This window comes from Apus apus, chromosome 2 (genome assembly GCF_020740795.1).
Source record: "Apus apus isolate bApuApu2 chromosome 2, bApuApu2.pri.cur, whole genome shotgun sequence".
NCBI lineage: Eukaryota > Metazoa > Chordata > Aves > Apodiformes > Apodidae > Apus > Apus apus.
Genome location: NC_067283.1, coordinates 117,912,098 through 117,984,186, shown reverse-complemented (window position 1 = coordinate 117,984,186; position 72,089 = coordinate 117,912,098). Strand labels below are relative to the sequence as shown.

The following is a 72,089-nucleotide window of genomic DNA, read 5'->3' as shown; positions in this document are numbered from 1 at the left end:
CTGTCTTCATGAAGGAAAAACGCAGCTTTTATTTATCCCAGCGTTTCTTGTCTTCCTGCGTTTAAAGCACAGTCTCCTCGCCGCCTCGTCCCCGTTTCGCTCTGGCAGCTTCCCAGCCCGGCACCGCCGGAGCCGGGTGCCCAGGTCACCCGCCACGACGTGCAGTGTGCCGTGACAGGGAACCCCATAACAAGCTTCCTGCTGAATTCCCATCGTTGCCTGATTGATAGCATGGATTTCTCTTAGCATCAGTTTTCAGTCTGTAAAATCCTCTGCAGTAGGCTGCCCGTTGTCAAATCTTGCCCGTCGTACAGATAAGTAAATGCCGAGTGCCCTAAAGCTTCTGCTCAGAGGAGAAATCGAAGCTTCAGGAATACCAGTTTGCCAGCACTGAGGAAGGTGGTCTGCTCCCACCTCCGGTCTCTTTTCTCCTGACCTCAGCCAGTCCCTGCAGTTGTCAGGCTCTTCTGCGGGACAGCTTAACACACTGCTCCAGCAGAAATTAAATCCACAAATAAAAAAAAAAAAAGAAAAAAAAAGAAAAAAAAAAGTTTTTCTGCTGGGTTAGTGAGCCAAAACAGGGATGAAAGGATGTCATAAGCACCAGGGCCAGCCAGAGCAAGGAAAGGGAGGGTGAGGCTGGAAACAGGAGGACAAGGAGGAAAGAGAGTGAAGGGTGATTCCCTTCCTTTTGGCACCAACAGGCTGTTTCATCATTTGAGCTGCCTGTGCTATTATAACCCTAGCTAAGCTAACCAGAGATTTTGTTGCAATGTATATATTTCAATCTTCCTAAGTTTCTTGATCTTCTCCAGTTGCCAGCATCTTTGGTGAGCATCATAGGGTTGCATAGAATTGGGGTAGCAGCCACAGCACTGCTAAATACTGAGGTACATGCTCTCTCTTGCTGCTCAGAAAGCTTATCTTTCTATATCCAATGATCAGCCAGGCCTGGCACCTTCCTGCGTGCCAGGGCCTGAACCATCAGCTACTGAGTCATGCAACTGCAGATAAATATACATTAAGTGCAATTTTTTGCTTAGGGTATGAGTTCACAAAAATCCTGTGTTAGGTGCCTTCTGGGCCAGGTGGGAGGGAAAGAATCTAGCTCTGGTTTAATAACTGCAGGTGATTTCTGCTTTTGTAGCGTTAAATTTTCTGCATGGCTGAAAGTGATTTTTAACATAAATGCAGTGAAAGTTAAAATTTTGTGTGCTCCGAATGAAGGTGTAGCTCTTCATCCTGCAATGAGTTCAGTGCAGTGAAGCCCTGTACTCACCCTGGAGAATCAAGACCACTGTAGTGTCCATGTAGCATGGAAATTGCAAGTGGACTCTTGTCCAGGTTGTGCAATTCTGTTGGACTCTGGTGCTGACAGCTGAGGAGCAATGTTTTATTTTGATTTGAAATTGAATACCCCTCTCATTGAGAGGACACTGCCCTTTTCTCAAGAAAGCTAGGTTGTTTTTTTCTGTTTTCTGCATTGCTTTATCTCTTGACCTGGTCTTTAGAGACAGCCTGCCATCAAGGTAGCAGCCCTTTTTAGTGGATGTCAGACCTGCACTGTCAATGCATACTTCCAGATTTTACCCACAAGACTGTAATGAGCATTCATTTTCTTTATGATGCTGTCCTAGCTCAAACACCTGGCTCCATATAGTCTATTACTTATTGGGTGTGCTCTGTGTGCACTATTAACAGTATGTATTCTGAGAACAAGCAAAGTCCAGAATACAGGCAGTAACTGGGGCACCACGTTCACCTGTGGGATGTCCACCTTGGTAACAAAAGTGAGTCTTACCATCTTCATGAAACATGATTTCAGTAAAGATTTGGAGAACGATATGAAGCTGCTTCTTGTTACTTAAGAACAGTTTTTGGATAGAGAAAGATTAACCTTGTACTTAAAAGCTCTGTCAAAGTTAATTTTTGTTTATAATAGGAACAAAATGTAGGAAAACAGAAAGATAATTGCTGGAAAATGGCTATGTCTAATCTGTGCAACCAGTGCAGTTTGGCATGTCTCAGGGTCCCCTTCCTTTAAACACACAGACCAAAGGCAATTTCAGCTACTGTTCTGCTCTGGTTCCCTTCCTGGGGAAACCAAAGCTTGGAAGGGGATGGCACATGCCTCAGTCACTCTGGCATGAACTGAGGACCTGGGACAAGGGGTATAATTCTGTGCCACAGTGTTTGGAGGTGGGCAGCAGAAGGGGATGGCCATACCTTTCTAAGAACTCCACTGGGACTGGGGACTCTAAGGAGTCAGAGGTGAATCACCCAAACAAGTGGCTCTTGATTAGTTCCTGAGGTCTTTGCAAAAAGATTATCTATTGTTTGAGAGAGGTGGAACAAATGGCAAAGTTACCAGATTTTGCTTGTTGGAATTAGAACACCCATGGGCAATAGGGTTGTCATTTTCCATTGTCAATATACTCTTTGTGAATTTTTTACTAGTCTTGTGCCAACCTTTAAAGAATAACAGGCAGCACCTACTGATCCATATCAGTCTCAGCTGTTGCAAAAATCTTAATAAAATAATACCTGGTAGTTACCCAAAATTCCCATTTCTCCTTTGAAGCTGGAAACAAGTTGTGCTATTGTTTGATAGCACCCTCCACCCATTTAACAATGAGACATTATCAATGGTCATTCAAAATATGTACAAACTGTGCAAGACAGCACATTGTCAGTACTGGCAGCAGAATAACAGTAGTACAGCAGTTCTGTAGCCGGGGTAGTTAGGAGGGAGTTAATGGGTCCTGCTCTAAGCCAGGTGCAAGGAGTATCCTGACGTATTGTTTGTATTTCTAGAACAACCCCACCCCAAACCAGCATAAGTTAACTGTGCTGCATTGTGCTGAGCTGTGCTGGTACACTTCTAGACCTTGTAAACAAGAATTTTTGGGGTTTGCAGATAGAAATGAGAATTTTAGCATAAAACCCTGTTATACAGAAGAAATAAAATTACAGGAGCTTCGCTCCCATAAGGTACTTAACACTGGAAGCTGTTGTGATTAAAATTGCCTGGGGCACTTTGCTCTGACTTTGAGTTCATATATGTTTTATCCCATCTTTTAAGGGCAATATAACCCATTACTTTCATTGTTTCCCCCTCAAAGCACTGGGTGGATGTTGCTCGATGAATGTATAATTTTCCACTGTTCAGTTGGCAGTTTCATGCCTGATTTCCTGTCTGCTATTCAAATTCCTCTCTAAAGATGGAAATACTAATGTTGTCACCATCATTTCTAAGTAACACTCTGGTGTCTGAGTGCTATGCACACAATTACTAATTTTCTATCATAATTCCCAGGATACGGGCGGGGAATTCAATCACTTAAGTTGAATATGCTCATAAAACACAATTTTTAGTTCAGTTCTACAAACTTGTGTTTGTAAGAATACAGAAGATGTTTTGTTAAGTGACCACCTTTCAGACTTCACTGACTGGGTGCCCAGCACTTCTGCAAATTAGACTTTAGGGCCTCTGTGGGGCAACTGGAAAGTGAGAAAGACACAGGAACAGCTTGTGGAGGATGTGGTGAGAGGACTTGTCACTGCAGGAGAGCTCTGCAGCAGAGGTGGGAACAGCATCCAACTCTGCAACCTCCCCATCCAGGATGTGAGCAGTAAGATGTTCCTCTCCTCACTCATTAGACACCTTCCAGCCTTTACAACAGATGAAGGAGAGGTCCTGCAGACAAAAGGCTCCTTCATGCATGACCTTGAGTCAGTCCTAGGAGAGAGGTGGCAGGAAAGAAAGCCCAGGAATGGGTGGATTTGAGCTCTATGTGGGCAGGCAGGAGGGGTGACTGTGCTCTTCCTGTGCCTAATCCACAAGTGGGACTTTACTGGAAAGGATGTAAATAGCCTGGACAGCTCTTTCCTATCTCTAACATATATAGTTCCATTTTTTAAAATCTGTGTTCTGTGTTTTCATGTAAAGACTAGAAACAGAAGGTAGGCATAGTAGAAATAAAGCATATATGTCACAGTAACAGTATTTTTTACTGTATAACTGCTTCCCCAGTTATTCAATGTTTTTTTTTACTTTCTCCCAGTGTCTCTAAATGCCTGCCCAATTTGGTGGCCTTCTACGATAAGGCTACAGAGATGGTGGATAATGGCAGAGTAACTGACGTCATCTACCTGGATTTGTGCAAGGCATTTGACACTGACCCACACAATATCCTGGTCTCCAAACTGACAAGATATGGATTTGACAGGTGGACCACTTGGTGGATAAGTAATTGGCTGGATGGCTTCACCCAGAGAGTTGTGGTCAATGGTTCAGTGTCCAAGTGGAGGCAAGTGATGAGGGGCGTTCCTCAGGGGACAGTATTGGGACCAGGGCTGTTCAACCTCTTTGGTGGAAACATGGACAGTGGGACTGAGTGTATCCTCAGCAATTTTGCTGATGTTACCAAGCTGTGTGGAGTAGCTGACACACTAGAGGAAAGGGATGCCATTCAGAGGGACCTTGACAGGCTGGAGAGGTGAGCCAATGCCAATCTCATGAAGTTCAACAAGGACAAGGACAAGGTCCTGCACTTGGGTCGGCACAACCCCAGGCACAAATACAGGCTGTGGGGAGAATGGCTAGAGAGCAGTCCTGAGGAGAAAGACTTGGGGGTGGTAGTAGATGAGAAGCTCAACATGAGCCACCAGTGTGTGTTGGAGCCCAGAGAGCAACTGCATCCTGGGCTGCATCAAAAGAAGTGTGGCCAGCAGGGTCAGGGAGGTGATTCTGCCCCTCTACTCTGCTCTGGTGAGACCCCACCTGGAATACCGGGTACAGCTCTGGAGTCCTTGGCACAGGAAAGACATGAAGCTGATGGAGAGGGTCCAGAGAAGGGCCACGAAAATGATCAGAGAGCTGGAGCACCTCTGCTATGAAGACACCCTGGGCACATCTGCCAAGGAATGAGGAAATGTGAGCTCTAAAGCCTCAATGGGAGCCTGGCAATTTGTCTGAAAGTGCCTCAAAGGATAAATTTTAGCAGACACCAGCCTGTGGGCTGGGGTAGTGGGATGGAGATGGGTGGTTCTTTTGAACTGCCCTGGCTACTGTGGCTATCACTTCTGGCAGAAGAGGTGAAGGAGAGCTGGGACTGACAGCGATGTCAGCTGCTGCAGCAAGGCTCACCAGTGGCAGCTGTTGGAGAATTTTTATGGTACCCCTCAGGGTGAATTAAATACATGTTTGTGATTAAATATAAAGAAAAAACTAATGAACAATGCATTGGACAGAGTCCCACCACAATATAGGGTTCTACATGAAATCTGCAAAGATGTGACACATGCACATTCCTTATGTATGCTGCACAAGTACCGATCCCCAGAACTGCTGCATGGGGCACCTCAGCTTCACCATGGGTCCATCCCCCGGCCCAGTTCTGCTTCCCAAAGGTAGCCTCAGAGCTTGGGCTCCTGAGCAGTCCTACTCCAGTGGCTGCAAGACAACTCTGAGGCTGTTTCTTATAGCTGAGGAAAGCTTCACTCTGGCATACCTGCTTCCAACCAGTTTAACCTCTTCTTGCAGCTGAGACTCCTTGCCCTCCATGCATGATCATTCCTTGGTCACAAATTACCACAGCTGATTAGTTATAATTAGAATTCCCCTTTCACATCTGTCACCACTGGAAGTCTTTAGACCAACCTGAAATTTTGAGGGGGAGACTGTCATGGGAACTTTAATTGCCGTGAGCAATCCAAAGGCAGCTGATCCAGAGGCATGTTGTATTGGTGTTGGCACAGTGCCCTCGCTTTTCTGGGGAGCTCTTTCCACTCTGACTCAGCAAGTCAAATGCTTTCCACAGCTAAGGAGTGGGGTTTTTTTGGAAGTCTGCCACTGCATTTATGACTACACCAAACCTGTTTAACTTGTGAGACCAGAGCCTTGAGTCATATGACTACAGAAGCACCGATGTTTGTCAATTTGTCAAGAAAAACGATCATTGGTTCCTACTTGTAAATTTTTCATAGAATCATAGAATCATAGAATCATAGAATCATAGAATCATAGAATCATAGAATCATAGAATCCTAGGGGTTGGAAGGGACCTCGAAAGATCATCTAGTCCAACCCCCCCTGCCAGAGCAGGGTCATCTAGAGTACATCACATAGGAACGCATCCAGGTGGGTTTTGAATGTCTCCAGTGAAGGAGATTCCACAACCTCCCTGGGCAGCCTGTTCCAGTGCTCTGTCACTCTTACAGTAAAAAAATTTTTTCGGATATTCACCTTGAACCTCCTATGCTCCAATTTCCACCCATTACCCCTTGTCCTATCACTGGTCATCACTGAGAAGAGCCTAACTCCATCTCCCTGACGCTCACCCCTTACATATTTGTAAACATTGATGAGGTCACCCCTCAGCCTCCTCTTCTCCAAGCTAAAGAGACCCAGCTCCCTCAACCTTTCCTCATAAGGGAGATGTTCCACTCCCTTAATCATCCTTGTGGCTCTGCGCTGGACTCTTTCAAGCACTTCCCTGTCCTTCTTGAACTGAGGGGCCCAGAACTGGACACAATATTCCAGATGCGGCCTCACCAATGCAGAATAGAGGGGGAGGAGAACCTCTCTTGACCTACTAACCACATCCTCTCTAATGCACCCCAGGATGCCATTGGCCTTCTTGGCCACAAGGGCACACTGCTGGCTCATGGTCATCCTCCTGTCTACCAGGACCCCCAGGTCTCTTTCACCTACACTACTCTCCAGCAGGTCAGCCCCCAACCTATACTGGGACATCGTGTTGTTCTTCTCCAAATGCAAAACTCTACACTTGCCCTTGTTGAATTTCATCATGTTTCTCCCCGCCCAACTCTCCAGCCTGTCTAAGTCTCTCTGAATGGCAGCACAGCCTTCTGGTGTGTCAGCCACTCCTCCCAGCTTGGTGTCATCAGCAAACTTGCTGAGGGTACATTCTGTACCCTCATCCAGGTCATTGTTGAAGATGTTGAACAACACCGGTCCCAGTACCGACCCCTGAAGGACTCCACTAGTCACACACCTCCAACCAGATTCTGCCCCATTGACTACAACTCTCTGACTCCTTCCCATCAACCAGTTCCTAATCCACCTCACTACCTGATCACCAATCCCATACCTGATCAACTTATCTACAAGGATGCTGTGGGAGATGGTGTCAAATGCCTTACTGAAATCAAGATAAAAAGCTCAGTGCTTCTCTCTTTTGTTTTGTCATTATCTTTCTCACCTCCAACATCTACGTGTCATCCCTCTTCCATGAGGTTTTTTTTATTCTTATGTTACTGTGTTCTTTTTCTGTATTTCTTTTTTTAAAAATTTTGTCTTTAGACTTGTGTTTTAAGCCTTTTCATCTGCAAGGCAAAGCCATAAGAGGTAGATCTTTGGTCTTTGCCTATTTAAGTTAAAAATAATATAAAACCACACAGAAATAAATGGGCAAAATGCAATATTACAGCAATTCTGATAGTGGAAAATCAGAATTACTTGGTAAACATCAGCACAGATAGATAGGTTTTTCAAATTAGCCATCTGAATTCAGTTGCAATTTCAATTTTCTCAGGTGCCTGAATGCTGATTCACATGAAAAGCTAGTGGCCTGTGCTTTGGACAGCTTGTTTATGTAATCCCGTATTCATCTCTTTTTAATCTAATCTGGACAGTTGAGCAACCTCTCACTTCAAAGTTGTTTTCATATTGTGTCTACAATACCATAACTTATTTTTTCTTTTTTCTGTACAACAAAGACATTGTTCACTGCCACAGTTCCCTTTAGCAAAAAACAAACAAACAAACAAACAAGAACCCGGTAATAAAAATCAGCATGTAGAAATGGGGAAAATATAATATTCAAGTAATTCTAGTTGGTGCTGCTGGAGAAGGTCCAGAGAAGGGCCACAAAGATGATCAAAGGGCTGGAGCAGCTTTGCTATGCAGACAGGCTGAGAGAGTTGGGGCTGTTCAGCCTGGAGAAGAGAAGGCTCCAGGGAGACAATTTATAGTGGCATTCCAGTGCCTGAAGGGGCTACAGGAAGGCTGGGGAGGGGCTTTTCACCAGAGAGGGCAGTGATACGATAAGGGGTAATGGTTTTAAACTGGAAGAGAGTAGATTTAGGTTAGACATCAGGAAGAAGTTCTTCACCATGAAGGTAGTAAGGCGCTGGAATAGGTTGCCCAGAGAGGTTGTGGAAGCCTCCTCCCTGGAGGTGTTTAAGGCCAGGCTGGATGAGGCTTTGTGCAGCCTGGTCTAGTGTGAGGTGTCCCTGCTCATAGAAGTGGGGTTGGAACCTGATGATCTTTAAAGTCCCTTCCAGCCTTAACCATTCTATGATTCTATGATTCTATTGTTTTCCTTTGGAAGAGTAAAATGTGGCTCAGTCACATAACTGTGTGCCCCACACTTTGTCTAGTTCTTCACATTTTGTGCAGCCCAATGAAGCCTGACTCTACATTAAAAGACATATTTATGTACAACTGTTCTAGGCAAAATTTCCCATACCCAGGCAACAGGCTAGCAGCAATCCACCAAGGATGGTCTCAGGGAATGATCCCTATATTTGTACATAGATCCACAGGATAAAAGGATCATTAAACAGAAAAACTGTCCAGGGAAAGCTGGGATGATAGCTTCTCTCTGCCTACCAGGCAGCTTCCAGTGTTTCCAGGCTGTGGGTCCTTTTCAGCTCACATTGTTAATCCAGCCTCTCCATTTCCCCAAAACTTCTGGAGACTTTTCCAATCCCGAAGTGGCCACAATAGCCACTGAAACCACCATCAAGGGAACTCACTGGTGGTTTCCAACTGGCTCAAACCCTAACTGCAGGACCATAGGGATACCAGCACTTCCACAGAGAAGGTGGAAACATATAAAAAACAGAGTGGTTCTGAAGATGCCATCCTTCTCACATAATAAATACTGGTGTCACTGGTTACTTTTAATATTTTCTTACACACCTGCCCAGTCCTTTACAAACTTATCATCCAGTCTCTGCCTTCTCCTATTATGTCTGCAAAGCCTTGCAGCTGTCTTCCAGTCTATTAAAGCTAAAAGCAGATTGATTTTATCTAGATGGCTGCCTTGGAGGGGAGAACAGCAAAACAATCCTTCTTTCTTACTGTCCTTCAGTATCCATTTAAGGTGTCCAGCAGTCAAGGTTTCTGTGAAAGTGTTTGGTGCTGTCTTTTTGGTTGTTGAGACTCTTTGCTTGTTTGGAGCCTTGTTTTGAATTGTTTGGCCAGCTTTTTAACTTTTCCATGACAATCATTAGATTTAGATGTGCAGCAAGACATATGCAATAATATCTTACTTGGATATGTGAGCAAAAAGGGGGAAGGTCTTATGTTTGTTTATAGAAATAAATATGGGCATACATTTTGGGGAGGGGCTTTTTGCAAGGGTGTAGTGATAGAATGAGGGGTGATGATTTTAAACTGGAAGAGGGTAGATTTGGGTTAGACATTAAGAAGAAATTCTTTATTGTGAGGCTCGTGAGGCATTGGAACAGGTTGCTTAGGGAGGTTGCAGGTGCCTCCTCCCTGGAGGTGTTCAAGGCCAGAGAGCTACTCTGAAGACAGAAGAACAAAAAACCAAACAAACAAAAAAATACAGATACAGTGGACATCAGGTCTTCAGCACCATTTCACTCTACATATCTACTCCTATTGCCTCACAACACATGCTACTGCTGACATAAACTTGGATGTGTAGGCACCTTCCAACATCTCAATATCTGTGGTTTCTAAATGGAGATTTAAAGTGAGTTGTGAGTATGCTGAAGTAGGGGACAGGAATTAAATTTAATTTAATGAATTTAAGCTGAGAGAGGGGAGATTTAGGTTAGATATTAGGAAGAAATTCTTCACTGTAAGGGTGGTGAGTAACTGGAATGGGTTTCCCAGGGAGGTTGCTGGTACCCCATCCCTGCAGGTTTTTAAGGCCAGGTTGGACGAGGTTTTGTGCAACCTGATCTAGTGGTAGGGTTCCCTTCTTATGGCAGGGGGGATTGGAACTTGATGATCTTTAAGGTCCCTTCCAACCTTAATGATTCTATGATTCTATAGTTAAGAGCTACACTTAATGGATGGCTAGCTGAGACAGAGGACTCCATGCAACAAGCTTCAAAAGAGCAACTGGTAAGCTACGATGGTATGTGGGAGACAGGACAGTTAAAAAAAAAAATAAATAAAATACCAGCAGCATAAGGAAAGCAAAGAGAGGCAGAAGGTGCTGTTATATTCCCTGCTCCATCTGCTGGGGAAGCCCAGAATAGCTTGTCATGTTAATCCAGAAAACTGTACTGTAGTAACCTTCTATTGGCTTGCTACCTAACTCCCTTTCTCCAAATAATTATTTGGTAGTAGTGAGCTGCATAATTTTTTTAATCACATCTGAGCTTTTATTTTTCCCTGTTTGGTGTTTTGAGTGCCTGCAATTAGGCTCTTAGGTGTAGCAGAATAATATAGAAGCTGCTGTTTTGTTATCAAATGATACAATTCAACTCCAGATTAAAAAAAAAAAAATGCTTTCAGAAGATGCAGTTTGCTGCATCGAGTAAGTAGTAATAACTCCTCATGGTTTATTTTGCATCCATTTCCTTTCCCTCTTGGATCCCCATCTCATTTCTCTTTTGCTTCTGCTTTCATAACTGCCCTCTTTCTTTACACTTTCTTCTGTGCAATGCTTAGAAAAAAGTAACATACTTAAATCTTAATATTCTCAATTGTTACTAGCAACCATAGGTTTAGTATTACCTTTTTCTACAGTTTTAAGGAAAACTGTCATACCAAAATGAAATATATTATTAAAATACTTTCATTCAAATGAAATGATGATATTTGTTAATGAGATTTAGTTTATAATGCTTGATATTGAAGGGAAGATAAGTAAGTTGCAGGTTTTGATGGGAAGGTTACTTAAATCTGAACTGACGTTCCAAAAACCCAAAGAAAATCCCAGGGAGAAAATGGACTGATACGGTGTAAGTAAGCAATGTTCATTAATTGCTATATAAGCAATATATATATAAGGACACTCTGAGATAAATCTCTAAACATTAATTTTGTCATTAGAGGAACATCTGTCCATACTGTTATTTAAATGCTATGGGGCAATTGTCCTGAAACAGGATGCAAAAAAACCCAGTTCCCAAGCCTGTCCTACTTTATAACCCAACAATGCTGATGATCCTAATGCAGATACAAGGCACTGTATACACAGAGTGCTTCATGATGAGAAAAAAATAACAGGGTCAACGATATCACAAAGGTATCTGATTACAAAAATGGTTGTACCTCTGCTATAACATATTAAACAATCTAAAGAAAAGTAAATAATATTTTAAAAAGATATCTGGGCTCACTATTTTTCTGGAGTCAGATGACTCACAAATTTTGCAGAAGGCAGAGGATAATATAGACCAAATCTGCCCTTTGAACAACCATGACAGTCGCTAAAGGGAAGTTGTAGCGTGATACTATAGTAGCATATATTTATTATGAATTGTGTAAATAATGATATAATTAAACTGACTTGCATTATTCTCTACAGCATCTTTAATATTGTTTTGCTTATATTCTTTTAGATCCTGTATTCTTATTTAGGTATACATGACTCTCACCTTTTCCATTGACCTAAAAAAAACATGGAAAAGGTGAATCTAGCTAGGGATCTGCTGGATTTACTTCTGGAGCTACAGTTTCTTTGGGGAAGACTCTACATTGCTGGCATGATCACTTGATAACAGCAGGTAGTTAATGGTCTTCCAACAGAGCTCTAAAATGGTGATGAAAACAAGACAGGATCAGAAGAAGCAGCAATTGAGAGGCACAGCAATTCCAATTCCTAGTACTGATTTTTCCTCAAGGGAAAGCAAAGAGAAAGCAAAGAGTGCAATGGAGATGAGGCACAGGACTTAATGGCTTGTCTGTCGTTAACTGATCCCTGCAAGGGAAACCATGGTGAGGGCAAGGTGGGAGATGGGGTGCTGTGGTGGGAGGTCAGGTCTGTTGTTGCTAATGGACACTGCAGCAAGCATTGTCTTCTCTGTGCCTGGAGCATCACTGAGGCTTTCCAGTTTCTAGATGTGTGGTGGCTGCATCAAATCAACACTGATGCTGGACAAGGACCTTCAATTTCTGGACTGTCCCCTCAGTACAGGATCCTGCATGATGACAGCTGTCATTTGTCTCTAAAAATAACTACTTCTTATGACTGGTGAAGAGTGAAAACCTGGCTCTGTAGCAGTCAATGGCAGCATTTGCAGTGACTCCAGAAAAGCTGTTTTTTTTAGCTTGACCCTCAGGAACCTCAGCAGTGTTACTCAGCATAACAGTCCAGACAGCAATCCATGGCCTCCAGAACACAACAAACTTCAGTCTCTCTTCCTCAGAAACTAACTAATATTAGAGCTTTCATAAAAGCTATACTTGTATGTAAATACAAATTAAAATACATAGGCAAGTAAAATAAATACAATTTTTGTTTTGTAGGAACAGGGAACAAATACTGAATAGCACTGCTCAGTGAATGCTGCAGAAACCAACTCACAAACCCCATTTGAAGAGGTTTACCAGTAGGTGGTGACATATAATTATTTATTAGCAATTTTCTGGCTGCAAAAGGTTCTGAGCTGCAAGAGGCTGCACTTTGTGACCTCTACACTTTATAATTATGCTTTCCTCTCATACTGCTCTACCTTCCTGAGACATCTTTTACATGCTTCACAGCTGAAGATATGTTTCATAGCTGCAATTACATCTGGATTTAGCATGTCAAATTGCTCCTGCTCTGTGAGCTGCAGGGCTGCCTTAGAGCTGCTGAGCTGTTTTTTTTTTTGTGCAGTTTCAGTGTTTTTCATCTTTTGATGAAAAATACTAACACAGTTCTCACAAGACATGCAAGAGAAAAAAATGTCAGTCTTTTCTTTGCAGAGTGTACATCTTATTTACTTCCAGTGAATAAACTGGTTTTATATTTAGCCATGTGCAAATTTGCTATTTACTGGCAAATGCAATCAATCAGCAGCCTTTTGTAACTCCATCACACCCTTTTGTGCACCAGTGCTCCCAAGTTATGAAGACATCAATAACCCTGGAAAAAAATTATTCACATCAGCTTGGCCTATCTATTAATGTCTGTTTAAATACCATGTGTGTGTCATGACTAACGAAACCCATATAGCTACAACATGTGAGATGAAGTTGGGCTTTGGATGGTTAGGGAGTTGTTTCTGAGCAGCTGTGCAAAGCGAGCCAGAAGGCTTCTCTTAGGCTTCAGGAGTGACCACAAGTCCTCTGCAGAAGTGAGCTGGGCCTGTTTGCTTTATGGGAACAGTACTGGCTCCATGGAGGCCACGACCAAACACACTTCACCAACTGGAGCAGAGGTGATAGATAAGAGCCCTCCTGGCAGCCTCTGTGCTCAGACAGTGGGCACGGCTGGATGAAATGACACAGCCCCACGAGACACTTGTTTCAATACTGGGTAACATGTCAGCATGCTGCTTTGTCTGCATCCACGTTCTCTTGAGTTGCTCTTTTGGACTGGTTCTAGCTCCATATGCACTAGGCCTTAACCAAAAGGTCAAATGGCAGTTGTTAAAAGGTTTTGCATTTTCTAACTACCATGCAATGCATTGCTGAGTTTCTGCACTGTTCTTAAGAGATGAACACCCATATTCAAATGTGCAATGACAAAGGCTTATACATTCGAAGATATGTGTTGCTTTATTCCTGATGGTGTCATTGGCCTGAGCTGAGTCAAGCCCAAGTTATGTTGGTTCTTTGAACTAATACTTATGCCAGGAGCCTGCCCAGGCAAAACAACTCCGTTGTTGTTTTTTTTCTGACTGCATCTGTAGCTTCTATGGGTTGCTCTTTTGGGATAGGACAGGACAGCCAGCCTCATACACAGCACACAATGTGCTTTAAAAAATGTAGTATCTGTTGATCCGTGGTGCCTTCAACCCTTGCTGTACAGATTGGTGACAACCCCCTTGGCTTTGCCAGGGGGAAATGGGACCCAGCCACATTCAGAATATCAGGGCACCCAACTGGTGCTACTGAAAAATCAGGGAAACCTAATGCCCACTGATATAAATGGAGAATCATACTTCTCATCTGCTGAATTTGTAGTAATATCTGTGGCAGACAACTCTCCTGCTTATGGTTATCATGAGGACATATGTCACAGGCTCCAGCCTACTGTAGTGCGGGCTGGCTTTGGGGCTCTGGATTGGCCTCTTCAAGAGACTATGTGGGAGATTATCTAGGATTAGGATCTAGCACCTCAGAATACATGAGGGTGAATCTGGTCTGTCATAGCAGTTATTTATTAAAAGTGCTGCCACACAAATGCCTCTTAAATGGAAATCAGGGGACACATTTGATTTTCCTGTCAACATGAGCCATCTTTTAAGGTAGGCTGCCAAGCAGCTCCTGTTCTCTGCCCACTTCTGGTTACACTTTTAGTACCACTATTTATGTACAACTCAAAAGGAGAAAGAAGGTGGGCAGCTTTAGAGAAGTTACTCCTCTTGTGGGAGGAGGATGCCATTTATAAATGGTATTTCATCACACTGCAGCACAACTACCCAAAGCGTGTAAGGAAATGCAAGTATGACTGGCAACTCTACCTGGTGCAATGCATGATAGTGTGAGGAGCCACAGGTATCTGTGCTGGTTAAATGTTATTCCTGCATATTAGCTACAGAACTGACAGAAGCTTCCGACTTTTCTTATTCAATGTTGTTTGGATATACAAAGGCTGAGACCTACACATATGATAAGAAGTATGCACAAACATAACAAAATGATCACACTTGGTTAGGATGAACACAGGAGGGAAAATGGAAAAGTGTGGATTTTATAAAGTGATTCTGTAATAACAGGCTAAACTCAGCTCCCTAACTTTTATCCAAGTCTTTAATCAAAACACAAGAGGACATTTTAACTTAATGATTACTAAATCCATTACAGATTACTCTTTTCCTTCTCCTGAGCACTAAAAGTGCTATCCACTCTCACAGCTTAGCCTTGAGGGAAAACATCAAGGAGAAGCTTGACATTCTCTCTTCCAAATAAGAGCATGTCCAGGAGGACTCCCAGTGCTGACCTTTGGACAGCTGCAGTACCTTCTGCAGTAACTTTATTATCTCCAGCCCACAGCTAGTAGGTTCTTTGTTCTAATCTCCTGTTTGGTCCTTCACAGTTGGTCCCACAATTAGCCCACTCCTCTCTCCCCTACAGGTCTGCTTTACTCCTTTCCTCTTTACTCCTTCTCCCATCTAGATAATTTCCCCCCATATTTGTCTCTTTTTTTTTCTCCTGGCCACTCTGCAGCACTTATACTTGAAGTTGCACCTCTTCAAGGCTAGGAATATGCCTACAAAGCACATTAGAAAGGACTTAGCAACGTGTGGACAGGGCACAGCAGAAATCAGTGTGAGTGATAAGAAAAAATAGGTACATAGGGATATATTTAAGCAGAAAGGACTGAATTGGAGGAAAAAAAGGGGGCTTGGTCCTCCAGGTGCTGAAAATTCAATACATTTTTCAGAGTCTTCCTGAAACAGGGCCAGAGACCATATACCAAGGCTGCAAAGTTGAGTGAATTGGTGCTGTACAGCTTGGGGCAGAGGCAGAAAGCAGAAAATTTAAATGGGAGGGAAAAGGTGATCCAAGGACATGAAAGAAAAAAAGCAGTATGGTTGTAAAATCCTGCTTGCTTGTCTCACACACTGCATTATAGAAAGTCCATTTTTCCCTTTATACCAGTGAAAAGCTGTTAGAAAGAGTAAGTCCATCACTGCAGCCATCCCTTTACCTGCAGCCAACTGCCCCCCACCATTCCCTCTCACAGCCAGTACAGTCCCAAGAGAAGGAGAAGGGAAGGGATGAGCAAACTAGCAGCTAAAGGACAACACTAACTGCAGCCACCGTTTAGCCCAGCCTGAATCTTCTGGACACCTGTCAGCAGCCATTTCATATATTGCTAAACTTGAACTATAAACTGCAATTGGTTCATCTGCAGGATTGATCAACACACACCTGAAAGACCTTCAAATTATCAGCTATTACAGCTGTTTGATTACTTTGGAACCACTGCTGATAAGTGAGATAATCTCAAGGCCATGTCTGCAACTGTCTACATCAATCCAGCGAAGCTCTCTGCAGAAAGATGTCAGAACAGAGACAAAGCAGGCTCTCTCCAGAAATGGTTAATCAATAGCTTGCTAGGTTGACTGAGTGCCATTAGATATAGTGGTTTACCTACTGTATATAAATCCTGACCTGCCTTCTGTATCATTCTCAGTCACCTCTGCTGCCATACTAGTAGCTACCAGTTTTCCACTTGGAAGTCTTTTGGACATTACCAGAAATGTTCCTAGCATCATGGATCTGGGGAACAGCGATAATACTCTGTTGTGGGGTTTGGTTTCTTCTAGGGTGGAGAAGGAGGTATGGAATCTATTTGTAAATGCATTTTGGTGTACCTAGCCTACATTTCTGTCAAATATACTGTGTACATAACTAAAATATGTGTAATGTTAAGACTATGAGACGGACAGATGCAGGATAGCGTGGGCAACACTGTAGTTTGGTCTTTTGAGAGATTTATTTTCTAACAGGATTCTTGGTTACCATAGTGAGATAATGCCTAGCCATAGCTGTAGATAGAAATCCATGCATAAATGAAGTTATTAAAATATACATATGCATGTTCTGATTTCCTTAAGTACTGAGCTACAGTTTTACCTGCATTGTAATCACAGCTATTACCTACTTAGGTGTAATTATAGTGTAATACCTACTTACAAACATCTTCATATTATCAGTCTATCATATCTAGCTGAACAGTTTAACACAGATACAGTTTACATACCTTATTATGTCAAATACATATTACTTTAAAGCTTTTATCCTACTGGCACATTTACATAAGGAGCAAGTAATTTGCCTACCTATTGTGATTTTGTATTTTTCAGCAGTAATTTCCTGTTTTACTTAAGAAGTTTAATAAAAAATATTAAAATAGTTAACTTCAGATAATAACCATCAAGAATTTACTAGAAAAGCTGAAGTACTACCTGAATGTTATTTTAGCAGCTACGGTGTCCTTATGCAGGAAAGTGCTTTTCTGACTGAGAAGAAAAAAATGTAATTTAAAGCATGTGCCTAATGACATTTTGCCTGAATGCCTAACTTATGCTTACTGTAAATCATGGCAAAATTCCCACTGTTTTCAGCAGGATCTGACTCAAATGGGATATGCCAATAATAACAACCTTTCTGGAGTCAAAAGGATATTCCCCTTAGTATTCAAATTGAATTGTGACTACTGTTGCCCAAAAATGCATCAGACAATCATAGTAGGATGGATCATTCATTTATGGGACAGTTATGTGACTGTGCTTGTTAGCTGCTGGCAACACTTGCATTTAAACAACTTAATATTCAGCTGAGCTAGGGAGGAGATAAAAATAAAAACTGTGTTTTATTATGTTTATTTTAATAGAAGCTGTTAAAGTTCTTTTTAACTTCTATGTCAAAGACCTCACAATAAGCTTGCACCTTAAAGAGGAGAACATTATTTGTCTATGTACTATTTGTTTGGGCTTGTTTTTATCTTTTTTTCACATTACAAAAAGCCTAGCATCATCATTTGCCTTACCTGGTAGTCCTGAAGGATAGATCTTTATACATACTTCTAAATTCACATTTTGTTTGTGTTTTGTAGGCAACCAGGTGAGCCACCACTTGAAAATGGGTTCCTCCCATACCTGGGCTGTGCTTTGCAGTTTGGTGCCAACCCCCTTGAATTCCTCAGAGAAAAGCAGAGGAAGCATGGCCACATCTTCACTTGCCGAGTAGCAGGGAAATACATTCATTTCCTCACTGATCCTTTCTCATACAATGCACTGACACGCCAGGGAAAACACTTGGACTGGAAAAAGTTCCATTTTGCTACGTCTGCCAAGGTACCACTTCAAAAATTATTGTTATGTCTAACATGCTAAATATCTGCTGGGAGGACCAGTTAATCTCTATAGCATAAATATGCCTTTGAAATATCATTGGTTTCACTTTCTGCACTTCTATTGGTTTAAAACATTATGGTCTTTTTTTCCTTTCCTTAATGGGAAGAATATTTGTAGTGATTTGGATTGTCCAAGAATGCCATTATTGTGTCATGTAGTATCCCAAATTGCTAAAGCAGAACTACAGTTAACACCATCTGCAAAATGATGATATGTCTTGGTGAAGCTGAAACCTTCTTTAGAAGGTGCTCAGGTCCAAATGCCTGAAAAAAAAAATAGTAGAAGCTCAGTCAAACTCTTACTGAAGTAAGTAAAAAGTCTCCTGTTGATGTCAATGAGAGTTCAATGAAGGTCTAGGTAACCACGTGCATTTATTTGTAAGCATCTATTTGAATCTGTTTTCATTTGCCTACTTAGCTGCTGTGGTTCACTGAGAACATGTCAGTTCTAGTATCAATAGCCCTTATTATGCTTCCCTCAAGTAACCTATGAAGTTATGCTTTGGTTTTAATTTTGGTTAGACTTTGTCATCAAGGTTATGGCAGGCCTTATTTATCATTCATGTGATTTATTTTGTGACAGGCTTTTGGGCATGGTAGCATTGACCCAGCAGAAGGAAACACCACTGAAAATTTTCATCAGACTTTCATTAGAACCCTTCAAGGTAATGCCCTAGATGCCCTCATTGAAGCCATGATGGAAAACCTACAATATGTCATGCTGCAGTCAAGAACATCTAAACTTCAGTCAAATGCCTGGGTGACAGAAGGACTTTATACATTCTGTTGCCAGGTGATGTTCGAGTCTGGCTTCTTAACACTTTTTGGTAAAGAATTCAGTTCAAATCACGACAAAAATCTACCATCAAAGCAGGAAACTGAGAGAGCCCATATCCTAAATGCCCTTGAAAACTTCAAGGAATTTGATAGGATCTTTCCAGCCCTCGTGGCAGGGCTGCCTATCCATCTCTTCAAGAGTGCCCACAGTGCACGTGAGAAGCTGGGAGAGGCACTTCTCCACAAGAATCTCCTGAAGAGGGACAACCTCTCTGAGCTTGTCACCCTCCGCATGTTCCTGAATGATACCCTGTCAACCTTTGATGACATGGAAAAAGCGAAGACCCATGTGGCAGTGCTCTGGGCCTCACAAGCCAACACCATTCCTGCCACATTTTGGAGCTTGCTCTATCTTCTTAAGTAAGTCCCAATGCTTATTGTTTCCAAACAAGAGAAACATTTGATATCTTTCAGAAACGAGTTCACCAATATAGGCAAATCCTACTGCTTGATACCTCATCAGTGTCCAAAACCTTACTGATTACAACAGAAGTAGCATGTTGCTCTGGACTTACATAGTCCGACATTTTTTGACCTTCTCACTAGAGCAGGCAAAATGAGCTTTAACTTCAATATTTTTTTCACAGATATTGAATAGAAAATACTTCATATGTCAACAGATCCTGTTGATGCTGCAGTGTAGACTGTAGCTGCTGAGCCTCCTCATGAGAGGAGTGCACACTTCAGATAATACTATTAAATGTCCATTTTAGAGTAGGCCTCTTTGGAGGACAATCTACCTCAGCATGACTGACTCTTAGGTTTGTATCTCAACTGTGGGTGTTTTTATTTAGCCGGTGGCTTCCCTCATATCTACTTGCCAATGCTAGTATCTGAGGTTCTTCAGTACTTTCCATTCCAAGAATGCATTGGCTTTAGGTCTTCTGGCCTTGGAGTCTTTTAACACCCTGATTGATTGTGCCTTCATCACCACATCCTATGGTATTATCTATATGTATGTCACCATAGCTCATATATTTCATGTCTGTAAGGAAGTCTAGACAGTGAAGGATACTACCGTGGACTTTTAGTATTAGGAAGATACTTCTCAGTTGGACAGAATATTGCCACATAACAGGACATCATCCAGAATAAGTGATGTTGTAAAACTGATCTATGATCCTGTTCCTAAACTTTCTACCTGCAGTGGGGATATATCCTATTCTACAACTGATTGTTTCGTTTCTTATCCTTGGCATTGCTTTTTAGTGATATTACTGTTTATAACCTGAGCTATGCATATCAGTTCTGTCCCACTTGTCACTGGAGACAGAATTAAATACTTGGGGTTCTTTTCCTTGTAGCTTTGCCAAGACATGAAAACCTGTTGTTGCAGTATTTTGTTGCAACACTTCATTTTAGAAGGCTGTACTTGTCAGCTAACAAACTAAATTTTAGTCAGGAATACAGTTCATGGCAAACCTCCTTTTTAAAGCATTCATGCTTAAGTGTAAAATTATGTTACACTTCTGCTCTTTTTCAATCTTAGGAATCCAGAAGCAATGAGAGCTGCGACTAAAGAAGTGCAAAGTGTTTTGGAAAGTGCTGGAGAGAACATCAGTTTAGATGGCAATCATATTTCCTTGAACCGAAAACAGCTGGATAATATGCCAGTACTAGGTATGATTATTTTATACAGGAGTACCAGAAATCACCCCACAATCTTCACGGTCTTCTATTTGTTACTGAATAAGTGCTTGCTTCAGAATTACTATGGAATGAGCCAACAAATACTAGAACAAATACCTGCATATTTCCTAGCAATAGCCAACACAATCAGTCTTCCCAATGTCCCAGGTGGTATTGAGATGATAAAAATTCACATGAATATCACTTTTCCGTGGCTAATGGTGTGTCTTAATACAGCCACACTGCTACATAATATTGTATTGTAGATGTATGGATAATTTGCAATAATTTTTAGTAATTACTCTAGATCAAATGAAAGGGTGTTGTCAAATTTTATATCCCAATTCTTATGATGTGAAGCAGTATCTTCTAATACTATTACTTTTATTTCTTCTTAATATTTTTCAAATTACAGGCACATTTTTCAAAAATGTCCAAGTTACAGAGCATTTTGAAAATGTCACTCTTTAGATACTGTTGCTCTAAAAAAATTTAAATAATCAGCTTATATTGAAACAAAAAGACCCAAGTTACTTTTTTTGACTACTGGTTTCTATGTACCATCTCTTCAAGTTTTAGAAAATCCTGACCACTGCACTGTTTCTTTTTTTATTTCCAGTTTTGCCCAGTTTGTTCTTATATCAGAGTGAAAACTAGTCTCACTTTCAAATATTCTGTTGCATCAACTAGAAGTATTTTTCTAGGGTAAAGTAGATTACGTTCTTCGTGTTATCTACAAAAGGAATAATAATACTAAAAAGAAATGAGAAAGAGACTTTCTCAGGCATTTAGAAAGTAATTGTTAAAATATTTTTGTAATAAATGCAGAGTTTGATAATGGGTTTGAAATAGTTCAAAATTTACTACCTCCCCCAAAGACATACACACAGTATTTCCATGGTAATAATTCCTTTTCCTCTCCCTGCAGACAGCATCATCAAGGAGGCAATGAGGCTATCGAGTGCATCCATGACTTTCCGAGTTGCCAAGGAGGATTTCACTTTGCACTTAGAGAATGATTTTTACAACATTCGCAAGGATGATATCGTAGCTCTTTATCCTCAGCTATTGCATTTTGATCCAGAAATCTATGCTGACCCATTGGTAAGTTTTTATCAAACTGTGTTAAACTCTGAGCTCTAGCAGAAGTTAACATGCCTCTTAATAGGACATTTATCAAGGGTGACCCCACAGCAGGTTTCCTGTTGTACTCCAGGCAGTCTGTACTTACACCTGGAGACATCATCATAGGCAAGAAAAAGAATAAACCACAGTGCAAGCAGTATCCACAAAATATGCTTTAACCAAAAAGTGTGCTGCCAGCCCAAGAGAGCCTTCTACTTAGGGCCTTCCTCAGTGAGGAAAGATCACCATCATGGGGAGGGGTTAAGGGAGGACGAGGATAAGGATAATATTTTCCCAAAGCCACAGAATGTGAAATCTTCTAGTTCTGATACAAGTTATAATCCCTATTTTAAGAGTTCAGTAAAGAAAAGGAGAGTTGTTCTCAAAGAACCTAGGATCATGTCCCACAGAGAAGAACTTCACTGGGGCTATCCTCTCCAAAACAGCTCCATTGGGCTTGGCACTACAGTACAGAGCATACTCCTAGACTGTTGTTTCCTGTGTCTTAATAGCATTATCTAGTCTTCAAAGGGGTTCAAAGGTTAAGTAACTCTTTTGTGTGTTTTATTACAGACATTCAAATATGATCGCTTTCTCAACAAGAATGGAGAAGAAAAGACTGACTTCTACCGCCACGGTCGCAAGTTAAAGTATTACTATATGCCATTTGGGACAGGCATAGCAAAATGTCCTGGCAGGTTATTTGCTGTCCATGAAATTAAACAATTTTTGGCTTTGATATTTACGTATTTTGAGATAGAGCTTGTGGACAATAATGTGCAGTGTCCTTCTTTAGATCAATCCCGAGCAGGACTGGGTATTTTGCAACCAGCCAATGACATTGATTTCAGGTATAGACTGAAATGTCTATGAATATATATCGTCTTTTATACATATAAACTATGTGCTCCATAAATACACTATAAAACATCTACTTTATATACATTTTATGTATGTATGCAAATGAAATGTTGCAAGTCTTGGCAGAAAATCTACATGAAGATGCTAATTCATCACTCCAATGGAAAATGTGTAATGTATACAATTACAGTACCAGCATGCAGTGGGTTTAATGCACTGTGTTGATACAAAAGTTTCCCCTTTTACCAACCATTTTGAAATGCAAGTTAAGATTCTGATTTGTGCACGTACAGTAGTTCCTTTTTTTTCTGTCAGCAGCTACTTTCCCAGAGTTAGTTAGAATTTCATCAGCCAATTCAAAGTAATAGTCAAAATTCAATGACAGATAAAACTTTTTCTTTTTTATAACTGAAATGCTGGATATGGTGGTTCTCTCCATAGGTGAAATAAAAATTTTGTTGGTTTAAAGGCAGATTTGCTGTGGGGAGGGGAGAGTTTCCTGGGGAACTACCCTTATATAGTTTTATGAAAAACTAGAAAAAGACTTGAAGAAAATCTACAAAAATGTTCACGTTCTAGTGAAACCGCAAAACTTGTATTATATTCATTGTGATATACTTATTTTCAGAAGGTTGTAACTGTATTAAAATAAATTATATTGGCTGAATCAAATGCATCTCTAGACTGTTTGTCATTTCAACGTCTTAACATTCTCAAAGATTTCTCAGTTTCAAAGATTTTCAATGCCAAAGCCACCTAAGCCAGCTTTAAACTAGTCAGCTCAAACACCAGTATGGAGGTAAATAAATAGCCTCCATATGCTCACCAGTGGTTCTGGTTGGATTTTGCACCAATCTCTGAGCTCTGCATTTCCATAAGCCTCCACTGAACACACTCCTTAAGTTATAGTGTGATTCCATTAAAGTTAACATGGGTAACATGCCTACACATTTCACTTTTAGTGGTGGCATGTCCATAAGAACAATTGTTCCAGGGATAATATAATTCGGTTATTCACCCCTGTCCTCTTCTGCTGCAATTGATGGATGGATAGATGTCACAGAAATCCGTTTTTTTAATGAAATATCTTCAGGCTGAAAAAGATAGCCTTCTTATCATCTGCCAATGAAAAGAACAAATCGGCTTAAAATATTGCTGTTATCCTGTTTCTGTATGTTTCTAAGGACCTATTGTTTGACCTTTTGTCCTTGACTCAAAAGTAAGCCCCGTCACAAAAGATGAGATACAGGTCTATTAGATAATTTCAAATTTCACATTCTGGCAAGACATCCAGTCTAGCTGATAGAGTTCTTCCTAAGCATGGAATTTTGGACTGAGTCCTAGAATGGCTTTAAAGTATGTGCCCATTTCTCTTCCCACTATCCACTGTGCTAAATATTCAAAGGTAAATAGAAAGATTCTGTAGTGTGTGATTATTTATCACCTGTGTGATGCCTTCATAATTTTATTTAGTATTTTTTCATTCTCAAAGGGGAACTGAGAACACCACTTCCATTTGCAATATGTATAATATTGAACTGCGGGAGGATTCATGGACAGACACACTGGAATCAATTTGATTTAATGGCTGACAATTTAATCTGTGTGCCACGCTTTCTTCTATAGCCCCTTGGTGTGTACATGCGTCCGAAACCACTCTTGTCGTTGGTTAATTCTCATAAAGCCTGCCACGACCTAAACAGTGATTGGGTTCCCAACACGCGCATGCGCGGTCATGACTCTCCGCCTCTCTTCCTTCTTTGGCACATCTGGAAGTTGTTTACTTTGCTGCTCACTTCTTCAGTTGGTATCCATGGGAATGTCCTTGTTCAGGGGCCCAGATGTTTACAGTAAAGGCTGGATTGCTCACACGTCCATTGCTCGCTAAAAAGCCCTCTACATTAAACTATTATGTATAATGCAGGTGGTTTTAAATATTAGCTTGGTTGCCTTGGTAAGGGGAGTATCCTCTTTAGGTATAGCTTGTTTTCCTACTTTTGTCAATTATATTTCCGTGTGCTTTATATAAATTATAGGACATTCAATATAAGTTAGCCCTGATTCAGAGAACAGATGAAAGCCTGACATTATCATAATTACATGTACCCTGGCATGTATTATTGCCATTAGAGTATCTGCTCCCCCTTTCTTAAACAAATCTTGCATAAAACAACAGGTTTTGAGGGTAGCAAGGCTATGCAATGTTTTAAGCAAAATACGCATCCTTGATGAAAAGGAATTTAACATAGAATTACAAGAACAGATGTCAGGAGATAAGAAGATGACTGCTAAACCAATTTCAGGTTCCCTGGAAAACCAAGCCTTCTTTTACATCCTCTGTCTCCTTCAAACTGACTGTTCCAGACTGCTCTGACTTTGGTTTAATGTTTTCTTTCACTTCCCTTGGTCTATGAGAAACTGAAGTATTCAGTAGCTCTTAGAGCTCATCTGACTTTCATCTACCCAAGGACTAGCAACAGTAGGGAGTGGAGGGGGAAGGAAAAACACCACAGGATTCACCTCACAAATTGGAGTAAAGTTCTGAACATTGCAGGGAGCCTACTGGCTTTATTCCCAAATGCTGATTCTCTCAGAGGCAGCACAGGAGATACAAAAGTCAGTATCTCCCTGTTTGCATTGTCTACTTGGTACTTCTTCCTCCTTCCCCTGCTGTGTGATAATCCTGGTCCACTGCAATGACATCCTCAGGGCTTTGCTTGACTGGCCTGATCTCATTACCCTGGCTCCCCCACTATGCCAACAGTGTGTGCATTAAGTCAAATGCTTGCTTTCTGTCTTGGGACACTGAAAACCACTTTTACCTCAATTGCTAAATCTTCCCCTTGTTTATTTCTTTTCCATTCCTTCTGGATACTTGCCACGTGGGTAAATCTACAGAGGATATTAGGGAAGGTATTGGTGTGGTCTCTCTGGTCCTTCACAGGCATTTCAGCATTTTAAGGGAACCATGTCACATTTTTCACTGCAGCAGGCATATAGCAAGGAGGTTCAGTTCCTGTTGGAGGTTTACTTTTTCCTATTGTTTTTTTCCAGTGAGTATCAGGTCAGTTTTTAATGTTCGAAATGTACCATATAAATGCTATAGGTTTTGTCTGTAGCCTTCAGCCAATTTTGCATCAAGAAGATGAAGAGCAAGCAAATAGGAATTATGACATTCTGTCAGGCTGGACTGCTATTTACAAATTTATGTTTGGCTTTGATGTCAGTGCTTCAATTGTTGACATTCTAGAACAACAAGTGCTTCATTACAACTTGCATAAATCCATATGAATTTCTAATGGAAATAATCTAAATTGATGGCCTTAAAAGTCTATTTGCAATTAAAATAACTACAATTTCTCCAAAAAGGAATTGTAATACATTTTGATGCACACAATGAACAACTTTGCTTTAAAAATTATTTACTCCAATATGCATAGTAGAAAACTCTGTTTTCAAAGAAATTTTCATAAATCCAAGTCCAATGGAAAAGAGGTATACTCCTGTTAGGGCAGATATGACTAATGAATGGTCAGAACTCCCAAATGTTTGTGCAATGGAACTATCTTTTAAAAATAAAAAGACATATTTCCATACTTTAAAATGGCCAGCTTTAGTATACCTCACATTGTTCTCCTGAAGTAAAAGATTTCCCAACAGAGGCAACGAGACCATTCCCAGGGAACAAACCACTGGAGAGGGTGGCACAAAGATCCATATCCATCCCACCCAAGTCCAAAGTCTTAACTGCAGAGTCATCCTAAATTGGCAGAAGCCATCACTGTTGCCAGAGTATACACAGGGTCTTGCAGAGGTGGCTCAGGTGCTCCTGCCAAAACTCCTGTGGGAGCGTGGCCTTTGCCACTTAGCCTCCTGTTGCTCCTCTGTTGCTGACGGAGCAATTTTCCATGGACAGCTGGACCCATAACCTGTGGATTGATATTTGGTGTATAAACCAACAGAGGTGACCAGCTCTTTCTGCCCATTTCTGAACTCCTGTAACATGTGGAGTTTATCAGCATGTCTTCAGGGGCCTCTGCGGAGCAATGTCTCTTTTTCATGTTGACCTAGTGTTATGCAGATGAAAAGATCCATTTTAACCACCTGAGTACACTTCTATTTTGTGACAAAAGGCATCCAGATGAACAGTTTGAACAGTTTTGGATAGGAATTTCTTCCTTTTTTATGTCGGGCTATATACAATCATTTTGGTTTGCTACCATGGCTGCTAATTTTCTAACCTCAGTTAAACCCCTGTTACCGGGGTCACACAGATGCAAGTGAGGGAGTGGGGGAAGAGTACAAAGTCTGTGGCTGCTATGCCTCAGTTAATGTAATCAAATACTTCAGCAATCAATAGTCATCTACCTTGCCAGGGTCATGGACATCAGTAGGTCACAAGAGGGCAATTCTTTTTGCTGCCTCTCTCAATAGCAGTACTTGTCTTAGGGCAGGAGATAAAAGAAAGTAAGATTAAAGACCATAACAGCAATTAGAAAAATATTTGGCATACCTAGGCCAGTGGAAAGGAGGCAGTCTCTGCCATGGTGTGTTTTACACTATATACTTATTAGGTAAAATGCAAAAAGTGATGTGGGCAGAAGGAAGGCAAAGGCCTCACCCCCCGGGTAAGAACTCTAACCATTAGGTTAGCTCAGGCATTCACTGCTTTTCTCAGGGAATCTGCAGCCTGTTTTCTCTGCAAAACAGAACACATTCAACAGGATGATTTGCCTGAATCCCTGATGGTACCCTTATAACTAAAGGGCTCTCTTAGCAAAGAAAAGATTCAGTTCTGACATGGGATCAAAGTCTCTGAAGTAGAGGAGGGAACTGAGTCCTGTCTTTCACATACACCAGGGCACGACTCTAACCTTGTGATTGTCCTGGGAGGCACAAGCAAATGATAGGTTAGCCACACCAAGGAGTTTAACTGCTTAGGCTTTTTTGGACACAGCCAGGTGTCTCTGCACAGCAGTCTTGGGATTAGAAGCAAGACACGGGCAACTGAGTAGGAGCAGGTGGTTCATAACCCAGAAGAAGGAGGCATTTTGGCTGAATAGATGGAATCTAGGCAGTGAAAATGTTTCACAGTTTTCAGGCGAAAAGTGATCTTTACCTCATCATGAAGTTCTTGAAGGTGACAGAATGATCTTACTAATGAAAGCAGATATTTTGTCAGAAAACAAGACAGTTTTACATTTCTGAAACCATGCTGGTCATAGCTGTTGTTCACCAGCTGGGATTAATCTACAGAGAAAATATCCCAGATAAGGTTTTGCTGGATGTGAAGGGTCATGCAAAACTATCCTCCAAAACTGAGCCTCCAGAAGGCTGAACCAACTCCATTCCAGCGACTGGACCATGAAATTGCAGAAGCCATACTTGAAGGCAGCAGTGGGAGGCTTGGGAGCAGGAGGATGCAGCATGGAGTGGCATCTCAGTGGTTCGGCCCTGGCCCCTGTGGCCTGCAGCACCCTGGTGATTTTCTCAAAGTTAAGGTTCAGCCTGGAGCTGCTTGACACGATGAAGCTAAAACCATCCCAGGCAAATTTTAAAAGGAAGCAGCTGCCACTGCCTTGTGTCAGGACTTGATCTGTGAGGCTTGTTTTTCAGAGCTCCCATGTAGCAGAAGGAGATGTCTGGGTCCATGGATCCTGATGGGCTGACGGTCAAAGCTGCATGCAAAGTGCTGCTCTACCACTAAAAATGACAGCACTTCTGGGCTCAAACAGAAGCAGAACTATAGGCACCTAGCAACGGAGCTGCCACTAAGTTCAGGCAGCCACTCTTCAACTTATCAGCAATGGTTTTGGTGACTGTGGTTTTGAACAAAGATTTTCAAGCCCTAGTTAAGGCTCTTACATATTTTTTTTCATTTTGCTGGATAAATATCAGGATAAACTGGTGTTTACAGTAAGAGCTTTCATGCAAGTTTCTGAAGAAAGAAAAAAACCAAAATAACAAAGAGAAAGCAAAAAGAGGAAAAGTCATGGGATATTTTTTCCTGAAAGCATGAAATAAATTTTAGTGATGGCTTAGTTATCAATAGGGTGCTTCCAAAGATATTGTCCATGGTCTTGGTGTACATGTATAACCACAGCAGCGTAAATAGGTATTCACCACTGATGAGAGCTAAGTCATATGTCAGCAGCCTGAAGATAGGGCCAAGATCTGCTCTTACTTAAGTACAGCTAAGCAGCACACAGAGGGGGCTGCCTGCAGTCTGTCCTCCTTTAACTAGCTGCATATGGGAGCTTTGGTGGTAAAAGCAGTCATTGGCTCCGAATAACCTTAGCATTAAACAACAAAAAGGTTACATACTACTAAATGGACTGCTGTCAGAGTAAATACCCAGCTTGCTAACTGTTGACTTTAATTTGTTTTCTGCCAAGACAGATAGCTCTGTGGGACGCACTTCAAATCAAATGATCTTCAGTGGTTCATGTGTCATCAAGGGAGAGAGAGGTCAATTCAGAGCAATTCACCAAAGAGCCACAGATTTTAAAACAAGTTAATTTTACATAATTCACTGATAAATAAGATCCTGCAGACTCTACTTATCTTTTCAAGGATAACAGTCATTTCTGAAATTAATCTCATCAGATAGTATGATTCCATAGAGGATTTGAAAGATTCAAACGCTTTGGCTGACTGAGTAACGATTGGTTTGAGAACTCCTCAGTGTGAGGAATTATGTATTTTTGAGTAGCATTTGTGTAATAGTTGATTGGAAAGGGATTAAATGTCTCACACTCTTCAGTAACTGCAGACTTGAAACATAAAAAAATCCACAAGAAAATCATTAAAGACTATAAGCTGGAAAAGGTCAGGCTAGAGGTCCACTTCACCTTGGTTCCTCTTCTGAATAATCATAGAAACACAGAATGGTTAAAGTTGGAAGGGACCTAAAAGATCATCAGGTTCCAGCCCCCATTCTATGAGCAGGGACACCTCACACTAGAACAGACTGCACAAAGCCTTGTCCAATCTGGTCTTAAACACCTCCAGGGAGGGGGCATCAACAGCCTTCCTGGGCAACCTATTCCAGCACCTCACTACCCTCATGGTGAAGAATTTCTTCCTGATGTCTAAACTAAAACTCCCCTCTTTCAGTTTAAAACCATTACTCCTTGTTCTATCAGTGCCCTCTCTGCTGAAAAGTCCCTCCCCAGCTTTCCTGTAGCCCCTCCAGGTACTGGAAGACTCCTATAAGGTCTCCCCAGAGCCTTCTCTTCTCCAGGCTGAACAGCCCCAACTCTTTCAGCCTGTCTTCATAGCAGAAGTGCTCCAGCCCTCTGATCATTTTTGTGGCCCTTGTCTGGACTCTCTCCAACAGCTCCATGTCTTTTCTGTGATGAGGGCTCCGGAGCTGTACCCAGTACTCCAAGTGGGGTCTGACCAGAGCAGAGGGGCAGAATCACCTCCCTGGCCCTGCTGGCCACACTTCTTTTGATGCAGCCCAGGATGCAGCTGGCTCTCTCGGCTCCAGCACACACTGGTGGCTCATGTGGAGCTTCTCATTTACTAACACATCCAAGTCCCTTTCCTCAGGGCTGCACGACAAAATAATGCCCTGTGGGTGCCAATGGCAGCACATGGGAGTACAGCTAGCATGCGTGGAGCTTCCATAAGACTCCTAAGTAAAGGACTTGTTCTGAGAGGTGCTCAGCCTGCAAGTGCTCAGCACTTTTCAAGAAAATGAAGGTTTTCTATGAGGTTTTGGAGGGCTTTGGGAAGCTTCCATCCTCGTGTTAGATGCAGGTGAACACCCTGTGCCAAGTGCTGGCTGGCAGGAGCACGGGTCCCAGCTCTTGCCACCCCTCTGACAAGCCAGGGCCAGCTGTGCCAGGGGCAGTCTCACCTTTGGCTCAGTTTACAGAGAGAACAGTGCCAGCTCCCCTCCCTCTTCTTGGCCCATGCCCTCAGTACAGGTGTCTGGCCTATGTCACACAGAGTGCCTCAGAAGGCAAATCAGAGCATGCAAGACTATTGTGGGTAGACGTGAACATCTGGTGCCTGTGAAAGCTTTATTCCTCACCGTCACAGACTTGCACAACTGGTTTGAAGCACAAGGTGAGGAATAATGTTGTCCAAAAGGGTTGCATCTGCAGGTGAGAATCACAGAATCATAGAACCATCCTGGATGGAAGGGAACTTGAAGATCATCAAGTCCAACCATAACCTAAATCCCCCTACCATAACCTCATTTACCCGTTCAGTGCTTAAATCATGTCACTAAGCACTACATCTATATTTCTTTTAAACACTTCCAGGGATGGTGACTCCACCACCTCTCTGGACAGCCTGTTCCAGTGTCCAACCACTCTTTTGGTAAAGAAATTCCTTCTAATATCTAGTCTAAACGTCCCCTCGTGCAGCTTCAGGCCATTTCCTGTCATTCTGTCATTACTCACTTGAGAGAAGAGGCCAACTCCCATCTCCCTACAACCTCTTTTCAGGTAGTTGTAGAGAGCAATGAGTTCTCCCCTCAGCCTCCTCTTCTTCAAATTGAATAGCCCCAGTTCCCTCAGCCTTTCCTCATAGGACTTATTCTCCAGACCCTTCACCAGCTTGGTACCTCTTCTCTGGACATGCTCCAGCAACTCTACATCCTTCTTGTAGTGAGAGGACCAGAACTGAACACAGTGCTCGAGGTGTGGCCTCACCAGTGCCGAGTACAGGGGCATGATCACATCCCTTCTCCTGCTGGCCACACTATTCCCGATGCAGGCCAGGATGCTGTTGGCCCTCTTGGACACCTGTGCATAAACTTGCTGAGGATACACTCAAACACTCTGTCCATGTCACCAACAAAGATGTTGAACAGCACTGGTCCCAGTACTGACCTCTTAGGAATACCACTCATCACTTGCCTCCACTTGGACACTGAACCATTGTCCATAACTCTCTGGGTGTGGCCATCCAGGAAATTACTTATCCACCAGGTGGTCCATGTGTCAAATCTATGTCTTACCAGTTTGGAGACCAGGATGCCACATGGGATAGTGTCAAAAGCTTTGCACAAATACAGCTAGATGACGTCAGTTGCTCTTCCACTATCCACCATCTCTGTAGCCTTATTGTAGAAGGCCACCAAGTTGGTCAGGCACAATTTGCCCTTAGTGAAGCCATGATGGCTGTCACAGATCACCTCCTTACTTTCCATGTGCCTTAGCAGAGTTTCCGGTAGGATCTGCTCAGTGATCTTGCCAGGCATAGAGGTAAGACTGACTGGCCTGTAGGCCAAAACAACTTTTGTCCATTAATGTTGCAAGTCTGGAGTTAGAAGTTCTCCTGTATCTGTAGAGGGTCTATAGCTGAAGGACTTTTAGTGAAATCTGATACAATAAAGCATTAGGAATTCTGCATAATCTGCAGAAACCACAACCAGATTCTATGGTGCCAGATGCAGATACAGGCTGCTGTTCAGTCTGCACATGGCTGATGTTAGGTTCTGAGTGGAGGCATTGCAATGCCAGGCGGTAGATGTCTGGTTGAAATTCAGAAGACCTAAACTAACTGCTGAGGCTCCTGGTGCTGGCAGAGCAGCGACAAGGGCTGAAGGGCCCCATTTCAACCCACAACTGGTTTCTAAAGCTAGATAATGGCACAAGTTACACACTTATTCTTTGGCCTCCCTGCTAAGAATGTTTTTACTGTTGTTATTTATTATTGCTAGTATTTTCACACAGATCAGGACTTTGTTGTAAGAATTATGCAAATGCAGAACAAAGAAAGCATGCTTCTCCCAAGGATGTCACGATCCAGGGAAAAGCCAAGGCATTCATCTAGAGAAGGGCAAGGAAACAAGAAGACAGCATTGCCAGCAAGCCCGCTAGTGGTCTGAAGAGACCAACAGGTTGGTTAACGTCAAGTTTATCACTGGCAGTAAAGCATCTTGATCTGGTCAGATCTAAAACATGAAAATTAGACAGTTATACTAGATTAAGCTCCTTGAGAGTTAAAAATGTGCTGTTTATCTTTGGTGCTATAAGGGACAAACAGAAGGGAGGAGGGATCACAGTACAGATAAACAACCTTTGCAGAAAAATAGAATTGGATGTAGCAGGACAAGACAGCACTAAAAAATTGCACTAGAAAAACGCATCCAAGGGAGCGCCTGGATGAATGTTTTGTTAGGAGAATGGCTAGAAAAGGCTATATCCTTAACAGCAGTTATGCAGAAGTCAAGAGTTAACATTTTAAGAAGAGGAGCACCACTGACTGTGACAGAGATTACTGACGGGTGACCTTGGGTGAGGATGATGTACTGTTTTTGAGACTTTAGCTGGCTAAAGCCAGCAGGAAACAGTGTCAGTTGAGTGAAACAGGTGTAAACTCAATTGATGGGATGCCTGAACAGCACTTACAAGCAGTACTCCAGAACGTAATCTTAAATGGTGTGTCCAACAAGCTTAGAACTAAGAAATGTGCCACAATCACCACTGAAGTAACCTTGCGTTAGGAAGCAAAAGAGCAAGGGAGAACAAAAGGTTAAGGGAGGGAGTGACAGACAGGGAAACTCTCAGGAGATAGGACAGGATGGAGTCAGAAGAGGAGAGCCCAGTAAAAGTGTCCATTTAGTGGAAACCACGAACCTCGATTTCCACAGCAGAACTCAGACAGACACTATTCCAAACAGTTACTGTTGTAAATAAAATACAGCAGACTGAATCCACAGGCATGTACTTAGGCAAATATTTGCTACCCCTCTGATCAAAGTTATTAGGTGATGTTCAGCCTTGGAAACTGGCCTTGAACAGCATTTAAGGTGTTCCACTACTACAGCTATTGCTAAAGATCAGTACACCAAACTGCACCGTCAATCAGCCTTGAACCTTTGTGCAGAGGACTACCAGTAAAAACATACAGAAAAACATATTTTTGGAGCCTGCCAAATAAAACACATGCAACTATCACAGCACTATTATTACAATTATTACTATTATGTTATTACAATTCATGTATTGTCAAAAACCTGCCAGGCAACAAGAATTAACTACAGAAATACAGACATTTCCCTGCTTGCTATGTTTATCTGGGGATAATTATAGTATTTTTTGAGGCAGGTATTTTTCATAAGTTAACAGCCTTTAGGTCAAGTTCCTAGCTTCAATGTAATATAGATTTTTGTAATTAATATATAGTGAATATACAGAAAGAAAAAAGAATGGTACAACATATAGAGATGAAAATAATTTCTGTTATAATCTGAAAAAAAAAATATTAGTTGTGCCACCAAAGACTACAGGTAAACATAATTTTAAAAAGTTTTAAAAGTCCTATGTTGAAAGTGACAGAGGGTCAGAGGCAGCTCATAGATTAAGGAACCCATCTGTAAGTGTCTGTATGTGAACTACGTTTCAGAACTTCTAATAGAGCCAATGGAGACCTGATCAGCACAAACAGAGAGCTCAACACCCACAGATGCCAAAGTATGTGTGTCTACTTTAGGGTAAACCAATTAAACCTCTAAACTGAAATGATGACACTAATAAAGGGTTTGCCTCATTTGCCCCCATCTAAAGCCATTTGAAATGCCTTGTGGTATCCCATGTAATCTCTAGACTCACTTCATACAGCCATACAGACTCCATAAGTCAAGTGTCAAATCTGCCAACTTCACAGTGTCTTCAGAGACTGAAAGGATTCTGGGATCTGACTGTGGGATGGCAGCCTGATCAAGCCCTAATTCTCTATGGACTCAAATGGGAGCTGGGGAACTTGCTCATACATAAATGTGTACAAGTAGATATGTACATTTAAGTGTCCTAATCTTTGAACTGAATTCCATTCTAAGAGTTTCGAGGAGGACTGCCACAGAAACGCAGGCTTTGAATTTGGCTTTGGTCATTGGCTCTTGTACCACATTTTTATTTCTACAGGGAGAATAGCTATCAATCATGTAAAATAATAACCCTGCTCTGGAGACTTCTGCTCTTGATTACCCTGTGAAAGGAGATCCTGGAGAGACAGTGGTCTTGGTTTAGGCATTGTATCATACTATTTGTGCATAAACCAAAGGAGTCAAGATTGCACAGATCTGGAAAAACCCTTTGGCCAACAACTTCTGCAGAAGAAAAGTGCAAATTGTAGTAAATCAAAACAGTTGTATATGTTTTTTATTTGCTGTGTTGCTTAGATTGGATATAAACAAATTAATTATCTCCTTTCAGTGTATTCAAAATGACACATTTCTGGTTTTCTTCCTATTTAAAAAGCTCTTTCATTTCAAAATTACTTCAAATTAAAGGATGAAAAGATGAAAACCACAGCACTTTGTTTAATTTGATCTATACTGGCTGTCACAATGTTCTGGTTTGCTGAAGATTCTGATATATTTTACTTAGGTCAGATCTGCTAAATGGCAATCAACCAACTCTTTCTGAAATTAATTATTATCATAGCTTCCCTAGTAACTAAAACTTCTGGTTTGTTTGTTTGTTGTTTTTTTTTCAATTTTAGCCACAGAACTGTTCAGTTTCTCCTACCATGCATTTATTCATTGAAACCTATGTAGAGTCATGCCGCATTTTCTTTTGAAAACGTTTGGGTTTGAAGGGATCTTTAAAGGTCATTTCGTCCAACCCTCCTGCAATAAGCATCAGCAGCAGCAGCAGCAGCGACGACAGAGGTCAGTCCGAAGTGGGGGTTCAGTCATGCGGTACAGGGGGGATCCGAGCTCAGGGACCCGGAGCCCCGAGCCAGGAAGTCCAAACAGGCGCGGAGGGGCCGTGGCCAGGAGCCGCGCGGGAGATTTAAACGCCCCTGGGGAGCGCGGCGAAAAAAGAGGGGCGGGTGAAGAAACCAGAAGAAACAGACAGACAGGAGAAGGGTACAGCAGTTGTTTGCTCGGGGCAGTTCAGGCGGGCAGGGCGCTGAGGAGCTGTGACTTAGGGAGGGAGCCAAGAGCTGAGGTGTGACCGCGAGGACCTTCAAGGCATTTAAGCACTTAGGACCGAGCACTTGGCATAGCTGATTACCAGATAACGAGGCAAACAACAGCCACAACACCACCACCAATAGAAAGAAACTTGGAGATGGGCAAAAGCAGTTACCTCTGCTGCAAAGGACGCAGCAACCCAGACTGTGCTGCCACAGAGGCGTAAGGCCATCCAGGTCTCTGGCTGCAGGGAATGCCCCAGCCTAACTCCAACGCTTGATGATTGCTCTAGCATCATATGTATGAGGTGTGACCAGCTCTGCATGGTGTCTGAGCTAAGAGGCGAAGTCAAGAGGCTAAGAAGCATCAGAGACTCTGAGGATGAAATAAATTGGTGGAGTTGCACTCTGACATCCCTGAGGCAGGTACATCGAGAGATGCAGGAAGAAAAAAAGAGTACTCCTGCTACCAGTCTAGCAATAGCAAGCAAGAAGATGAGGGAAGGTGGAAGCAGGTTCCTGCTTGAGGCTGTAGGCATCTCCCTTCCCTTCATACAACCTCCCCTCAGATAAGTCTGCACAACAGGTGTGAGGCTCTGGAAGTTGAGGGCAGACTAACGACATCACAGATGATAGACCATCTGGGACAGAGGAGAGGCCCAACGTGAGTCGGCCTCCTCGTATAACAACATCTTCTGTTAAGAAAAATCAAAGAGTAGTTGTCATTGGCAATTCCCTCCTCAGAGGAATGGAGGGCTCTATTTGTCAACCAGACGCAACACACAGGGAGCTATGCTGCCTCCCTGGGGCCTGGGTAAGAGATTTTACAAAAAAGGTCTCTAACCTGGTACATCTCTCTGACTACTACCGACTAGTGATCTTTCAGGTGAGTAGAGAGGAAATTGTTACAAGAAGTCCAAGGGGAATCAAGAATGACTTCAGGGCATTGGGGAGAATAGTCAGGGACTCAGGTGCCCAAGTTATCTTTTCTTCCATACTGCCAAGAGCAGGATATTGTGAAGGAAGTAACTGGAAAATCTCACAGGTTAATAATGCCTGTCTCCAGGGCTGGTGTCACCAACAGAATTTTGGATTCTTTAACCAGGGATCAGCATATACATGGCCGAGCTTGCTGGCAAGAGATGGGGTGCATGTAACTCAGTGTGGGAAGAGGATATTCTCCCAGAAGTTAGCAGCCCTCATTGACAGGGCTTGAAACTAGGTTTGAAGGGGGAAGGGAAAACAAAGCCTGCTGAAAATATACCTGGGGTTTGCACGATGGGATTTGAAGGTCTGGAAGTCATAAAGGACGCAGAAGACAAGAAGCACCTTAAGGGTATAAAAGGGTGTCTCTCTAAGAAGATGACACGTCCAGCAGCCCAGCTGAAGTGCCTCTACACCAATGCACGCACAGACAGGAGGAATTGGAAGCTATTGTGCTATGGGAAAGCTATGATATAGTGGCAACTGCAGAAACTTGGTGGGATGAATCCTGTGATTGGAGTGTGGCCATCAAAGGCTATAAGCTGTTCAGAAGGGACAGGACAGGAATAAGGGGTGGAGGTGTTGCCCTCTATGTAAAGAATTGGATAGAGTGTGATAGCCATGAGCAAGTTGAAAGTTTATGGGTGGGAATTAGGGACTGAAACACCAAAGGGAGCCTAGTGGTTGGAGTCTATTACAGGCTGCCCAATCAAGTGGAGCCTATTGATGAAGCCTTCTTACTCCAGCTTGAGGAAACACCGCGATCGCAGGCTCTCTTCCTGCTGGGGAATTTTAACCATCCTGACATCTGCTGGAAAACTAGCATGGCAAGTTGTAGGCAGTCCAGGAGACTCCTAGAATGCCTTGACGACAACTTCTTAAGTCAGGAAACTGACAGTCCTACCCGGGGGGATGCATTATTGGACTTGATTGTCACAAATACAAATGAACTCTTTAGGGATATCAAAGTTGAAGGCAGCCTGGGCTGCAGTGACCATGCACTAGTGCAGTTCACTGTCCTAAAGGATAAGAGGCAGATGAAAACCTTAGTGAAGTCTCTGAATTTTAGGAAAGCAACCTCCCAGCTCTGCAAGGAGTTAGTAGATAGGACCCCATGGGAAATGGCCCTCAGGGACAAGGGAGCAGAAGAGAGCTGGCAGATCTTTAAAGATGCTTTCCATAGGGCGCAAGAGGTTTCAATCCCCTGGTATAGGAAATTGGGCAAGGAAGGTAAGAGACCAGCATGGCTGAGTCGAGACCTGTTGGTCAAACTAAAAGGCAGGATGGACCTACACAGGCAGTGGAAGAGGGGACAGGTATCCTGGGCAGAGTACAGGGGTGCTGCCCAGTTATGCAGGGATGAGGTCAGGAAGGCCAAGGCACAGCTAGAACTGAACTTGGCAAGAGATGTTAAAAAAAAGAAGGGCTTCTACAGGTACATAAACCAGGAAAGGAAGGTTAAAGAAAGTGTAGACCCCCCGATGAACCACAGTGGTGAAATGGTAACAACAGATGAGGAGAAGGATGAGGTTCTCAACAGCTTTTTTACCTCAGTCTTCACTGGAACCCCTCTCCTCACAACTCTCATGTTGATGGCCCACAAGATGCAGACCAGAGAGATGAAGTGTGGTTGATATGCCAGAGGGATGGGATGCCATAAAGAGGGACCTGGACAAGCTGGAAAACTGGGCCTCATGAGGTTCAACAAGGCCAAGTGCAGAGTCCTGCACCTGGGCCAAGGTAACCCAAGATATGAATACAGGCTGGGGGAAGTAACACTCGAGAGCAGCCCTGTGGAAAAGGACCTGGGGGTACTAGTGGATCAAAAGCTGGACATGAGCCACCAATGTGCAGTTGCAGCCCAGAAGGCCAACTCCATCCTGGGCTGTATCAAAAGAACTGTGGCCAGCAGATCGAGAGAAGTGATTCTGCTCCTCTACTCTGCCCTGGTGAGACCTCACATAGAATACTGTGTCCAGTTTTGGTGCCCCCAGCACAAGAAAGGTGTGGACCTGTTGGAACATGTCCAGAGAAGGGCCACGAAAATTATCCAAGGGCTGGAGCACCTCTGTTATGAGGACGGGGTGAGGGAGCTGGGGTTGTTCAGCCTGAAAAAGAGAAGGCTCCCGGGGGACCTCTTAGTGGCCTTCCAGTACCTGAAGGGGGCCTACAGGAAAGCTGGGGAGGGTCTTTTTACAGGGGCTTGCAGTGAGAGGACAAGGGGTGATGGTTTTAAGCTGAAAGAAGAGAGATTTAGGTTGGAGATCAGGCGTAAATTCTTCAGTGTAAGGGTGGTGAGACACTGGAACAGGCTGCCCAGAAATGTTGTGAGGGCTCCATCCCTGGAGGTGTTCAAGGGCAGGTTGGATGGGGCTCTGAGCAGCCTGTTCTAGTGGAAGGTGTCCCTGCCCATGCAGGGGAGTTGGCACTCAATCTTTAAAGTGTCTTCCAACTAAAAAAAATTATGTGATTCTGTGATCTTCAACTAGATCAGGTTGCTCAGAGCTTCGTTCAACCTGACCTTGAATGTTTCCAGGGATGGGGCTTCTACCACCTATTTGGGCAGACTATTTCAGTGTTTCACCACCCTCATTGTAAAAAATTTCTTCCTTATATCTAGTAAAAATCTACCCTCTTCTAGTTTACAACCATTAGCTCTTGTCATATTGCTACAGGCCCTATTAAACCATCTGCCCCATCTTTCTTATAAGACCCCTCTAACTATTAAAAGGCTAATAATAAGGTCTCCCCAGAACCTTCTCTTCTCCAGGCTAAACAATCCCAACTCTCTCAGTCTGTCCTCATAGGAAAGGTGTTCCAAACCTCTGATCATCTTCATAGCCATCCTCTGGACCTGCTACAACAGGTCCATGTATTTCCTGCACTGAGAACCCCCAAGCTGGACCCAGTACTCTAGGTGGGGTCTCATGAGAGCAGAGACAGAGAGGGGCAGAATTGCCTCTCTCAATGTGCTGACCACGCTTCTTTTGGTGCAGCCCAGGATACGGTTGCCCTTCTGGGCTGCAAGCGCACGTTGCTGGCTCACGTTCAGTTTTTCATCCACCAGTACCCCCAAGTCCCTCTCCACTGGGCTGCTCTCAATCCCTTAATGCCTCAGCCTTTATTGATACTGGGGTTACCCCAACCATGTGGAGGACTTTGCACTTGGTCTTGTTGAACTTCATGAGCTTCACATGGGCCCACTCCTCAAGCTTGCCTAGGTCCCTCTAGATGGTATCCTATCCCTTGGGTGTGTCAACCTCACCACTCAGCTTGGTGCCATCTGCAAACCTGCTGAGGGTGCACTTGATCCCACTATTTATGTCACTGATGAAGATTAAACAGTACAGGTCCCAGTACAGACCCCTGAGGGACACCGCTCATCACTCATCCAGACATTGAGCGATTGACCTCTACTCTTTGGATGCAACTTTCCAACCAATTCTTATGCACCAAACAGTCCACTCATCAGGTCCTTATCTTTACAATTTACAGACAACGATGCTGTGGGGGACCCTGCCAAAGGCCTTACAGAAGTCCAAACAGGATACACTGTAGCTCTTCCCTGTCCACTGATGTAGTCACTGTCACAGAAGGCCACTATATTGGTCAAGAAAAACTTGTCCTTCCTAAAGCCTAATTAATTACTTCATACTCCATGTTTCTCACCTGAGACTCTGCAGGTTTCCTGTACTACCATGGGTTCAAATGCAACCTGATCTGTTTGTCCCTTACTAAGTCTGGAGAGTAGGGTAAAAGAACCTTAGGGTACAGATGAACAGGAAGTAGCTTTCAACCTAAATTATTCCACAATTCATCCCTCCTCTTTGATCCCAGTCTTGGTACTGCAGCAGGGAAGGTAAAGCTTCAAGGGACTGATGCAGTGCTCATCGGAAGAGGTTCATAAGCAGAGTAATTTTTGCTGCTGGAGCTTTTTTGTTTGCTTTCCTTTTAACTTCCTCCTGTAGAAAACCCCTTTGGCTCACAGAATGAGAACACACTCTTGCTGACTTCTGCAGCAATCCAGAAAAAAAAAAAAATAAGAGAGAAGAAACAACAGGAAGGGGAAGTTCTCCCACAGCTAGGACATTGCAGTATCTGAAGTCTTTGGTATATCACGGGTTGACAAATCAGCTGCAATGACAGCTAAAATCCCATGACTGGGATGAAAATTTGAGAGTTGGCAATACTGTCAAAATGCTCTGAACTTAGGTTAAAGGTCATAATAGTCCACTTGGTCAAAAACGGTGAGGAAGGAGAGAGGCATGTTCTAGTATGGAAAACGGAAAAAAAATGGGAAAAGAGAAGTTCAAGTGAGAACCAGTCACCATCCTCTGTCATGCTAACCAAGGTCCTTTGCTGTTACCATTCACTTCTTATGCCCACTATGGTATTTCATTAGAAATATCCCATGTTCACAGTATTTTAACTCACTGAGTAAGGGAATAGGCTCATGCTTCCAGTGCAAATCCTTGCTTTTACCTCTGTCTACAGATTAAAGGACCTCATTCTGACCAGAGTAAGGTTGAGAAACATCCCAGATACCAATACTGTCAGTTGTGGCAAGAAAGAAGCAACACAACTGAGAGTAAAAGTATTTCATATTAAAAAATTAGCTTAGTTATGGAAAAAAAAAAAAGAAAAAAAAAGGAAGTGCAAAGAGTGTAGAAAGCAGAATCCATTAGTGATGCATCAAATGTGACAATCTTGCATTACTGAGTTGAGGTGGAGTTGTGTTCCTTTCTTCCACTTTAATACGTAACTTCCAAATGATTTCTTAAACATGCACAAAATCTGGCTCTCAGAAAGAAGGTGAATCCTTGGGATACAAATTATTATTAACTATCCTCAAGAAAGTAATTTTTCAGCAGAAAAGAAACTGCTACATGATCAGTCTAACTTGCCACCCAAGCAACTTATTACTCAAGCAGGAGCATTAGCTTCAGAAGACCAAATAAAACGGATGAGGTGAAACATAACAGATGAGACTCCAAGAATACAGAATGAAAACAGGCTGCCAGAAGACTCCTTCAGTTTCAGTGACAGACACTCAAGTAGACAAGAATACAAGAAAAAGCATGACAGTTATGAAGGAAGGGCAGCCACCTGCATGGGAAGCGTAGACTGCAAGCTCTGTGGGTGCTGAAATAGCTGGGGTAAGAAGACAGTATCTTGTATTGTTATATCTGTTGAAGCTTTTCTAGCAGAAATACTTGATACAGATTATAGTATGTTTCCCCCTTAGAATGACAGGAGATAGAAGGGAGCAAAAATATCTCCCTAATAATTTGCTATCACCAGCTTGCATCGCGTTTGTAATTAACTGCTCTGTGTAAGGGCAAACCAGAAAGGAACCAGGAATGCTTAACTAACATCCAAGTCTGACCTTCAAACCTCCAATATACTCCGGCTTCTTTTAAAAGCCTAACACTTTCCTTTTGTTATATAGTGCAAGTTACTGGCAGAATCTACACCTATATTTCACTAAGGGAATCTAGACAAAATACTTACCACATCTGGAAAAAACCCTTAATATAGTTCATTCTAGAAGATCAGTTTGATACCATCAGACCAGCAGCTTTGGCAACCTCTGATGGTTTTCTTTGTAAAATCCTAATCCAAATAAATTTTTCCTATCTGATAATACAGTTACAGATTTATTAATATATATTTTTTTTTGTCTTGTCTTGCAGGAATTAAAACAACCTTGCACAGTGGATGGGATCTCTAGAAAAATGCTACTGCTACTACACAAAATTCCAAGTGTATTCTAAAAATACTTATTATTGACTATCCCTGTGGAAAAGAGACTGATTCATTTATCTAAGAGTAGACTTCAACAAGGCTATAAAAAAATGTCATTTTCTCTGTAAGAAACATATCTTGCAGCATTTAGCAAACACTTAATTACTGTGCTTGTACAAAGACAGCAGCACTATCTGAGCCTGCATATGCTACTATTCTAAGAAAACTTATACAAATAAATGTGGTTGTCAGTGGCCTTGGCCACCAACAAAGTATTTGGAAAAGTAAAAGTAAAGGCTATTTGGAAATCGCTAACTCCAGGTCACCGCTACCTTCTCTGCTTGCGCAGTCAATTGGGTAATAAAGCCTATAGAGACAAGAAAGGCAAACAGACCTTGCCAGGTTGACATGTTCTGACTTTCTGGGATCAGTTAAACTGCCACTTCAAAAGAGACGAGGAAGGAAGGAAGGAAGGAAGGAAGGAAGGAAGGAAGGAAGGAAGGAAGGAAGGAAGGAAGGAAGGAAGGAAGGAAGGAAGGAAGGAAGGAAGGAAGGAAGGAAGGAAGGAAGGAAGGAAGGAAGGAAGGAAGGAAGGAAGGAAGGAAGGAAGGAAGGAAGGAAGGAAGGAAGGAAGGAAGGAAGGAAGGAAGGAAGGAAGGAAGGAAGGAAGGAAGGAAGGAAGGAAGGAAGGAAGGAAGGAAGGAAGGAAGGAAGGAAGGAAGGAAGGAAGGAAGGAAGGAAGGAAGGAAGGAAGGAAGGAAGGAAGGAAGGAAGGAAGGAAGGAAGGAAGGAAGGAAGGAAGGAAGGAAGGAAGGAAGGAAGGAAGGAAGGAAGGAAGGAAGGAAGGAAGGAAGGAAGGAAGGAAGGAAGGAAGGAAGGAAGGAAGGAAGGAAGGAAGGAAGGAAGGAAGGAAGGAAGGAAGGAAGGAAGGAAGGAAGGAAGGAAGGAAGGAAGGAAGGAAGGAAGGAAGGAAGGAAGGAAGGAAGGAAGGAAGGAAGGAAGGAAGGAAGGAAGGAAGGAAGGAAGGAAGGAAGGAAGGAAGGAGGAAGGAAGGAGGAAGGAAGGAGGAAGGAAGGAGGAAGGAAGGAGGAAGGAAGGAGGAAGGAAGGAGGAAGGAAGGAGGAAGGAAGGAGGAAGGAAGGAGGAAGGAAGGAGGAAGGAAGGAGGAAGGAAGGAGGAAGGAAGGAGGAAGGAAGGAGGAAGGAAGGAGGAAGGAAGGAGGAAGGAAGGAGGAAAGAAAATATTCTTCTCCATTTTCTCTACTGCAAAGCTACAGAATATATCTATCAATGCATCAGCTTGGAGATCCATGGGATTGATACTGCAGCATCAGTCAAGGCACTGGGAGCTAGAATTCCTTCAGGTACTAGGAGCTAGAATAGGAGAAACCAATAATGTAGTCCTTAAACTGAGTTTTTATGGTTTCAAATGTTTAATGCAATAGGGCCTGAAGATTGCAACTAGAACTGGGCAGCCATTATTTTTAGGAATCACAGACACACTGAGAGACATGGCTCCAGCCACAAGAAGTTCAGGATCTGAGCATTAAACCTAAAGTTATTTATTCTCACATGTGCCTACAGGCAGGCCAATAGTCTTCAAGGAGCTGCTTAGGAAGACAGGCTGTAGACTTAAGCCTCCGATACAGAACTTTAAGAAACTTTCTGTACACACCTGAGGTAACATGTAGCTGAGCAAATAACAAGTAAAAACTCCTGTGTGGAAAAGGTCAGTACAGGTTAGAGAAAAAACACGGAGAATCAAACCTCTCCCAAAATCCTTTCAAGATTCTAGTTTCCTCACATTTATTTGCTGACACAGTGACCTATGCTGCATCTCTATCATATGTGCAACCTAAGCTTTATTTCTTAATTTGGGCCATGAGATACTTCAAAAAACCTACAAAAAAACAGAGCTGTTTTCCAAAGGCTGAGCTCTGCAACAACAGGAATACAAAAAGCACTAGCTAAGTAAATCTCATATATTAGTAAGAGACCCTTGGAGGAGGGGTTGTCAAAGAATTGTCAGATTTAAACGTAAAATATCAAAACACTGGAGAACTCTGCAAAGCCTGGAATACACAATGACTAACCAAACTTTATCTGCTAATAAACCAAGAAAAAAAATAAATCTTGCCATAGTGAAGTGTGGACCTGAGGAAGGAGACCTACCTTCATGAGAACTCCACGGGGCTGGAGTCCTTGAGAAGAAGCTATCTGCCAGCACCATAAGCTTACCAGAAAGGATACAGGGAAAAAATCAACATTTTGATTGTGTAGTTTGTTTGGGTCACATGTATTAAAATCAACTAAACAGAAGTGGGACAAGTGCAATATTTGTAAGTGACATGGTGAAAAGACAATCCAAACTTGCTTTATGTACCCAGGTTAAGTGTTAGTTTAGTTTATTTTGGGGTGCTAAAGAAACAGGATGAAGAAAGGTATTGGGGGAAAACAGAAGACTTGAAGTCTGCCTTTTGTAACAAACAGACTCTTACTAACTACTATTTTCTCTAAGAACTGACATTATTCTACTAAACAGGAACAATCACTAGAGACAACCCACTAAATAAGCATCCTCTCCTGCCTACATTTGCTGAGTGTGGTTTTTCAGCCTCCTAGGCCCAAACTGCGTCCACGTTTCCCAGACTGACACATCCATTTGTCCCCTCTCCTCTGTTTATTTAGCTAAATTCCTTTAAGTAATTGGTTTAGAGAGGGGGACGTATGGATCATGGAGACTCAGACAGACACCAGGAAGCTGAATTGCACTATGTTTTTAAAAAAACAACCCCTTTGAAATTAAATCTTTTTTTCATCAAGTAAAAATTACTCCACTAACATCAACACCTTAAACCATCACACTGCAAAGAACCTTTAATTTACAATTTTCCCTTGTCCATGTGACAGGTATGTTTAACGTACAGTGGACAAGATAGAAATGTTCAGGGAATCTCTCTTAGGCACATCCCTAATAATGGGGTTTAGTCCTCCCTCCATTAAGGGCTATGACTGATACCAGACCTACCTATTAAATCTAGCGGAAACTTAGAATGTTTCCAGGCCTTTAAGTTTTATTTTTGATTCCACCAAGGTGGACTGTTAATCACTACCTTAAAACCAGCTTGCAGTACAGTAAGGTCAGGAAGAGTTAACTTCCTCCTTGCGAGCCAATTGCACAGAGTTTATTTTTACCATTTTCACAAAGAGCAGAGGGAAAAGCAACCTCAAAACAACTCCAATCAAGTAAGAATAGACACTTTCCCTTTTTGTGGATGGAAACATAAACATTAAATATGCATATACAACTCAGTGGTACATCTGAACTTTCCCAATGTTGACATTTAAGATAGGATCCAGGTTCACCAGTCCTACTTCTAATCTCTTCAGGAACTCATTCCAACTACATCCAACCCATACAAACACCACAAGCCTTCTGCTTTTGGTATGCCATGAATTCAGTATTTATTATTCCAGACTCTTGCTGCTCACTGTCTCATCTGGTTGTAGAACAGCACACGCCTTCCCTGAGGTCTCTCAGGCTTAAGCAGCACAAGCAAGGGGAAGATGCCCAAACCACAGATTGCCCAAGATCAATATCACAATACTGACTTTGGCCTTGCATTTATATAGAGAAGTGTTAGTTCATAAAATATATGCATAGTTAGTGTCCATTCATTTCCATTTAGGCTTAAATATTTGGCACGCAACACAATAAACACTTCATCACAACATAAATTGTGAAGAAAAGAAGAAATGTTGCCCGTGGTCTTTTTAGTTTAAAATTTTAATTACTTAGCACATGAAATGAAGTATGATTAAAATCATGCAGATATTCAGATTACAAAACAAAATCCTTCAAATACCATTGCACATTTAAAATTTACTCAAATATCTACTTTGAGGTAAAAATGTAAGATTAACCAAATATACTGAGCAATTGTAAGCTTAGCATTAATAAATAATTATTGATATTTTCAGAATAAAGTAATCAGTGAAAACAGCATTTTAACACATATCAGTTCAAGAGATGCAGCCCATTTATTGCCCCTCAGAGTGTTATCCACTCAGCTGCCATAAAGCCACAAACACTATAAAACTGCATACTCCTAAAGCACAACAGCCAGTTTGCCCACAACCTGATTCCTACATGCATACTGCAGTGTAGAGCCAAGTTATTTGAAAAGATACATAATTTTAAACATTAAGGGGGTTTAATTTAAGCTTCCAAACAAATATAATGAAAGGTGCACAACCAAATCCCCACTGAACATGCCAAACTGCCTTTGGCCAAAATTCCAAATGTAAAGGCCTGAAATTCTGGTAAAAAAAAATACATGACCAATTAACACGTCTACTTTTGTGCATGCAAGTGACAGCAGAAACAAATTCCGTGTTTGTGCACCTTGGTGCTTCTTGTTTGTGGTTGTTTAAGTAACTGTTCAAGTGAAGAATCATGTAGCTGCACATTCAGGTCTGAAGTGACCACAGGCCTATTCTCATGAAATCTAACTCACAGCATTTCTCCAGATGACAGTGGTCTCTCCCATTTCTCTAACTTCAGGAAGAAAAAAAACCTCATACTTATTTTTGCCACAAGCAGAACAACTAGATTACAAATGAGAAAAATGTATTGTAATCTGTAGTAGCTGAGGTTTGCATCTCCTGAACCGATACTCTCGTATGAGCAATGATACAGGGAAAATTACAGAAAAACTAGAAGATAAATACTCTACTGCACCACGAAATACTACAAATAGAATATACAAAAATTACAGTAGGCCATTAATTATCTGTTAATCTATTAAACAGAACACCTTAATATTAATACAGCTTGGAAGGTAAATATAACCTGCAGGCTAAGTTTTCAAATGGCTGTTTATCAATGCAGCATAAGACATTTCCATAGTGCAAATCTTACCAACTGTATGAAAGACACTGTCCCATTCAGAAAAATGCTTGTCCCTCCACCCTCCTCAAAATAACAAAGTCATAAAGTCATATCTCATTTCACATTTAGTACAAGATGTGATTTGAAACATACAAACATAGGGAAGCTTACCTTTAACATTGAAAAAACGTTGAACAATGTTGAGAAATTGAAATGAAAAAGTTTGATATGCTATAGCTGGAAGACATGAAACCCAAAAATGTGATCCACAGAAATGGTGACATAAAAAGACACGGAGCTTTTCTTTTTCCATCTGCTGGCAACCTCTTGTATGACAATACAGTTCGCTCCCTACCTTGTACCAACAACTGCAAGATTACTTTAATTGCTGAAGAATCACAGTGTTAAGTATATCTGCTTCTTGTAGTGTCAGGCTTTCATCTGTTAGCTCTTTATTTGGAAAGGTAGTCACGAGAACAAAATCAGATGTTGCAAATTCTGGACGGGACTGGATAATGAAATCTCGAATATCCTTAATCCTGTGGAAAGGATATGGACATGAAAACTGTATGATTCCATTTTGACACAAATCTCTGAACGTTAAGATGATCAGAGAAGACAAAACCTCCTAGCAGACTAAATTACTTGATATGTCCTATTGATTTTACGTTGCCATTTGATCCAGATGCCTCAGGTTCTGGCCTAGAATTCTTGCTTCTTGCATACAAACACCTGAAAAACTGAATGGTGCTTGTTTCTCAAATAACAGAATAAAATTTGTAACATAGAAGTATATTGCAAACTGATACTTAGCATAAAAAAAATTTATGCCATTTCAACACCAGCTGTTAAAAATTTCACTATTTATTAGTTTATTCCAAAAAGGCTAAATTATTAATGGAAGAAAGAATCTTAAAATACATGGTGACAGTGATGAGAAAGCAGAGGGCAATTATTAATAACAAGTGGTTTCCCCTACTTTCACTTGGCATTGAATTTCTGAACAACAGTTCACAAAGCAATCACATCATCAGTACAACAAGAAAAAAAATTGTTTTACAAGACATGGGTGAAAAATATATAAGATTTTAGAGATAAAACTGAAAATTGAGATTTTTTCACCTAAGACAGTGAGCTGAGAATGAATCTTTGAACATCTATTGTAACTAATAAACAGGCAGATTTACTGTAGCCAAATAAGCAGGAACTTAAACCTTCTATCAGTCTTCAAGTCTTATGACACAAGCAATACATTATAGTAGCTGATTTTGATCATATATATTGCAAGGATAACTAATGAGATCCACGTCCAAGAGAAACTATTAAACAAGCTTCTGTCCACACACCCTTCTTTACAGACCTTACTACTCTGTTACTACATTTCTACCCTTTTATGTAGGCAAAAGAAAACTCATGATGGCTACAGAGACTTCTGATGAGCCCTACTATTTACCTAAGTCACTTCTCCAGCAGGTGCTGTGAAGAAAGGATCCGGGCCTGTACTATCAAGTCTGCTAAAATATGGGACATTACTGCTGTATCTTCCTCCCTACTGGCATCTTGGCTACAACTGCCTCATGGTCTGTGCATGTTGTCAGGTGAAGAAATGTGCACATTGGCTCTGCCCTCATTCTGAGCCAGAAGGAAATAAACAAAACAGGTAGTCTCCTTGTAGCAATATTAACATGGAATTGGGTCCATGCTAAGACCACCTCCAAGGCAGGATCTAAGCTCAGTTTCAGCTGTGTTCTAACACAATGGTGCATATTCCAGAACAGGGCTGGCTTGAGCCCTACCTGCTGTGAAGCGTGGGTGGAACTACTGCCCAAAACTCTGCCCTCTGCCCAAAGGTCTCTCAACCACACAGTGCAAAGTAGAGCTTTGCAGAACCTTGCACTAAAACAACCTCTTAGGCAAATAAATAGGGTTGGCCAACACCATTTGTGGCAGTGCCCCAGTAATGTCAATATACTGATGGCAAGCTCTAATCAGCATACTAAAAGATCTAAAAAACCCACCAAGTTCACATGTTGCCAGTTCCTGGGAGATGACCATCCAAACCAAAACAAAGGTTGGTTCTCAGTATTATGTTCAGCCTATATTCCTGAATTGCAAATGAGTATGTTAGGTCCATATACCTTTCTGCATATGGGCTGCAGTCTGCACTCACAACCCATGTCATATTTAATCATTGCCTCAAGTATAACAAGGTAGAAAACTGAAGCTCTCGATTACAGGCCAAAGCACTTCTCTTCTGTCTGTAGTGTGGGCTATATTAAATTCAGACTACACTCCAAAACACCTTAAAATAAAGTGTCTTCACAACATCATCTGAGTCAGCCACATGGCCTTCCCAAGAACAGTCCAGGGTTGGGATGACTAAATGGTGAGGTTGTCCAAATCTCAGTCACCCTGAGAACAGTTATGGCTGGTACTGTGTCTTTACAAATCACAGGACAAAACTGGTCATGAAAGTCTTCGACTTTACAATTATCAAATATTTTGTGTTCCCAGTTACAGAATTTTTCTTTGGTAACTTATCAATACATCCACGTTATGAAAATGACTGAGAACTATGTTTCAGTAGAGCTGTATTTTTCCCATTTTTTATGTTTTGTTAATAATCATTTAATGACAAAACACAAACTTAGTGAAGTAGTTACAGTTACCCACACTGATGCAGAATCAGTTTACCTGTGTGTTTGATTAAATCGTTGTATTAATCGGCTTCCATCTGCTAATCTAATTTGAATTTTAGTTGCTGGCATGGAATCATCAATCAGAACAGGCGCATTAAGAATGGACTTCTCCTCCTCCTCTGGGGAAGAAGGTGTGCTGACTATTTCAGGTGTAAGGCTAAAGGATTGAAGGACAACAACCAGATGTTACTAATGCAGCCAAACCAGAACTGAATAATGTTTCAGTTGTCTTTATCATGGAATTACTATAATGTATAGCTAGTACAAACAAGCAATGAGAATCTTCTCAAAGTTATCTGAACTAAGCATAAACACAGTGTTTAAAACAGAGACACAAATAATGCCTTTGTAGTTTCTTGCCAACGACTGCACTAGTTAATATTTATTTTTCTTATAACTGCATATCGATCACATTTGCATATTTTTAAAGAGGTAATCAAGTACAAACAAGACCATCTTTGTTTATGCTTACAGAGCATGAAATGACAGGCTTTGATACTAAGATTTATATATTGTACTTCATGGACTCAATTAAAAAACAAGTGTGCAACGCAACTGATCTAAACTGCTTCAGCAATTGCTTTCAGGAGCACCACTTTATGATTCTAGGCATCTCTCATCCTTTTAGAGCACAAATTATATTTACAGGTAATTGATATCACCACAGCTTGGAACTTCTTCTATTTAGTATAAAAATAAATCTGATTGGAGATTGGCTCCTCTTCCACTGCTTACATACCTGAGACTTCATGAGCTACCGAAATAAACAAAATGCCACACAACTGGTGTGCATTTATTTTTTTTTCATACAGAACCTCCTCTCTTCCCCACCTGCTTTCTTTAGTAACCTGAGCAAGTTCTCAGGTGAAGAAATTCTATACAGCTGTTCAATAATACATCACTCCTAGCAGAGCTCACCACTTTCACAGTCTTACTGAACACATTTCTGCATTTTCAAAAAGATGAAGTATAGATTGGAAACAGCTGAGAATCATTTATTGAATTAAGTTACTTGCAGAAGCATGCCAGTAATACCTTTTTTGGCAACCAAAAATATCACATGAATAAAAGCAATCAAGAACAGAAACCTAGAAGTAGTTACACTTCAACAGCTAGTAACAAGTCAGCTGGAAAAGATGCCATAAAGCCTGTAATTGTTATGTGAAAAAGTTGATGGCTGGCAGACCTGAGGTCACATTACTGTTTGCTCTTACTGACTGACATAAGATGAAGAGAGATTATGCACTTTTGGACAAAGTAGTCTGAAATATTCAGTCACAGAAGTGAATTTTGGCACATTATATATCAGTTCAATTGAATTACACACATGTTGGAGAGCTTTAACGACATCAGCCAACTTGGCACCAGGATAGCAAACAAAACAGAATCAAGTAAACACTTTTCTAAATAATCAAATTTCTTTTTTTTTACTACATTTATGACTTTTATACAGTAGTTGGAGACGACACTAGTACTTGAGGAAGTGGGGAATCCAGTAAGAGGTTAGAAGTTGAGTCCCTACTCTCCAGAATCCAGGCTTTGCAGTATTATTTCATATACAGGAGCATGTACAATTTCTCTGGTTGGTTGTTTTTTTTAAAAAGCAGCTTCTGGTACAGATTTTTGCAGCATGCTTTTTTTCTGCTGCTTCAATTAAAAAAAATAGCTGAGGTGCTCCCATACAAATATACTTCTCATCTGCATTAAGTCAAGCCCCAGCCATATTGTTGCAACAGTATCTCCTGTTCTGTATATGATGATCCCAGCAGTGAAAGACAACATACACTGCAGCTAAGCCAGCATAGAGTATGTTCTTACTGGCCAGCATCACATTCTGCCTTTTCCTCACTAAATAGGGAACAATTATTTGGGTTTGCTCCCTCTATCCAGAGGTTTGTACAGTTTTGATCTTGATTTAAACACGGATGAAATTACAAAAATACAAAGGCAAAACTATATGCAAGAACAGGCATAGGAATCTCAGACTTGCAACAAAGCACAAAGTATATAGCAAATCTCTGAGCTGTTGCGGACATAAGACTTTTTTTTTTTAAGATTTATATATAAAATTCCCTGATTACTGCTGACTCTGTGAAATCAGGGCTGAGATGCACAGAATAATGTCATATTCCTTTTGTCATCGGATTAGCTTCTCCAGCAGTCTCCTAATTGGTTAAATCCACTTTTAAAATAGCCAATGAACACAGAAATATGAACAGAATAGCATACGAACAGAAAACTTAGTGGTTTTTACCTTCCAAGTTTTTGCCCTTCTCCACTGAAAGCTTTGAATCGCAGTCTAGGCTTCACATATTCCTGTTCTTGGTGGTCTTCCATATCCAAATTAACCTGGCCACCATGAACAAGTCGTTGCAGTTCCACAGGAATTTCCCTTAATTACAAAAATAAAGGTTTCCCACTTATGTTCTGAAGCGCAATACAAAATTACACGAAAACCTTACACAGTACAGCATGAGTAGACATCATTAGTATAGTCTAAAAGTCTTAAAAGTCTCATTGTTCTGTGAATTGATTTAAACTCAAAATAATAAATAAAATGAAAAACTAAACAGAAGAAAAAAATCTGGCAGTCAAAACTTAGAACCTACTGACAGTAAAAACCTACAATGTGCTAACAAAACATGGGAAACTAAGAGCTGTCTGTAGCAAGTAGCATTCAGAGCTAAACCACTAGAAGGATGCAAAGTGTTCCAAATATTTAAATGTCCCATGCATCTGATGACAACTACAGAACACATTTTATGGGTCCAGGCAGAGAAGAAGCCTTGAGTTTTTTATAATTATCAACATGTGGAGAAAGTTTCTTTCTTCACATCACTTGAAAGACCTCAAAAAATTGTCATTTTCACTTACCCTCTTTTAACAGACTCAAGAAACTGAGCATTTGTTGGGTCTGAATAGGATCTCAACTCGCCATCATCTAAACTGAAGCCATTCCTCCACAGTTTCAGCAAAATTTGAACCTGAGAAGCAAAAACAGTGGCATTAAAAATATGTAAGACAGACAAATAACATCTTTCAATTTCATACAGGGTAGTTATAGAATTATAGAACTACAGGTCAATCAGTCTCACCTCTGTGCCCAGCAAGATCACGGAGCAGAACCTCCTGGAAACTATGCTAAGGCACATGGAAAATAAGAAAGTGGTTGGTGGAAAGCAACATGGCTTCACCAAGGGCAAACTGTGCCTGACAAATCTGGTGGCCTTTCATGATGGGGTTACAGTGATGGCAAATAAGGGAAGAGCAACTGATATAATCTACCTGGACTTGTGCAGTGTTCGACATTGTCCTGTATGACATCCTGGTCTCTAAATTGGAAAGATATGAATTAGATGGATGGATCACTCAGTGGATAAGGAACTGACTGGATGGCCACACTCAAAGAGTTGTGGTCAATGGCTTGATGTCCAGATGAAGACCATTGATGAGTGGAGTTCCTTAAGGGTCGATACTGGGACCAGTGCTGTTTAACATCTTTGTTGGCGACATGGACAGTGGCATTGAGTGCACCCTCAGCAAGTTTGCTGATGACACCAAACTGTGTGGTGAGGTCGACATACTAGAGGGAAGGGATGCCATTCAGAGGGACGTGGACAGGCTGGAGAGGTGGGCCCATGCCAACCTCATGAAGTTCAACAAGGCCAAGTGCAAGGTCCTGCACCTGGGTCTGGCCAATGCCAAGCCAAAATACAGGCTGGGTGGAAAACGGATAGAGAGCAGTCCTGAAGAAAATTACTTGAGGGTACTGGTTGATGAGAAGCTCAACATGAGCCAGCAATGTGCACTTGCAGCCCAGAAAGCCAGCTGTGTCTTGGGCTGCATCAAAAGAAGCGTGGCCAACAAGTTGAGGGAGGAGAGTTTCCCCCTCTACTCCACTCTCATGAGACCCCACCTGGAGGATTGTGTCCAGTTCTGGAGCTCCCAGTACAGGAAGGACATGGAGCTGTTGAAGTGAGTCCAGAGAAGGGCCACGAAGATGATCAGAGGGCTGGAGCACCTCTCCTATGAAGACAGACTGAGAGAGTTGGGGTTGTTCAGCCTGGAGAAGGCTCTGGGGAGACCTTATAGCGGCTTTCCAGTACCTGAAGGGGCCTACACAAAAGTGGGGGAGGGACTTTTTTATGATGGCATGTAGTGATAGGACAAGGAATAATGGTTTTAAGTGGAAAGAGGCTAGATTTAGTTTGGATATTAGGAAGAAATTATTTACTGTGAGGGTGGTGAGACACTGAAACAAGCTCCCCAGGGAGGTTGTGGCTGCCCCCTCCCTGGAAGTGCTCAAGGCCAGGTTGGATGGGGCTTTGTGCAACCTGATCTAGTGGGAGGTGTCCCTGCCCATGTCAGGTGCATCGGAACTGTATTATCTTTAAGGTCCCTTCCAACCCAAACTATTCAATGATTCTATGAATCTTTCTTCTGTACTTAACAGATTTTGTAGCAGACCACAAATAAGAATGCAAATGACAAAAAAAAGAACAGAGGATTGGACTGTAACTATTCTTGTTAGAATCCTTTAAAAAAAAGCAAATAATAGTTAAAGATTACTACCTACTACAAGATCACTTCTATACTTGGCAAAATAGGAATCTCTTAATCCTCTATCCATGGCAGAACAGATGCTCTACAGTGACTGTGTAGTGATCTCCACAGTGTTCTAACTACTTTTAAAACACAGTAAACATTTCTTGTTGATAAATTAAGAAATAAATCCATGAAAGTACAAATTCCTACAGATACAGCAATTACAGGGAAAACTATTCTTTCTTCAAATTATTACATGCTGAGCTCCAATGAAGTTGGTATCAACTCTATTCAGCTCAAATGCTGATCATTCTGTAAACCAGCTTCCTTCACTCCCTTCCTAATTTGCAACCTTCCTGTACCTGCAGCCAGAGCCTTCCACCTTCAAAGCCTGCATCTCTCTTCCCTGCAAATGCCTTGCAGTCCAGCACAAGGAGGCTTCGCTAGCCAGCAAAGCTGACCTTCCCCTTAAAAAATTATCCCTGCTCCCTCTTAGGGTAATCCCACTGGAACCAGCTTCCAGCTCAGTACAGCTGGCCATTGCTTACAGGGTAGAAGGCAGCAGCTCCTGGTATGACAGGACAGCACCCCCCAGCCTGAACTACATCCTTTGGCCTCATTAATTTCTTATATCTAGATAAGCTTAACATTTGCTCTGGCCATTCACGGGAATGGCAAAGTGTAGAGAACTTTGTTTACTCCCCACACCCCCACATCACTTCCCATCTTTTAAACGAGAGAAAAGAAAAGCCAGACAATTTTCCAAAAGCCTCTAAGCATCTGCTTCATCATTCCTGGAATACACCCATGCCCTCCAGTTTGAGATTGGCTACTCTGCAAAGCACAACAAGAAAAAAATTCCTAAACTAAGAGGATTAAAAGGTTAGCATAGCTAAGAGAACGCAGAACAGCAGCTGGACAAAAGTAACTGAAAGGAATGTTTGCTAAGAATTTCAAAGTAATTTACATCATAAAATTCCATAATGGAGACCTGAGGGGTATCCAACAAATACCTGTTCTCTGTGGACACTGTCACTTTAACAATGTCTTTGTAACATGTATCTAATATTTAGATATTAGACTTTCCTCATACACATAGCTGGAATAACACTTGGCATTTCAAACTATAAATGTCATTAAGCAGACATCTGCTGGAGATTCTACTCCTGCTATTCAGAATTTTACTTACATCTTGATTTTCTCCATATATATATTCAGAGTGCTTTTGTGATGAATCACCCAATCTATATCCACCACCAGAAAATGACTGGAAAAAATACATAGAAAAGCTTATTGAAATAAGTATCTGTAGATTAAAATTCTTACCTAAATGCAAATAAAAGCATCTGCAAGCTTGCTTCTATGACAAAAAGCAAATACACTGCTGTAACTTGTATACTTTCTAAATGGAAAATTATACCTAGTAACTATAATCAGGCTAAGCAGGTTTATGTGATGCATTTCCACTTCTAATCTGTACACTTCTCCAAACATTACTAATTCAACAGACAAGAGATTTTGATTGTGATGCAACTGCATTAATCAAATTTAATTAAATAAATTTTAATTAAAAATAAAGCAAATAATTCCAGTTCAGGTTGACTTCTAGTTATTCCCCCTGGAATTGTATGGTTCCTCCCTGCTTTATTTTCTGAAGCAAGCTATTTGAGCACAGATAATACACAGCTGTGTTCATCAAATCCTCTGCTGTTTGGAAACCACAAAAAGGCGTATTTGTTCTCATATTGTTAAATGATTTTTAGAGACACTGATGTAAATACAGAACAAAATATCTTAACTATTACCTTAGCTTTACTGAAATCACCAGATGCTCTTGAGGCTTCATCTAATGGGACAGCCCCATGTTCTTTTGCTTCTTTGAAGAGTTCAGCAACAATTTTACTTGGATTATTAGAAGCCCCAGAAATCTGTAATCCTCTATATTCTGAGTCACCTGAATAAAATCTTTAGAATAGCAATGTTCATAAGAACAATCCTTTAAATGACAAGCATAATTTTCATCTTCCCATTAGGAGAAAAAAATGAATGAACAAAGAGACAAATCTGGCACAAAACCTTTTCATTCTGATGACAGAAATGTTCCACTTGGTTCTGATCTTCCCAGCAATCCAAGCGGCACTACTCCAGAGACATCACACCAAGAAAACTATCAAGATGCCTTCTGGAACAGAGCCCAGAGATTCAGGGCCAAGGCCAAATGTTTCAGTGAATGGAGTTCTGATGTAGCCATGGCTTTATACACCTCCCCAAAAGACACATGTCCTTACAGGTGTCCTATGCATGGGACTGTGCCTGGGCTGGTTAGAATACAGATTCACAGTTAACACTGTCTTGACAGAATGCACGCAAAACTGTTGCTGGAAAACCTGAACAGTGCCACAATTTAATCTTTAAATGAAAAGATTGAGTATACTTCCATTCCTGTCAGTATCAGAAATTTAAAGTTTTTCATAAATCTAATTAACCTTTCAAGAAATTTCAAAATCTGTAGAAACTGCTATGAAATCTAATTTGTGCTCTTTTTCTTCAACACCACCCCATTTCTAGCTTTTGAAGCTAAAATGTTAAGCTACAAATAATTCTGTTCACAATTGTATCTGCTTGATTATGAAGATCAAGGTATTCCTTGAGGAAGGTGCTCTAAATCTCTAAATACTAATGGAATAGAAGCTGTAAAACATCTATATATAAATATAAAACCTGGCAAACTTGAGAGTGTTTTGTCTTTGATTACAAGAAGTGCTAATAACTAATAAAATAAGTGCTTTCTACTTTCCTTAACTTTTTCACTTAACCACTTTGGGCAAGGCAAATAAATTATCCATGTGAAACTCTGTCTCAGGCCAGTCTCTTCAGAAAGCTGTTGATTCCAACATATTTCACAATTACCCAAAGCCAGCAGTAGGAATGAAGGTACTGTACTATCATACTACTTTTACAACGTCACATAACTGGCAATCCCTTAGTATCATCTCTCCTTTGTACATAAATCTATATTTATTATTCCAACTGCCATTTATAGGGAAAATCTTTAATTATTAAATTTAAAAGAATTACAGCAGTAATGAGATGAAAAAGAATTCTCACCAGACCTTTTATTCAAGAAACAAAGGAAGTATTCAAATACTTGAATAATGGATACACAGACAACTCAGGTATTTGAGAAATGGCAAAAAAAGCCTTGGAGACCAGGAGCAAGTTGCAAGCTTTACATCCATACGGTCTCATATTAAGTAATCTACAGGTCCTAGATCACTACAGCCAGATTCTGCTAAATATAATTTTACTACAGCACTGGACAGCTAACACTTACTCTAGTAAGTCACACACCATCTCTGTAGTTCCTAGCTCTTTGCAGGACAGACTTAACTCACACACATTTGGAAAAAAAACAGGAGAGAATAAAGTGTGAATGACACCAAAAACCCCATTACTTTCACATATGCTAAATTATTTCTGTTTGTTTTAAAAATACCTTTGGTTTTCTTTGTCATCGCTCATGCTTCTCTCTGGTTTTCTCAGCCTTCTAAGAGAATCAATTTTAAGACTGCCAAGAGAGTAAAAGAAAACATTTGAAGATGACTGGTACATACACTTCACTAAGTACTTAATTTCTGACTTCTGAAACCACTTCTTTTTCAAAAACGAAGGATAGCAAGTTGTTGGAGAGTTTTTTTTCTGTTCTCACCAGACTTTTTTGTTAGCTAAAGTATGTAGCAATGAATGCTTCTCAGTGAATAAGCAGCAAAGGGGATCTGTATGGCAGAGTAATTTTGCAGTAACAGTTGGACTAGATGATCATTGTAGGTCCCTTCTAACTAAACTATTCTTGTCTCTTCTAGCATAGGTTAAGCAGAATTCTGCTTTACAACACTGGTGGTCCCACAGGTAACACAGGTAATATGCAAGCTCAGTAGCTGTTTCAGAATCCAGCTTACCAGAATTAATTACACCTAAAATTCTTTCTGCATTTTAGCTGCTTTTCTCAAGAGGTAAGTTGCCTAGTGAAGTCAACATCAAGTTTCTTCATTATCCTGGAGTCCCTATCTACGAGGATCCTAAAAACAAAAAAGTAGTAGTTCTCTTTCCTATTTTATACAATTTAAAAAATACATTGAATGGCAACATTGCAAAGACTTGCAAAAGGTTATTGAATCAGATTCTGTTTTGTGATAAGGAGAGACTGATAAGCAACCACCGGAGAAACTAGGATTGTTAGTTTGCTAAATGCCAGGAAAAGCTGTACAGACATATGCTCTTAACTTTCATGATAAAATTAATTAATGCAAAATACAGAAGAGGTAGTCAACTACTATGGGATAAGAATGTACATACCATCTGCTACACAAGTGTCCTGGTGTTAGCCAGGATGAAGCCAATTTTCTTTTCACTGATTTGTTTTTCTTCAGTGAACCCTCTTTTAAGCAGCACATTTGCTGAAACTAGCAGCAAGTTTTCCAGCTAGTGGACTGATACACCTGAATGTTTATAGTTACTGCTGAGACATCAAAGACACTTTGCTCTGCTTGTTGAATCTGCTGCTTCGGACACTAAAGGAGCAAAAGACTCATATCTACAGTCCTCCCATAAGGAGGAGCAGACTGGACAGACATCAAAATTGGCCAAAGAAATAGTATACGTGACTCTCAGTATAAATTCAGAGATGACGGAAATCAAGTCCTTCTTCTTCTTCCTTCTTTTCCATCCATGGCTGGTGTCCAGGGAGGACTGTGTCTATCCATCACCGTTGATCCCTAGGCCTGTGTGTTCCTGACCCTCGTGACTCTCCCCTCAGCTCCTGCCTGCTCTGCTGCTCTCTTTGGAAGTGGTCCTGGACATTTCGGAACTGCTCTCAGCTCAGGAGAGTGCTGTGGGAGTTGCTGGGGGTGGGGGGAGGTGATAGGGGTTTTGCACATTCCTGTATATATTTGTGCTTATTTGTACATATTTTCTTTTATCACTAGTATTTAATTAAAGCTGTCCCATTTAGTCTTCAATTTGGAAGCGTCCTTCCTTAATCTCATGCTCCTTAATCTCTCCATATATGGGTGGGAGGGGATAGAGAGCATTATTTTCACTCACTTAATTGCTGATCCTGAGTTAAACCATGACAATGAGTAATGGCAGATCATTAGACTAGTTCAGACTTAGGCGATTTGTCTGATTGCAATACCTTTGTAATCAAAATGCAGCAGAGCAGGCCACTGCTTTTTTAAGTATCAGCGTTGATAAGACAATGTAATTCACAGAATCACAGAATCTTAGGGCTTGGAAGGGACCCCAAAAGATCATCCTGTCCAACCCCCCTGCCAGAGCAGGATCACCCAGAGTACATCACACAGGAACACATCTAGGTGGGTTTTGAATATCTCCAGAGAGGGAGAGTCAACAACCTCTCTGGGCAGCCTGTTCCAGTGCTCTGTCACTCTCACAGTAAAGAAGATTTTCCCCATGTTTACATGGAACCTCCTATGTTCCCGTTTGCACCCATTGCCCCTTGTCCTATCACTGGACATCACTGAGAAGAATCTGTCTCCATCCTCCTGACGCTCATCCTTTACATATCTATAAACATTGATGAGGTCACCATTCAGACTTGTCCAAGCTAAAGAGACCCAGCTCCCTCAGCCTTTCCTCATAAGGGAGATGTTCCACTCCTTTAATCATCTTTGTGGCTCTGCACTGGACTCTTTCAAGCCGTTCCCTGTGTTCCATGTAGCTGATCAGTCAACTTGGATGGTTTCATCAAAATAAACAAAAAATCTCTCAAAAAAAAGCCATTCTTTTCCAAGTGTCAAATTTTGTGCTAAAATCCCTCTTCCTGAAGATCTGAATTTGCAGATGCACTTGATGCATGGCACTGGTAACTAAGATCTTTCCTGCTGCTTAACCTCCTTTAAAACAGAAATCCACATTGGTAGAAGCAATTGAAAGACAAACAAAATACAAGCCTTGTGACGGCAAGTAATTCATGTAAAGACTTCTTTAAAATTATTTAAATAAAAATTAATTCAAAACTGGTAAGACTTCTTTATAAAAAAAAATCAAAACTAAACTGAATTTTCAAATGATACGTGAACTGCAAACCAGCAGAAGTTGGGTGTCTTTCCCTCCACCTGCCAAACCCAGATAAATTGATTAAGAAGCCCTTATTATTCCTCTTACCCCACAAGAAGCCTCCTAACGAACCTACTAATAATTTTTCAAATTAATATTTGTCTCGTCAGATACTGTCTTAAGTACAACACTCAGAGTAGCTCACTTGTAAAGTTTCACACAAACTACTGACTTGCTCAATTTTGAACAAGCAAAGAATTGCAGTATTTTTTTAAATATAAAATTTCCAAATTCTATCTGTGTAAACAATGAACAACACTGCATCCCATTTACAGCATCTTAATCTTAGCTTAGCTGAAGTGGGTTTCAAGTGTTTTGGAATACCATGTAGCATAAAGGCTCCTAAATAAATACAATTTTAAAAGCATTCTGAGAAGACACAGACTATGCATTATTACAGGGATTCACAATTCTGATTATGAACTGCTGTAGATTGCTTTTTATACAAGGAGATCAAGTAAGCATGACAATGTTTTGTGAGCTAATACAGTTCCCGTTCAAGATGTTTCTGAAGTACAAAGCACATCTTACCTCTGTGATGCTTTTGTGTTACTGATCTTCGTAGTTGTTGTTTTTTCAGGACACAATGACTGCCTTTTAGCTTCATCTTCATATAACTCTGCCAAGGCCAACTGTAGGAAACAGAACTCTTTACAAGCCTGTAACTCTAGAACTACACATGGAACAGGTATAAGACAAAAACTAAAGCAAAATGTGTGCATCACCAGAAAATTAGAAACATCAACATGAGAAACCTCAACTACTTCTCTAAAATCAACTACCTTTCTCCTTCATGAAAAAAATGCATAATGCTTAATACCACTGTGACTTAGAACTTGTCTCTGCCACCATTTGGTTCACAGTGGTTCATTGGTTACATTCAAATTGCATAAGACTCAGAATTGAAAGCCCATATACACATGTATGTACACACTACATAGGATGCATCATCTCACTGATGTTAACAAATTGAAATAAAGTTGCTAGGTAACCCTCTGATAAGGCTTGGAAGCAAATAATAAAATTTACAAACATTTTACAAAGAAATGAGAAAAAGGTAACTCAAATCAGCTTGTAACAGATTTAAGAACCAATTTAAGAACATTTATGGCTTTAAGACATTGCAAATACTTAGAAAATAAGTTTTTCCAAAGGTTCCCCAGGTTCTGGCGTATCACCAATAAGTTCATTTTTAGGAAGTTGTGCAAGGCACATCTAACGTGTCATTTTTAGCCGTCCTAAATAATACTCTACTTTGTCCAATCATCCTTAATTTTGTCCCCAAACCATTTTGTTCACACTGTGCAAGTGATATTAACATTTTATCATGCACACTAGGATAGCTACTAGACTACAATTTCATTACAGTTTGATGTAGAAGGAATATATATTAAAATAAAATGAGACATCATCCGTCCTTCAAAACACACTGCTAATCAACACAGGGTATTAATCCCATATTATCGTGAGGCATTCTCTACAGGGGAAAAATATGAGCTGTGGAATTATGTGTATTAAGAAAATTAAGCTGAGTACAAGACAGCTGAAGAAAAGCACTGAAGACCTCCATTCCATCTCAGGATACAAAGATATATCCTTTAGATATGTAAAGCTGATGGGGTAAGTCACAGATGATCTTCCCCGTGCCATCCCTGATCCAAAGACAGAGGGATGCTGTGGGAGCTCAAAAGCTCATGGTCAGACTTCTGTACATTCCTTATATCACACCTCTCATGGTGCCAGGACAAATCAAGTACTCAGTGAGATGGATGGTCAGCTACTCTGGCCCAGGATGGTATTTCTTTACTTTTTTAACTTTTTATAAATCATCATCTACCCAAAATGCCTGTCTGCTTCAGCTGACTAATTAAAGACCTTATGAACCAAAAGTATTAACACAGAGGTTATTATTGCTACATATTGTAGCAAAGTTAATCTCAACAAGAATCTATGAAAATCCCAAATAGTAATCAAGAAAAAAACTCTATCTACCTTTCTCTGTTAATTATGTACAACGAAATAAAATAGGGGCACAGTTTCAGTTGCTAAAAGTTTCATGTCCTCCCCAATCAACTTGCTGTTAAAATATATTATACCTTCATGCGGTTTCAAAGTTACACACAAAAAAGGGATACTGCTAAAAGCGCCTGCAATTAAGCATTCAGGCATCAATAGAGAGCTCCATGTGTGGTCATGCTCTCTCAAAACTCTACACATGATGGCCTGGGAAAAGATCTTGCCCGTAGTCTCACACATTTACGAAGACTTGATATTTTCCTGCAGTGAAGGACACTCCTACCAAATAAGCAGGAAACACAACGGTGCCAAAATAACTTCAAGTACAGCTAAAATCCAGCTCCCGAGGGGTCGGGAGAACCCTTCCAGCTCCCCGGAGAGCTGACCAACACACACGCTGGCCGCCCACCGCTTCCTAAAGCGCCCAGTCCTCTTTCAGAGGCGTCCTTCCCTTCCCAGCCTCAAAAGAAGGGGGAAAAAAAGGAAAAAAAAGACAGCCTCCGGTGAGAGGCCCGGCTCGGCCTCCTGCGGACAGCCCCGAGCGGCGGGAGAAGCCGCCCGGCCCGCTCCCCTCAGGGCTGGCCGGGGAAGGCCAGGGCCACTCCGCCCCGCTCGGCTCGGCCCCGCCCCGCCCCGCCGAGCGAGCGGGACGCCCATCCCCGCCCGCTCACCTGCAAGTCCCGGGCGCTGGGCGGGCGGCCGCCGCCCCGAGGCTGCCGGTCCCTCCGGACGCCGCCGGTCGCCGGCGCGGACACGTCCCCTTCCCGCTGCGCGGGAGCAGCCCCGCCGTCCGCCATCTTCCCGGGCGGGCGGGGCCGGGCCGGGCCGGGCGGGGCGGGGCCGCCGGGCACTTCCGCCGCCAGCGGTTGCCGTGGCAACGGGGGGCGCTTGTCCGCTGCCAGGCCTGTGCTGGCCCGGGCCTCGGCGGTGTCAGCCTCATGGCCAGAGTGCGCTTGCCGCTGATGAGAGCAGGGCTTCTCAGTCTGCTTTGACATGCAAGGCTCTCTGCAGAGCTATAAAGTGTCACCGATGATGGCTAAAACCAAGCTGGGTTGTTCTTTTGAAAATGCTTAAGCAAACTTGGAGGAGAAAGGGATGTCAGCCTGGCAAATGCAAACTCTGAGCACCCGAAGGGGTGGCTCACGGGTCTCAGAACTCCAGGCTGATTTAAAAAGTGTGAGATAGTGGTTTCTTTCTGGCTCTTGGATACTGAGGATTAAAAACTTTCTAAATCTAGAAGCTGAGTTTGTCACTTTAATTTGGGGATTAAATACTCTGAAAATATGCTAGCTCTTCTGTAATAATTTTATAGTCAGGTATCAAACTTTACAATGCTGTCTGTCAGAAACTAAAGCGAGAAACTTAGAAGTTAAAACTTTTTTCACGATCTCTGCAGCCTGCTGGTTGACCATGGCCAGAAACCCAGTTCCTTGCTCATTTCCCCTCTAGTGGGCTTGGGCAGAGATTCAGGAGAGCAGAAGCTAGAAACTCTTGGATCAAGGTAAAGACATTTTAATTGGTGAAACAGCTGAAGAAGTGAAGCAAACCTGCACACAAAAAAACAAAGCAAAATAAGGAATTTGTTCACCACTACTCATTGGTGGCAGGTGTTTACCTGCTTCATGGAAAGCAGGGCTCCATCAAGTGTAGTGGTTACTTGGGATGACAAATGCCATAGTCATAAGCATCCCACCTTCCACCTCCTTCCCCACAGTTTTTTTGGTGAGCATCACCTTGCATGCTATGGACCACCTTTTTGACCAGTTCAGGTCAGCTGTCTCGTTTGTGTACCCTCCCAATTTCTTGCTCAGCCCCAGCCTGTTTCTGCAAGGGTAGAGTGGGAATATGAAAACCATGATGCTGGGCAAGCATTATTCAGCAACAGCCAAAGCACTGTTGTGTTATCAAGACTGTTTTAGTCACAAATCCAAAATACAGCAGTTACAGACTGCTCTGAAGAAAATTAACTCCACCCTAGCCAGGAGCTGAATTTTTGGTTGAACTTTTTATGTGCTAATCTTCAGTGAAATGACAAAATGAGTGCTGCAGGTAAGACCTGGTATGACCCGAATTATAATTAATGAAGAGCAAATAATGTTTGAAAGTGGGTGTGTTCAGTTTTCCAAGAACAAACTTAAAGAAGGCAGTGAAAGAAATCTTGAAAAGAAATTCTCAGCTTACATTGGTACTTGCCATTTGGATTGTAGAGCAAGATACAATGACAAATAGGCTAACTTCAACATTATGTTCTTTCATATAAAAGAAGGGCTTTTATATATAAAAATATAATATAATAATAATATAATATAATATATAATAATGGAAATAATATAATGGAAATAATATAATGGAAAACAAGTATTGATAATACCACAATCCATTCCAATTTCGTATTTCATCAAGTTGTGGATCCATAATATCTGCACACAGATAAATCACTGCCCTAAGTGAGGCCCATTGAGCTGAATGGCAGTTGAAAAGTTTTATAATCTGAACTAGAGAATATACAAGTTATGACAGTCATCAATTGGCCAGTTGGGATTTCATCCGGAATTGTGGACTGACAGCTAAAATCACAAATTATCCAGTGTTCACTGAGCCACAAAGGGGACTCTGGTGACTGTGACCCCAACGCTGTGTTCCAGTGCCCAGATCCATCTCAAGAGTCAATGCTACCAGATCCACACTAGTGGCAATATTACACTTAGGGAAAATGAATGATTGGGCTTTTCTGCAGGTTTTTTTCTGGGTATTTGACAAAGAAAAACAACACCTGTGAGGATACATCTTAATCTAAATGTGTATATATATAAAATATATTGCATATCTAATAAATTACACATAGCTTCCATATGAACTATATAAGGTGATCATGTATGCTTGTAAAGAACTCTTACACTCTGCTCTCTACTTTATTTAGGGAAAAAACCCAAATGAAAAGAAATAAGATTCCCTTTCATTTGGCTTCTGTCTTTGAATCCTCCATAAGATGAGTATGTCAAAAATAAAAATGTAGTCACATATTGTTTCATTGAGCCTTCCTTGGATGAATACATGGTGCGCAATTGTTGTCTAAGTGAACATATCCTGTGGTGATTACAGACTGAATTAGCAGAAAGGATGTCCAAACTATAATTACTTTAAAAGCCAAATAACTTTGTTATTAAATGAGTTGGGTTTTTTTAATCAGCTGTCACATATTTTGGCAGGTGTGTTTTCCATAACATTGACATTATTCCTGTCTGTGTTTCTCTGTGATTGCCTCCTCTTTGAATAAGGCTGTCAACCATGTTTCAAGAAATCACCTGAATACAGATTAGCACTTTTTTTTTTTTCTCAGTTACGTTTATATAGTCACAGACATCTGGAAATTTAAATCAGTCTATCCCAAGGAGCCATTTAATTTACATAACTTTATTATTGTGACCAATGTTTTCTCACATAATCATAGATTTAAAACAGTCAATTACCATCTGGCAGTCCAAGTCCCTTAATTAGAATTGGTCTTGCATTTTTCTTTATGTCTGAAATACTCTTCAATTACCCTTATTTTCCTCCTAGAGATTAAAACTAGCAGTATTTACAGTTTTCTGTTTGGGAGTAACTCAGGTAATGGGTAAAAAGTCATTTCAAAATTTCACTGCAGTCAGTGCTGTCCAGAAGCAAATGTATAACTAAAATGCTAGTAAACATTTAAAAAAGAAAAAAAAAAAAAAAAGATAATTTTTGGGTGTAACATAAGAGAGAAGGAAAGAAGAACAAAGTTAGAGCAAAGGTAAAAATAACAAGAACTTTCTTTGAAAAGAATTTGAAATAAAAGTGTTATAGAGGCTGTAAAAAGAGTGATCAGGATAGCGATAGACAATAAAAATAGTATTCTTAGGTTTAGTATAAAAGCTTGGAAGTTGAGATAGAGACCTGAAACTTGAAGTGAGTAAATGCTTATTGGGCTGATACTGAAGTGAAACCAGCAGTATAATCACAGGTCTTTGTACTTCAAGGACTGGTGATACCACATTAAATTTACAGTGTAAACAAAAACAACACAAAAAATTTAATATACAAACCAATTGCATATGGGATTACCCCCAACACCAGGAATATATGGAAGATCTTTTTATCTACTGGGGAGCACATAAATTTGGAAGGTAATTTTCAATAATCTACAACACAGGAACACAAGTATCTCAAAAAAGTAAAAACAAAGCATATATTTAAAATTACAAAAGTCTTGGGGTTTATCTCTCTATATACCTACCTATAGAGATAGAAAAACTAGAGGTTTTAATGAGTTTCCATAGTTATGGTACCTTCCTTAGCTAAACATAGTCTGAATGACAGCATGTAATTTGAGTGCAATCTGTAGGATCTTCTGGACAATCTGCTGGCTCATGGAGGAAATAGAGAATCACTGTTTAGATTCGGTTTACTTGTCAAACACCTATCTCTGCTCTTCGAGGAAAAGCCTCCTATCTACAGTACTCTGACTACAGAGCATTCAGGAAGGTCTGTCAGCAATGTTCCTACATAAAAAATGTTCAAAGGAAGATGTCTTCTGGCAGAACCAGGACAGCTGTTGATACTTTAACGTGTTCCCAAAACTTTAACTTTGCTGCTGTATTTTGCTGATTTTTTGCTATGATATGGCTAAGACTTACATAGGAAATACCATTTTCTTTTACTTCTAGCTATGACCTATCAAAATGGTGAGAGATGCTGGCTGTCCTGAAGCCAGTCAGGATTGGATTCCAGCAGCTCTGGACTAGGAGAGCTAGCAGTGGGAGGGAAAGCTAGAGATATATTGCTGTGACGTGCACTATATCATTACTCTGAGAAGTATCTGATATAGAGATCTGGAAACTGAGGCAGATCGAAGAGACGTTTCCAAGTTAAAGAGAGATTTAGGAGTGGGATTTTTGCTGAGCTCTCAGGACATCAGTAGCTCTTGAGAACTATTTCATCTCCATTCCTGAGAAATGCTTGCTAGAGCTGCTTTGACAATTCACTGTGCCTCTCCTTTAGACTTTGAATGCTGATTTATAACTGACTTGGCTTCACACGGCATATCTGTGGTAAATTTCTAGGCTGAAAATATAGTGGTTTGGCTTTTTTTTTTTTTTCCCTCTTTTTTTTTTTCATCTTTCTTTTTTTTTTTTTTTTCTCCTAACTAATTAAACAAACCACACACTAGATTTTCTAAAATGAAAAGATGTATGATGAAAACTTTTAAAGGGACTTCTGAAGTAACAGTGAAGTATATCTTCTTGATTAGAAAACTTTTATCTTTCCTACTCAAACAACAAATGAGTGAGTGCTGACATAGCTTTTTTTGTTGGTGGTTTTTTTTGTTTGTTTGTTTTTGTTTTAACCCATTTACTTGTTTTCTGCCAAAAACAGCATAGTCCTATAAGACTCCTTCTGTGAGTAGTGGTCAGCAGGCAATTCCTTGGTTTTGTTACTTCTCCAGGATGTGCAGTCCCACGGAGTTTGTGCTGGAAAGGGAAGAGTGCAATAGGAGGAGGACCTTTGTGGTTGTGGTTGTGAAGTAAACTGTGTTAGAGGGAAACTTCCCATAGAAAATAATGTAGGAACAAGAAGAGGGTTGGGGTGAACACAGTGGGTTGTCAAGGTCTGTGGTCACAATGTCCCAGCTGCTTTGCAACTGATAACATTGTATGATCAATCAAAGGAAATTTCTTAGGGGCTGAGAGATTCAAATTTGTATTTGAATCCAAACAAATGAAACATAGCCCATTAAACATATGACAATATTACTAATGTCTAAAGCTCTATAGTTCTCAAACTCAATATATTAAAATACTTTAATAGACTTTTTGTTGTTAAGGTCTAATGTTCTGCCATTTTAATCCTCACTTCAGCCTAGAATTTCTTTGACTTAACTCTACAATTTGCATTGGATTTTGTTACAGAGATTACATTGTAATAGTTGCAAAATAGCAACAGTGTCTTCCCTTTCCCGCTGCCGTTTGGTTGTCTCCAAATGTTTATCAATGAAACACTTCACACATGCATGAAGTTTCCTAACAAAACAGAAACAGCAGAGTAAAATGAAAGATGATGAGAGTACTGAGAAAAAAGAAACCCCCAAAACTACAGCTCCAGTTGTAGCATACAGGAGCAGAACTGTACTGCTGGTCAAAATGAGGCTAGCCACTTCAATGCCTTTGAAAGGAAGATAGAAGTCATCTGGATCCCTGACAACCTTAACTTTGCAGGTGACACTGTATGACCAAAGGGTTCCAGAAAACACAGGAGGGAACAGGAATATTTAATAATTTCAGGGAAATCTTTCACAGACAATACGCATGGAATAAAAAGCAAAACAGACACTTCCTTATATTTTTAAGGGTATTTTAAAATAAAGCCATTCTACTCTTTCTGCAGCTGTTGTTAAAATCAGGATAGTTAGATTAAACCTCCCTGTGCTAATGCATGTTTACTTCATTTTAGTGCTCCAGTAGCCATCTCTTTGAGTCCCTCAGGGTAACTAGTGTATATAGAGGCAAAGTACAGAGAAAGACAAAGGTTTCAGAGGTTTAACAATTGGCCTGTAGTGCAGCAGATGCCTCAAAACATATTTAAGAGATTTCAGTAGGAAAGCCTCTTGAGGAAAAACAGTGAGGGCATATTTACCTGGATGTGAGAGCAAGTCTATAGACAGCAAGTCTGCAACAGACCTCCCACTGCTTCTGCCAAAGGGGGAAGCTGCAATAATAAAAATATTAGACAAAATGTTCACAGAACTAAGGAAGCCAAGTTCCCAGAAACCCGTATCCTGCATTCCCTATTTCCATTTCTCCCTTTTTACCTCCTCCCATTATATCCCTCTCTAGTTCCTCAGTGATATCAAAATAAAAATATCAAATTCCTCCCTTCTCCCATTCTCCCTAAGGCCCTTTCAGTACCTCCAGCCCCTTCTGTAAGCACCATTAGATTTTTTGTTTCCCCAGTGCCCTTGCACTGCAATGTCCCATCACCTTTACACTGTCCCTTAGCTACCTATTTTGACCCATAGTTTGGTCCAGGGACATAATCTGCTGTGAGTTGTCCAGAAATGCAAGGATCCTACATGGCTGGTTGGCTCCCTCCCAGAATGGACAGACTTCATTATCCCTACATTTCTCTTTTCTGATGCATTAATAAGTTCCCTCTGCTTCACTTAGGCATCTATTTGCAAGATTTGGACATCTAGCAAAAAGAAAGTGGAGTTCAATTTAGGAAAAAAAGCCACAAAAACAACACAACAAACAAACAAATAATCCCACAACTACAACAACAAAACAAACAAACAAAAAATCACACACACCCCAAACAAAACAAAAAAAACAGAACACCAAACAAACAAAAAAACCAAAACCCACCTTGATATATTTTGTCAGCTAATAAATGAGGTGGACTGGATATGATGACCTTTGAAACGTCTCCCAGTCTGGAGTTTCTATATTCCTGATGTTTTTAACAGTAGTACAGCCTCATGATTCTCCCGTAGCACTCTCTTCAGGAAACTAACATGCATCTATAAGGAATTTAATGTGTTTAAAACACAGAGATATATAGGCCTTCTCTAGATAGAGTCAGTCCTACATGAGCCTCAGCTTTCATGTGTGTTTATTGCTGTCAGCTGAGTAGACCACCTGTTGCAACCAGTGCAGAGACCTCAGAAGGGCTGTTGCTGCCTCTTCCAACATAGGATGGATGCCCCCACTTGATACCTGCTGTTTTCATTTTGGGGGAGCTGAGATGCCTCATTCTCATCGTGACACATACAGTACTGGTGCCAGATTAGCAAGGGAGAGTATCTGGGACAAACCGTGGCAGCCACATCAGGTCAGACCCACTCAGCTGATCAGGGGGCATACTCCTGGATGTGACTGTTAGGTGAGATGAACCCTTCTTTTGAAATGCTGGGACTGTTCATAGTCTCAACAATTGAAATGAAGTATATGTACAAATCTTTTCAGAATCATTCACTGTGCTAAAGAATCCATTTTTCTGTCTTTTGCAAAAATATTATGAACTAGATTACGTGTGAAGAAATTATGCAAACCGGAAGAAAGTCCTCAGATCCTTTCTTCTGGTTTCAGAGCAAGGTTTGCCAAACTCAGGATTTAAGAGATTTGGGTAAACCTCTTATTCCGTTCTCCCTAAAACAAATAACATCTGCACAAAGTGCTCTTTTTGTTCTCAAAGAGTTTAGGAAACAACGAAATTTCTTTCTAATGCCCCCTAGAAATGTTTTTAGAGCTGAAATGAAATGCAAAGGGAAAAGGTCCTGACAGCGTTACAAAGGAAAAGGGTGGGAGGTACCAGTAGGTGGGGCTGGTACAACAGTGAGCAGGATCTTCAGGCTCGACCTTAAAGCCAACACTTCAAAACTTTTCCTCCCAGCTGATACCATTATTACATTACATTATAATGGTGTATATTGTTGTCTTACTGCTCTGGGGGCTAAGAGCTGGAGCTATGTAGCAAGGCAAGGCAAGTCAGCGCTAAATTCTATATACACAGAGAACAAAAAGACAATATATGGCATTTTATTCTGCCACTGGTTGAAACAGGTTAACAACATGTTACATAGCAGTCATGGAATTGCTCAGCGGTTTTGACAAACTCCTGCCGATGAACTAAAGGGTTCTTAAAACTTAGGGTTTTTTCTTCACCTTCAATATAGTTCACAGCTACGGGAATACCACTATATTGCCACAAACACAAAGATGCTTGAAACTTGCAGTAACATTGTGCAGCAGGCACTTGAAAAAGAATTCTAGAGAAAGAGTCTCTGCAGAGAATAGCATCCCTACCACTTTGAATTGTCATCTGAAATGGAATCTTTTACCCTGTATATCATTCAAAGAAAAATATATTTTCCACAAAGTGCTCTTAATGTAAGTGCTTCGTGTTTACCCCACTGTGGAAAGCATCAGTTGTTCTTGAGTCTTTTCTTCCTCCTGTCAGTCAGTGCAGAGCTCTACTGTAAGTTAAGGTTACATGTTCATTAGGGAACAACAAATGAAGTACAGGCAACACGTCATAATGAATTAAATCCCAGAAAATACTGATTTGTTCTTTAATTTGCTAGTGGTAATTGCGATGAATGGATTTGTTGAATTTCTGTCTCTTATAAGTAGTATTATACACAGTTCTCATGCTTACTTTAACATTATTTCCACTGAGTGTTATAAAATTGTGTCCAGTCTCCAGTTCTTTTGGAATCAACTAAAAATCTGTCTTTTTAATAATAAAGTTTCTAGTTGTAGAGTAATGCTCAGAAAGACACATCTAGAAAAAAATAAACACATTTCAGCTGTTTTCTGGACCCCAGGGGATGCTTATTTCTTTTGATCTTTGTTTCTTTTATTGTTTTACTACTTCTTCCTTCTTGGAACGTAGTTTGATCTGAACTTTTCTTCTTCTTCTTCTTGTTCTTCTTCTTCTTTTTCTTTTTTTTTTTTTTTTTTTTTTTTGAGAGTGAAATTAGAGTGTACTGGGGAACATGGGCAATACTTCGTTCCCATCCACTTAAGCTTCTGACCTTTAACTCAGCACCAGCTCTAGAAAGTCATTTACAGGCATCCTGTCCATGCAACCTTACCTTTCATTTCTCCATTTTGCATTTCTCATCTTTGGCAGTTCTTTAATCTTCTTTCAGTAATGGAAGCAATGAGGAGGGAAAGAAAAATTG

The 72,089-nt window shown here is 41.1% G+C and overlaps 2 protein-coding genes across 4 annotated transcripts; one reads left to right on the top strand and one right to left on the bottom strand.

The window, feature by feature from the left end:
- Nucleotides 1-16,286: 16,286 nt before the first annotated feature.
- On the top strand, nt 16,287-23,156 carry LOC127381571 (cytochrome P450 7A1). The gene is made up of 6 exons (XM_051612080.1): nt 16,287-16,453; nt 17,733-17,973; nt 18,616-19,229; nt 20,359-20,489; nt 21,427-21,602; nt 22,197-23,156. Exons 1-6 carry the CDS (start codon nt 16,374-16,376, stop codon nt 22,494-22,496), a joined length of 1,542 nt encoding a protein of 513 aa, XP_051468040.1. The 5' UTR covers nt 16,287-16,373; the 3' UTR covers nt 22,497-23,156.
- A 23,582-nt stretch (nt 23,157-46,738) lies between these two features.
- UBXN2B (UBX domain protein 2B) lies at nt 46,739-63,202 on the bottom strand. 3 transcript variants are annotated; one of them, XM_051611568.1, is made up of 10 exons: nt 63,058-63,202; nt 60,902-61,002; nt 57,729-57,800; nt 56,038-56,197; nt 55,422-55,499; nt 53,604-53,726; nt 52,562-52,671; nt 51,942-52,079; nt 49,683-49,844; nt 46,739-47,527 (listed from the first exon to the last, which is right to left on the bottom strand). In XM_051611568.1, the coding sequence occupies exons 1-10, from the start codon at nt 63,181-63,183 to the stop codon at nt 47,365-47,367; spliced, it is 1,233 nt and encodes a 410-aa protein (XP_051467528.1). In that variant the 5' UTR covers nt 63,184-63,202; the 3' UTR covers nt 46,739-47,364. The 3 variants fall into 3 exon arrangements, with proteins under 3 accessions (XP_051467528.1, XP_051467529.1, XP_051467530.1); XM_051611569.1 differs by lacking the exon at nt 63,058-63,202 and adding an exon at nt 62,467-62,594; XM_051611570.1 differs by lacking the exon at nt 53,604-53,726.
- Nucleotides 63,203-72,089: the final 8,887 nt, after the last annotated feature.

What these genes read in the sequence shown, in the direction of transcription:
- UBXN2B (XM_051611568.1), bottom strand. Translation starts at nt 63,183, where the DNA reads ATGGCGGACGGCGGGGCTGCTCCCGCGCAGCGGGAAGGGGACGTGTCC. An exon ending in CTTGAGTCTGTTAAAAGAGG is followed by an intron (nt 52,080 to 52,561) that starts GTAAGTGAAAAT and finishes TTTGTAATTAAG; the next exon opens with GGAAATTCCTGTGGAACTGC. An exon ending in CGATTTAATCAAACACACAG is followed by an intron (nt 47,528 to 49,682) that starts GTAAACTGATTC and finishes TCCTTTCCACAG; the next exon opens with GATTAAGGATATTCGAGATT.
- LOC127381571 (XM_051612080.1), top strand. Translation starts at nt 16,374, where the DNA reads ATGTTCCTAGCATCATGGATCTGGGGAACAGCGATAATACTCTGTTGT. An exon ending in ATTTTGCTACGTCTGCCAAG is followed by an intron (nt 17,974 to 18,615) that starts GTACCACTTCAA and finishes ATTTTGTGACAG; the next exon opens with GCTTTTGGGCATGGTAGCAT. An exon ending in GGATAATATGCCAGTACTAG is followed by an intron (nt 20,490 to 21,426) that starts GTATGATTATTT and finishes CTCTCCCTGCAG; the next exon opens with ACAGCATCATCAAGGAGGCA.